We start from the raw sequence: 71,067 nt of genomic DNA on the forward strand, positions 1-71,067 counted from the left end.
AAAACAGCGTCAAAATTCGGCGTCTTCGCGCTGCTTTGGCTTTGACGCTTGAAGTTGGAAAAATCCAACTTCTCTTTCTTGACGCTGGCATCATAGTGATGTCACGTGACGTCGCTCAACGCTGTTTTTCAGCGTCCCATGAATTGGCACCTTTAGCTCTGTTTCGTACAAGCTCGCGCAGGAGCCTAGGCTTGAGATTTAAGGAATATATGACACGACACATACAATTTATTCTTCGAGGGAGAGATCATATATTGTCTATTACAATTGAGTATTCCAATGGTCAAATTCATTTAAGATGCTTGAATTATACATACAACATAAACAGCCAATACAATGAACCTACGTAATAGATGGAAAAGTAATATTCTTTTCATCTTTCCCAGGGTGGGTCTTAATTATTCCACTTGTATATCGCAAGGTATATCGCAAGGTATCTCTGTAAGCAATCACGCGACCATTGCGTCCAAAAATCTTCCAACATTTTTCTAAGTAGCTGCCATCTTGAAAGGTGAGAAACCTTAACTTCTTCCAACGAGGGTTCTGGAATAATGGTCAATGGCTGACCCACTAAGAAATGACCCGGAGTTAAAGCTGAAATGTCGTCAGGATCGTCTGACAGAGGACTAATAGGCCGAGAATTTAAAACAGCTTCTATCTGAGTCAATAATGTATTCATTTCCTCGAACGTGAGCAGTTGGTCACCAACGACTCGTTTAAGATGTGACTTGACCGATTTGACTCCGGCCTCCCATTTACCACCAAAATGAGGAGCAGCCGGAGGATTGAAATTCCATTGTGTTCCATCTTTAGCAAGAAGCTTAGCTAAATCTCCCGATTCTTCTAAACTGGACGAAAAAAGCTTACCAAGTTCCGTATCTGCACCTTTTAAATTTGTGCCACAATCGCTCGAGAGAGTTGAACAAATTCCCCTACGAGATGTGAAACGCTTATATGCAGCTATAAAAGCCTCCGTTGTATAATCTGAGACTAATTCCAAATGTATAGCTGAGGTGGAATAGCAAACGAAGAGAGCTATATATGCCTTATATGTTTTAGCTTTCTTTCCTCTCCAAGTTTTTATAGTGAAAGGACCAGCATAATCTACCCCTGAATGTTTGAAAGCTCGAGACGGTGTTATTCGGGCAGCAGGTAACTGACCCATTATTTGTTTCGCTCTTTCCTTTCGAAATCTAGTACAAACGACACATTTTAGAATGTATGATCGAACTGCAATTCGACCTCCTATTATCCAATAGTAGTTTCTAATAAAGGAAAGTGTATCTTGAACCCCTCCATGAAGAGTACGTGCATGAGCCTCAGCTATAATTAAACGAGTAAGAATGGAATCTTTCGGCAAAATGTATGGGTGTTTGGCAAACTCTGACAATAAAGATAGTTCTAGACGACCTCCTACTCGTAGTAATCCATCAGAATCTAAACGAGGAGTAAGTTTTAAAAGTGCATTTGATCTCGGTAAGTCTCTTTCAGCCGACAAAGTCTTAAGTTCAAAGGTAAAACAAATCTGTTGGACCTTCTTAATCCAAAATAGTTTAGCATCAGTCAATTCAGTCACAGTCAACGGATGATCAAAGGATGATTCAACTTTTCCACGAAATCTTTCTATAACCCTTTTACAAAGAGCAGTTATGCGTAGGAGTTTAGTAAAACTAGAATATTTATCTATCAAATCCCAGAGTTGGGGAGATTTCGATTCAAGCGTAGTAGCTACACGACAAGGTCTCTCCTCTAAGTTATCCCCTAACGAAAGAGAATACGAGTCACTAGGCCATGTTGACGGATTCTGAGAGAGCCAGTATGGTCCGATCCACCACGTTCTTGATTCTAATAATTGTTGAGGAGTTAAACCTCTTGTTGCCAAATCAGCCGGATTTCTTTTCCACGAATAAATTGCCAAACAGCTTGAGGCAGTGTCTTTTGAATAAAATTGACTCTATTTTGAACAAACTCCTTCCATCTGGATGGATGACCAAGAATCCAAGTGAGCGTAATCTCAGAATCCGTTCTTAGAAAAACAGGTATGCTATCAGACCCTATTACCTTGAGTATATGTACAACAAGCCTTACTAGCAGAACAGCTGCTGTTAGTTCCAAACGCGGAATTGTCAGTTTCTTAGAGGTGCAACTTTTGTTTTAGCTGCTATAAAACATGTCGTAACTTTTCCTTCGCTCGAAATTACCCTAGCATAAACGACTGCTGCCATAGCCTGTTGTGAAGCATCACTATAACCATGAATTTCTATTTGGGAAGACGATGTCAAACCTATCCATCTGGGAAATTCAAACCTTGGCATATTTCTCAAACTTTCTACAAACTCGCTCCATTTGTTTGTCAGTGCATCTGACAATGGTTCATCCCAATCTAATTTTACAGACCATAACTCTTGAATTAATATTTTACCGACAATGGTGATAGGCGACAAAAAACCTAAAGGATCAAAAAACTTAGCGATAGTTGACATAATAGTTCGTTTGGTGATCGTTTTCAAAGCAGGGAATTCGATTGTGAACTGAAAATTATCAGACGCAGCATTCCAGGAAAGTCCAAGTACGTGAATAGTATCACCTTCGCTGAACGAAATAGAAGAAGAAGTAATCTTCCTATCTGTGGGAATATGTGCTAGAATGTCCGGGTGATTACTCATCCACTTTTTCAATGTGAATCCGCCCGCCATGCAGAACTGATCCAATTGCGCTACCTTTTTCTGAGCTTCCGTTATCGAGTCAGCTCCTCCGTGAAACTCATCTACATATCTACCCTTCTCAACGATAGGAACAGCCAGTGGAAATCGATGTCCTTCATCCTTTATCAATTGAATGAGAGCTCGCAATGCTAAGAAAGGTGAACAAACCTGACCATATGTGACGGTTGTAAGTACAAAAATGACGACTTGTTGCAAAGAATTGAACCAAAAGACTCTTTGAAAATTCCAATCTGAAGGATCTACTTTTATTTGTCTAAACATCTTCTCAATATCTGCAATAAAGACGTAAAGAAAGCTACGAAACCAAAGAAGTACATCGAATAAGTCAGTTTGCAACTTTGCCCCTGTATGTAATAAATCATTGAGCGACACTCCGGTAGACGTTGGACTTGATCCATTAAAAACAACTCTCAATTTTGTGGATAGACTCTGTTCTCTCAAAACGCCGTGATGCGGAAGATAATATACTAACGAAGGTTCAGCTTGTGACGAAGGAACCCTTTCCATGTGACCTAAACTTTGGTACTCTTGCATAAAGTCTGAGTAAACTTTCCAATAATTTGAATTAGATTTGAATCGTCCAGACAACCTATTTATTAATCGCAAAGCTTTATTCTTAGAATCTCCAAGCTTATCTGGATTTGCTTTAAAAGGCAGCTTAACAATGTATCTACCGAACTCATCTCTTTTATGTGTAGAGAGAAAATAATCCTCGCAATCCTGTTCTTCGTTCGAAAGGATGGAGCTTCCGAAGAAGGGATTTCTTCTACTTCCCAGAATTTATGAACTAAATCATAAAAGTCTTTATTAACCGATACGTGATAGCTATGTCTATTTTTCAGAAGGACTTTCACAATTAGTTGGCCCTGAAATAATCCATCCCAACTTGGTCGATTGAGCAACTGGAGAACCAATAGAACCCTTTATTAACTTATCTTCCAGCAAAGAACCATAAATGTCGGCTCCTAATATTAAATCAATAGAACCGGGTGACAAGAACTTTGGATCTGCTAAACTAATACCTTCCAAATGAGGCCATGAAGTTTCGGTTGCGTCAACAGAAGGAATGGAATTAGTAAGTTTTGGAAGAATGTAAGCCAAAACAGTCAAATCTAGATCAACACCAAAACGCGATCTCAATTTGAACGAAGTAAATCCCTTAGTAGTATTGGCTTTCTGCTCCCCTATTCCTATTAAAGAGAGCGATGATTTGGTACGAGGCAACTTAAGCTGTTGCACAACGCACTCGGATATTAACGAGACTTCTGATCCCTGATCAAGTAGGGCACGAACCTTTCTAACTTCATTTTTCTTGGAAACTATTAAAACTTGAGCGGTAGCCAACAATACACAAGGAGCTTTTAAACCTTTATCAATAGTCGAATGCAACACCTTGGCTTAGTCTTTTTCCGCGTCTACTACATCGGGTTTGGACTCGATTGGAGTTTCTGATTTTAAGTTATTATTATTGGAAGAATTAGCTGTTCTGTGTATAGTTGTATGGTGTTTCTTATTACAGGTACGACAACGCTTCGTGACCTTGCAATTCGCGACTCTATGCTTACCTAGACAATTATAACACAATTTATGTTTGTTTATGAGGGCTAACTTTTGAGCGGTAGTTTCATTTATATATTTAGGACATCTCACGATATAATGTTTCTCTTTACAAATAGGACACGACGTGGTATAGTTTTTCGATTGACCTTGATAATTAGTTTTAGCCGTAGCCTTATACGTAATCTTTATACCTCGAGACTTTTCATATGCTTGAAGCGAGAAAAGACGAGTAACCAAAAATTCTGTAAGCTCTTTCCATGAAGGAGGGATTTTTGATGAACCTATTTTATTCTCCCAAGCCTTCACCGATTCAGAATCTAACTTTAGTACTGTTGAGTAAACGAAAACATCATCCCATGCATCTACGGGTCGTTGCAAAGTTTCTAATGTCCTATGAATTTGAAGAACAGTCGTATACAAACGTTCCAATTCACTTGAGGATTCTTTCGTCATAGGCTTCAGATTATGTAAAGAATACAATGCCGTGTGGACTTGAAGTCGAATATTATCGTAAAAGGATAACAACGATTCCCATGCTTTGTAAAAGTTCTCTGCTGTGAGAGTAGTATTCTGAATTAAATGAGCAGCGGTACCGCTTAAGCTTGTTTTTAAGTATTGTAACTTTTCAACTAACGACAACCTACTACTATTTATAACGAGAGAAGCAAACAAATCTCTAAAGTTAAGCCACTTTGAAGGATCACCATCAAATGATGGAATCTCAATAAGCGGAAGCTTTGAATAATGAGTGTCATGTGACGTAGGAAATTCATACGGTAATGATTGATTCAACGAAGAACTTGCTACAGCAGGTTGCGCTATACTGAGATTAGCACTTGTTTCCACGGTTGGCTCTACACTAAGGCTAGACTTTATCTTTTTTAAAGCTTCTGAATAACATGTTTCTGTATCCAAGTATATTTGTTTCTTAAAGTATGAATGAGTTTTAAGAATCAACGACCTTTCTTCGTTTGGAAGTACGGCTATAGCCATTAGAATGGCGTCGTGATCATTACTAAATTTAGTCCAAAGATCAGTCAAAGAAGACAAATACCTATCCACTCTCTGCTTCGTAACTTCCGAGGACCCTATGGCGATAAAATTATCATAAGCGTTAGCTATGAAATCTCTAGCTTTTAGTTGTTGACCGATACTATGTATTATCGAATCCATTTTACTGATTGTAATTATCTATTAATATCAAACGCGAATTGATTCAGGCGAAATGTTTTTTCACTTAACTCTTTGATTAATTATCGCAAATTATATGTGTCACTTCTCCGTTCCGGTTTTCACAGTTAATAGCAAATTACTTTTAAGCTCACAATAAATCTTTAATTTAATCTTTATATCCGGAATTACAAATCCGGCTCGAAGGACCAATGTTTCGTACAAGCTCGCGCAGGAGCCTAGGCTTGAGATTTAAGGAATATATGACACGACACATACAATTTATTCTTCGAGGGAGAGATCATATATTGTCTATTACAATTGAGTATTCCAATGGTCAAATTCATTTAAGATGCTTGAATTAATACATACAACATAAACAGCAATCATATAAGATATAATACGTCTCAAACGAATGGTCTTGTGTTAGTTTGTTCAATCAAATACTCTTCACAATATTCATATCATATAATAACTTTCGAATGTCGATTTCTTAAAGAAGTAATATTCTTTTTATCTTTCTCAGGACTGGATGTAACTTCACTTAGTATTTGTAAGACTATAATATAGCTTACTTCGTATTATGTTCCTGTAATTAGACCGTTCGTATGAGACAGATAATACACAAAATAAAGTAAATAATCACGCAATTAAAGAAGCATAAATACATAGCAAATAAAGAACATTGAATGGATAGATTGATACGTCGTATTAAATTATGTAAGGTAATTTCAGTCCACCTTTTGTAATATCTTTGGAAGTATTCAACAAATCAGAAGATAGTCGATAATAAGCCATATAATCCTCAGAATATTATACATCACCTTTTATTTATATATATATCTCCTTTTGTATTGAAAGACGTATCAATCTATATTTATTTATCAATAACCGTTTCAGCTTTGCTTTGTTTGTAATAAAGATTGTATAATATACGCGAACATGCGCAAGAATGTAATATTATATAACGCTAAATAATTGTGATAAAATAAGGAATAATATAAGTAAGTAATTCTATACAAAGTTAAAGTATTTCTCAGTCAAAATGACTACAATTTCTCGTGGATTTTAATTAATTATATGTTGATGTAAGAAGATATCATATATGTATCGGTTGCAACCTTAAACTAATCAATCTAATAATTTACTGAGCTCAGATTCGAATAGATTTTATCTTTACATGTGAAGCCAGGTTTGTCGGTAGACAATAGGCATCGTTATTTGAGAACGTTAGTCTCCTTTACTTTTCTCGAAATCTGTAACCAAGATCACTATGAATAGACGGGAATATTAATCCGTCGTAACACTCGAGAATACGAGTGCCTCTCGATAACCGATAAGGATCTATGGTTTTCAGAATTCTAATCGTTACCTTTAGATTGAAGAAATCTCTGTTCGTTGGATAGATTCTTAAACAAAGAATCTATTCTCGTCTTTCTGATAGACCATCATTATCTCAAGTCGTTTAACAGCGGTTGTTCCTTTGTGAGATAAGACGATACGGTAATGGCGGATCGTCCTTCCTTCTTTGCACGCAGTTATAAAGGCGTGGTCTGTCTCTGAGCCGGTAGAATCTCGTAGCGTATACTTCGTACGGTCTGTTTATCGTTGAACAGAACTGCTATCCAGGTAGCCGATATCAGAAATCACGTCGTTTATACGATAATTTGTCTTTGTCAATGCTACGATTCTAGCTTCTCGAATGTTCGAATACCGGTACGTCTCAAGCACGAGCACGTTGTTACATCGACCAACGCCCGGAAACGAATGCTCGACCGTTCGTCGTAGGATCGCACGCTTCGCTTCTAGCGCACGCGCTTTACAATACAATTCAAATTACGATGCGTCCAGCGCCGATCGCGCGGTAACACACAAGACGACGTTCGTATCGCCATCTAACATGTATCGATCTGACTAATTTATTACGAACACTATATCTCTATATGATCTCTCCTCCATTTCTATTTACATTTAAACACAAAAATAAAGGAAAAACGTGTAAGAGAGAAGGTGCGATCGTAAAACGCGAGTTCAAAGAACTCGCTATATACGAAGTAAAGAATGAGTACGTGGACGGAAAAAGACGCGAAACGGAAAACCTCGAAGAAAGTCATAAACTTCGTAATCTGTCGTAAAGTGTATCTTTTCCGGAGACTATCTCGCCAACAGTTTATCCCGTAAAAGAACCGAATTATGAGAAAGGGGAGCAAAACGCGAAACGGCCTAGTTGATTCTCCAACGCAGAGAAATATACAATAATTTTGCAACCCGGAATCTCAGGTGTCTTTTAAGGAAATAATGTGCACAATGCATGATGTGCGTAAAATACACTATAATATAAAAAAATATATGTGTTTATGTAATCCGTATATATATCTCGATAAAAAGAAAGTTTGCACTCGTTGGCATTCGCGCAAAATTATGCTTGCCGTGAGATCGTAAGATTGCGTTATAATTGCGAAACCATCGAGATCACCTTGTCGCAAGGCCGGGATAACGGAAAGCCGCCGAATCGCGACGAGTAAGACGGGCTTAAGGGCCGAAATTGGTTTCATCTACTGTCGCTTAAGGTGGAGCATGAGAGTCTGCTGGGGATCGATGCAGTAATTTCGGGTCGTGGCTTCCTCCGTCTTCTCTCTTGCACCCACTCCCTCCTCTCTCACCCCTCTCTCCTCTGCTCTCCTCCACGTCGTAGTCTCTCGCGAAACCGCCCTCTCGAAGCCCAGGAATCGCCGGGAGAGCGAAGGAGACGGACGAGGGATCGGGAGAGGAGAGGAGAAACCATCAGATAGCTTTGGCCTTAATATCCCTCTCCGAGACCTCGGAGACGAGATCCTGGCACCCCCTTTTCCTTCTCCTCCGTATAGTCCTGTCTGTATATTCGGTCCACCTAACTAACATATACACACGTTCGGACAGTTCGTCTACGTGCGTGTTTACGTAACGTTACTCACGTTATTTACTCACACACATGCGCGCCGTGCTATCGGACTCGATCAGTCCCGCGAAATTCAGGAAGAGAAATTTCAGGAAAATTAACATCGAATTTGGAGAGTGTAGAAACTGGTAGTCGCGCTGTTGACGCTTACGCGCTGCAGTTTACGGCTCGCATATCGTTTTGCTATATCGTTAGACCGATAATTCCGGGCGTCGCGTCGTGAAACAAGCCCGCATGATGAATGAACAGGTATGAAGACATCGGGCGTGATCTCGACCGAAGACTGCTGTCTGAGGAATAGCAAGCTAACAATAAGTATATCGAGTTCCTTTGCATAATTTATTCGAGCTCCTCCCGTTAGACACAACGTCGAAAATAAGGGCTCGGATTATAAGCGGCCGAGATTTATTGCGTCGTCGCGCGAATGTAAAAGAAAGCTCGGGCTGCAAAATATTCGAGAGAGAGAGAGAGAGAGGCGAGCGATCGCGCGTTGTTGCTGCGAGTCCCGCCGATGCATCTCGGCGCACACGGCGCGAGAGCGCATTGTGGTCAAGTCTTATCAGAGTAATATTGTTCACGAGAACTCGCATGCGAGTGCCGGGACCTTAAGATTGCTCCGTTCGGCCGTAACTTTCCCAGATTCTAATCGAGCGCGCGTAATTAGAACGAGAGAGCAATTGTCGGTAATTAATTGGAGGCAAATTAATTAGCTCGATCTGACTACAAGGTGGAAAATCTCAATAACGTTCGTTCGATCGATAATGCGCGATAATGTATTGCTTCGAAAAAACGTTATCCGTCGAATCTATCGATCCATTTAACGAAAAACATTCGAGTCTCTTTTTTCCCAACTTTCTATTAGCAAGTGTCCGCCGCGTTATAAAATTAAAAAAAATAACAAGCTTTAGATTGCAATTTGTAATTTTTAATGTTAACTTTAAATAAAAGTTTGCATCTAAAATGAATCTTGCAAACTACAAATTTATTTCTCCCTCTCCAAATCCTTTATTCAGATATTTGTTCAGGATCCCGTGTTTCTCTTATAAAATATGCGCAAATTGCTGTGATGCGCAAACATGGTTATATGCTACGATTATCTTATTTAAAGTATACTTTTGTCACTCTTACAGTATGATAATCGCATTCTTTTATAAATCTCAATCCGCGCTTCTCTATTTCGTACGCAAAGCATCGATCAAATTAATCCCGCTTACCCTCCGCTCGATACATGCAAAACGATTTGTTTACACACGCGATTTCATCCGCCGTACTTTTGCGATTGATGCATGCTTGACGGTAATCATTATCCACCTCTTTCATTGTGAATATTCAAACAGAGATTATAATAAATTTTACAAACAAATTCGTGACCATCTTCGAAAAAAAAGATGGATCGAACCGAATGGATAAAAGATGGTTCGATGTCTCAGATGCTGTATTATTATATACATAAATGCAAGAAATTTTTTTTGTTATATGTATGCTATTTTTCGCCAATTTTTATACGGCTGATGTAAAATTATGAAATCAATACTCGAGTGAAATATCGTAGGCTAGTCATCTACATCAAGTTGAATTATACAACATTCGACTTGCTCGCAATGCCTGAAATACTGAACTCATTTTCCGCGAGTTTAAGTCCGCAAGGGCCGGGACATCGGGTTATAACGAAAGAACGGGCCGCGTGGGCTGGCAGATGAAGGCAGCTTTGTAGAACGATATCGGTAAGTGGAAATCAGTGGCCGAGTGGCGCCTGTCGACTCGCCGTTGCTCTCTCGCACCCTCCCTCTCTCTCTCTCTCTCTCTCTCTCTCTCTCTCTCTCTGTGAGCGCGCGCGCGCAAGAATCCCACCACCTCCGGAGCGTTTACGCTCCTGGAACCGAGGAGGAGCGAGGGATGCCGTCCGTATACCGGGAACTCGCTAACTTCATTAAAATATTGCCATCAACACGAGGGCCATTGTTTTCGAGCGAGCCTTCCTGCCCCTCCCGCTAACCGGCCGATTAACCACCTCGAGAAACCTACTCCAGGAACAGCCAACTGCATCCTCTTTGTACAAGCCGCGCAAGAAGCGCAATTCCTGCGAACTCGCTTCGCGGCGAGCAGATCGTGCGTCGATAGCCACCTTGAGGAATACGCATCCGCGATCGTGACTTCTGAGAGAAAGAGAGCGTGCGGCTCCGAAAATTATTATTATACTATATTTCACCGAATGCGTATTTTTTTCGAATCATCAATGTCTTTTCTAAGATCTTACGTACGCGTCTTACAATTTCAATAATCACCGTTTATCGTATCTTCGATAATTAAATCGTTCCTCAAGATTCCCTCTTGTTTTCAACGCATCTTGAACAAAATATATTTTCTAAGAGGATCTCTCGCATGACGTTCACGAAGCCGATATAACATATCGCGAGCTCTAATGCTTCCAAAAAAAAATTTCGAAGGCCCCCAAAAACCGAGACTCGTTACTCGAGTCTCGTCGAAGCGTTCTTGTTTGCATTTGCAATACCTAAACCTAAACGTTCGCGATACTCCGATCTCGGCCGACGGTTTTTCGCCGACGCCGAAAGACGATTAATGTTGGGCGGGCATTCCGGCCGCGTCGTCCGGACATCCGCGCGTCGCGATCCGCGCATGCATCGGATGTCGTCGTTAAACGGCATCGCTCGCGTTGCTTGCACGTTGCGGACGACAAAGGGGGGTCTCTCTAATGAGCGCGGTGCCGCGCTCGACTGACGGAGGACACGAGCCGACCCGGGGTTCGTGGTTCGTGCCGCCTGTTCCCCGACGACACGGACCGCAAATCCGCGTCGTTGTCCTCGGCATATAACACATTGCGCATCATCCCGTCTCGTTTTGGCTCGCCTCTCCTCCTCCGCCGAGCGGGCGCGGACCACGCACGTCGTACGAGGAAGCGGCGGCGCGCGGCGGTCGGCCCGCGCGGCTTTTTTGCCACGGGTGTAATTGAGCCTGTCCTCTTGTCTGGGCTACCGTCTAAATGAATTACGGGACGAGAGAGGGAGGATGAAAACGAGGCGGACGCGCTCGCGCTCATCGCGAAGCGGAGCCGCGGGCTGTCCGCTTCGCGAATTCCTTGTCCGGCTCGCCGAGTATACGATCGATCGTCCACGATCGCTTTTTCTCATCCCCGCAGATTAATTTCCGGCGTTCCGGAGGAGAAACAACGAAGACGAAATTGTCGTCGCGAACGAATATGGAGCGCGAACAATTTGAATGTGCAGGTTGCGGTTCTTTTTATAAGTTTGCTCTGTTCTCGTTAGCAGCTTAAATCGTAATTACGTTTGTTCTCGAATTCCGAAGCTCTCGCGCTCCGTACTGGAGTGGACTTCTCGTCTCCATTGCGAAATTGCAACGCGACGACGGCGGACGGCGGACGGCGGACGGTGAGACACGCTACACGTTGGCGTTTGTTAAAAACGCTCGAGTGCGCGTGCTTTTTGCCGACAGGGCGTAATTGCCGCTGTCTCGACCAACATGCAGACAGGCGAGCTGAGTCTAAGTGAATTATGAGGCGCCGCGGCCTCTGAAGAAGATGCAAACCGCCTGGTACGAACTTTTTTTGCAAGTAAGAAGTAACTCAATCCCTCGCAACGCGTGCGGCTAAATTATTCGAGGATTTATTAACAACGCCGGAGCAGAAGAGCTAATTAAACGGGGCCGAGTATCTCGAAAATCGCATTTAATTCGAACAGTTTAATCATATTGATTTAGCGAACGCACAATTTTTAACGATTTCATAAAGTTAATCCGATAATCTGCGCGAAAATACGCCCGTTATATTGATTCAACATGTTACGTCAATGTGCACGCAACAGCTTCCAAAAACGCGCGCAATCGCTGATGCTGTTCGTCGAAAGAAACGGTGTAATATTACATACGGTCGATTCTGTAAGGGTCGCGCGGTAAGCTGGTTGTAATTAACGAGGGAACGAGGAAGTGCGCTAAAGAACGCGCCGAGTTTATGAATCGCACGAACTTTTGCTGCGAGATCAAAGATCGGCCGCCGTTAAACGGTTATTATCGCGGCTTTTGCAAGAGTCTCTTTCTAGAAACATATTTTCTACACAAGTACGATATATAACTTCATACGTAAAATAAGAGAGTTCAAATGAATCAAATACCTATATTTTATACCTAATATATATTGTATAATAAAATACACAATTATAAAGAGAGAGCAAACACAAAATATTTTTTTTATAAAGTATTAACACATTATACGTGTATGATCAAAAATTAAATCACATTAGCTCTGTATAAATAAAATATAGAAATTTATCAGGAATTATTTTGACGCAAGATGCGTTAAAGAAAAGTCATTGTTGAAACTCTAGACACATATTTCATTCGTAAAACCTCCTACGTGAATAAAAGTGTGTGTGATTGATTGGATAGAAAACTAAATACAATTTGTAATGATCTCGAGTTACCGCAAATTCTCCTACGCAAGATGCACTAAAAAAGATTATTATTAAAAATCCTGATATATATTTTTTAAAATATCTACATTGATAAATACGATTGAACTGATAGACAACTTTACAACTAGATATAATTTAATGGATATTAAGTATTTTTCAAGAATTCTTTCCTTTTTTTTAGAAAAAGAATAAACTTTAATTTATAAAGTTTATTTATATCAAACACGTATATGCGTCTATTGTTTCTATTTCTCTTTTTTATATTATTTACTAAATAGGTTGTATCTTGCTTCATATGTTTATTACATTATCGTTAAAACGGTGTGCGTGTGTGTGTGTGTGGGTGTGTGTGTGTGTGTATTCGCGGTGTATTAAGCTCGGCTCCATGGGTTCGTTAAGCCCACATGACTGCAAATTAGTCATCCCTGCGGGAGCTTCTCCAGTTGTTATCAAAAATATTATTTATTATCAAAAATATCATTGACGCGACATCTTCCGCCAATCATACGTAAATCCTACGATACTAGGCCGATAATGCAAACTTCAAGTAATTACGAGTATTATACCGACAAGTAGTTATAGCTGTATCTCATGTGTCGGTATCAGAAAGAAACCTAGTGGTCGTACTCACGTTTCACAATCAGATAGAATCCATCCATCACTGGCGCCTCTGTGCACAAAACGTACGCCTTGAACTATGTAACCACGGATGTTTCCGGCGGGTAACACAGAATGTCCACGTCCACGATTCCTGTTCCATATATGTTGCACGACTGTCTGGTTCTATTCCGTACTACGTCCGTAGAGTAACTGCGTAACAATACATAATAAAAATAATAAGTAAAAATTGGAATAATTTAAGCTAAAGCGTGTTTTTCATTTTAATAATGTTTGTATGCAAAACATACGTCAAAATAAGACCGCAATAGAGAAGGCCAAATATAGTGCCATTACTTAAACATTTATGACAGAAAGACAGTCCTAACTTTTCAAGCTATTCCGTTTTGACCGAATATAATTACCATAGAAACTTTGACTAACAGCTAAGAATTACACGGAAGTGTCCGCGTTCGATTTTAATAAATTTTTAATATGTTGCTTTCTACATGAAAAAAAGGGACATTTATTTTTTTTATACGTGCCCAATCGCATAATTATGCGGTGAAAAATCTTTGATTAAAATCAAATTTTGTCTTTTGGGGCGAATATCTCTGAAACTCTAAAAGATAAAAGATAAAAAGATAAATTTAACTTTAAATTACGTTAAATATTTCATGTTCACTATATATGTGCGCATATCTAGTGAAGCCTATTTTTCGCACGATAACACATGTATTTTGGCCGACTTATAATCTCCTGCTTCTCAAAAACGAAGTTGAGACGCAGTGGTAGTGGCCCATTACTCAGAAGATTGAAAATCCAACGCAAGAACTAATTATGCCCGTTGCACTGAGTGCACAGACACGAGAAATACCTTCTTAATCACCAATTCTCCTACTTTCTACCTAGAATAAAACAGGAGTGCATCTGAGTATTTAAAAAAGAATGAACCAAGTCTATGACAGTTTGATTTACAGAATTACTTAATTTATCGTAGTAATGTAATTTTTTGTATATAACATAAATATTTCCGCATATAAGTTTCCAAGTTTTATTTTCCGTTTGATGGACTACTCGTATTACTGAAATTATCTCTTGATAAAAAGCTTAAATCTTGGATACCTATACGTAAATAAATTCTCGGTGCTACCTTCTTGATTGATCGCGTTTGCACAGCTCGCTTTGTCTATTTAATGAAAAATTATAAAAATAATTATTACCTCATATTCTGAATGTGATATTCATAATGTATATTGCTAATATTAAATATATATGTTTAGTCTCTAATTTGTAATATCAGTAATTGATGCTCAAGGATCAATTTTTATTATCTATATTTATCATTTTCGCGATAGCTATGACGTATCGCTTACGAATTCTAATAATCTTATTAATGATTGTCGTTCAATAGACTGAAATTGCTATAATAAATTGAGAAATTATTCGCATTCCGACGAATTTGTGCACTGGAATTGAATAAATTATGACATGTAATTAGATCCAAAAATAACTTTCTTTACAATTATAAAATTATATTTAATATATTTTACGTAAAAAAAAACATCGAGAGTAATTTATTCGAAATATTGACTTAAAACAATGCTATAAAGTAATATATTCATGTATATAAAAGGAATGTATAGATATTTTTAGAATTTTATATAATGTGTATGTGGAAAGTCATAAGTAAAATTTTGTGCGTATATGAATAGTTTGCAAGTGTCATATTTTTAAGAACACTTCAATCAGATTTGTATTACAAGCGCTCGATTTCGTGCAGATACATGCAGCTAAGATCAAACACTATTCTTTTTAAATAATCATATATCTCATCAAATTACGACAGCAACTAGCTCTTCATTCTCTTCTATCTGTGATAAGTGGATATTCTATCCTACAAAAAAATAACATTAATTATATAAATATATTGCATAATCTCTCAAAAGATGCTACTTTTTAATGCACTCGCTGCTGTGTGTATATCACATTCATTTAATAATTTTGTAAATTTCTTATCTTGGCTTTTCAAGCTAAACAGCTCGAACAACTTTCCTTCCGCTTCCGTTTTTTGTCAATTATACCTTATATTATATAAATTACTCAACAGCATAACTATCTCGCAGTGAAGTTCTTTAATATTCTGTTTCAGCTTAAAGTTTGAAACGCAGAAATAAAAAAAAACGAGAAAGTGTAATTTAAAAAAAAAAGAATTCTATTTAATGTGAGTTTGAATGTCAATCCATGCAATAGTTTATGCGATATTTAGAACTCACAGCTGATTCGTCTATTCGATAATAAACAGACTATGTTGTGAAACATAAGAGAAATGAGGTAGGAGAAGAAAAATAGCGGTACTGTGTTTTCGTGGCCAGTTTAAAAGTGATCGTTAACAGAATTAGTAATCGAAGCCTGCTTGAGAAGATTATTGCAGTATTTTTCAATGGCTTTGTCACCTGGAGATCAGCACTCTTATGCAAGACCAGGTATTTTAATTATTTAACTACAATATAAATGATATTAAACGTTATAAATTAATTGTTAAAGTTTTTACTTGGAGAAAATAGGAAAGTCTTCTTAGTTTATTTGTTATGTCTGAACGACGAAACTGTTGCATGTATTTTCAGATTAATAATTCAAAATGTCAAATCACAATTTTCAAAATTGAGTCATTATTTCATGTCTATTATGAAATTGCAACATTTCGACTTCTTATATTTATATTTAAAAAAAATTTTATATTAAATGTATAAAACATGTTATGTCTTGTCTCGCACTTATGCTTATTACTTATATATTCTTATTTATTATTTAGATATATTTATTTTCTATCTCTTTCTATATCTTTTTAATCATCAGAATTGGCACGTGTAACCCATACTCATTTAGAATTGAATGTGGACTTTGGTCTAAAAGTTCTTGAAGGAAAAGCGATCTTGGACATTGAATGGGAACCTTCAAGTAACGAAATAGTAAGTAGACATTTCCATCTACATTGTGCCAAAGTTTTGATAAATATGTAATATGAAGTAATTAGATTTTAGATAGCTACGGACTTGTCGTATCAAGTGTCACAGATACACTTACTCAAATTAATTTAGAACATCAAGTTGGACATTGTGGCACACTTGGAAGTAAATTTGCTATTCAGTTACTACAAAATGTATACAATTGTAATAACCGGTAAATATAAAAAAAACTGTAAATTAAAAAAAATACATATATTAAAAAATAATATACAGGGTAGCGATCATGTAACTTTTTCCCTAAAGTAAAAACGTGAAAAGTGAAAAGTTTCATGTATAACTATCTCTTTCTATTGGTGTTGAATAGGAAGAAATACATTTTTCACTTTTTACGTTTCCGTCCTAGGGGAAAAGATACATGCTCGATCCCCAAATATTAAAAATTATAGATGCAAGTAATTGATATACACATGATAACATAATGTTTTCAGATGTAGGATTCAAATTAAATATAAAACAAGACCAAGCTCTCCTGCATTATATTGGCTAACACCTGAGCAAACTGCCGATGGCAAATATTCCTTTTTACTGTCTAACAACAAGGTAAATTGGCTGAATAAAGATATTTTTCTATATCAACCTAAATTATATAAAATCTCTGTTTTTTTCAGCTAACATACGCTAGAGCATGGTTTCCATGCCAGGATACACCATCTATCAAAACTACGTACTCTGCTACGGTAAGAGAGAATTTAAACAAAGACTTGTATTTATTTATATACGTAAAGAAACACAACACGTCCTCCTAATTTCTGATTGAATATTATTCATATTATTGATACGAGTAGATGTAATAAAAAATTAGTGGATAATATATAGCATGTTTATAAAGACAACGTAATTGTATATTTACAAAAATATGTATAAATTTTCTTATATGTTGCCGTAATTAAATTGAAACAAAATTTCTCTATTTAGTTTTTGTCGATATAAATTTTATATTTATTAGATTGTAGCACCAATGAGTTACACAGTTTTAATGTCTGCGTCTTCAGTAACTAAAATTCCGACTTCCTACAAAAGGATGATATACAAATTTTCTCAAAAGATACCAATACCGTCTTATGCGGTGGTTATTGCTGTGGGTGTTTTAGAGCACGATACACTTTCGTACACATCAAAGATCGGTGTGTGGGCCGAAAGAAAGTTTCTTTCTTCAAGTAAGCAGACATTTCTAATATTAGAAACTGAAAATATGCTGCAGATTGCCGAAAGTTTGTGTGGATCTTATCCCTGGGGTAAAATATCAACCAAGTTATTTGTTTTTTATATATGGAATGTGTATTATTTTATATTTGTAGATTACCAATTTTATCCTCTTTTATTATTATTTTACAAGATTAAAATAATATTTGTAGATTCACTTAATATATGCGTGCTCCCACCAAGTGTCTCACATTTCGAAATAGAATGTCCGTGCTTAATATTCGTGTCGGCTACTTTACTTGGCGGAGATATTTCTTTGGTTTGTTCAATCGCCCGGAACATTTCTCAGAATTGGACAGGAATTTTAGTTACGTGTGCAAATTATAAGCATTTGTGGCTGAATAAATCTTTTAGTATGTTTATTTATAGAGAAATTCTACGCGTTTTATTTGGTGCTAGTCAGATGACGGAATTTCTTTTCAACAGAGATTTGGACGATTTAAGAGCTATGGTAAATTATTAATTAATTGATTTGATAAAGATACAGAAATAAATAATGTTAAACATATTGCTATTATACATGATAATGTTTAACATAATCTATAACACACACACACGCACGCACGCACTCACACCTGTATTCTACTGCATAATTTTCTAAACCTGTATTATTTATACAGGTTAAAATTTTTGGCAATTTTGGTCTGCTGGAACGCTTATTACCAACCAATTTGATCGGTTTGTCGCCCGATGAGGGCACTAGATTTGTACCTTATGAAAAAGGATATATGTTCCTGATTGAACTACAAAATATCTTGGATAAACAATTTTATGGAGATTTTAGAGCATTTTTAAAATTTTATTTGACTAAATTCTCGCAAAAAAGTATAAATACTAATGACTGGAAGTCATATTTGTATAGCTATTTTCCTAACAGATTACTTGTAAGTAACGTATATTTTATGAGAACAAACTGAGTTTCTTCAATATTGTTATTTTTAGTATCATAAATAATATAAATTTTATGTTTTTCAGGAGTTAAACTCTATTGACTGGAACTTTTGGTTCGATGATCCAAACAATTACCCGCCAAGATTGTTTGATACAGCAAACACCAAACTGGAGACAGAGTGTATCTCCTTAGCGAAACGATGGATCAATTGGGATGATGCTGCTGATTTGCAATCAACGTTTGGCAACATTGATATAAAATATTTCTGTCATCGTCAGAAAGTATATTTTTTATACTACCTACATGCATCGCATACGATTTTGTCGGTAAAGAAGATAGAGTCTATGGCACAATTGTATCAATTCAATTTTCAGAATGATGAAATACGGTAAATACGCGTATGTAAATTCAAAATGATTTATTTTTGCTTAAAGTGACACGCACGTATCTCGTAGATTTATTTGGCTGCGCTTGTGCATCAAAAGTCGATGGAGAATGATGGTTCTAGCCGCTTTAAATTTTGCTATTAAATTTTGTTCGCCAAAGTTTACTTATCCTATATTTCAAGATTTATACAAATGGTCGGATGTACGTGAAACAGTGATCAGGGAATATTTTTCCAAGGGTTGGAAAATGTTGGACGAAATCAAGGAAAAAGTTGCACTCATTATTCGTGTAAATGAAAATGTTCATGAGATGGTTGATCGAAACATAGATATCGAAACGTACGCGTTGACTTTCATACAAGGTTGAGTCACTATTAACTGCTTAAAAATAGTTGGACTGCTCGAAAAGTAAATGTGACGGAAAAAATTTTAAGTTTAATTTTAAATTTTGCTTTAAGTTTAATTTTAATATACCCAAGTAAAAAAAAACTTTTTTAGGTAAGACAAGAATTTTCTATATAATTCGATTCCTCAGTTACTACAAAGTGTAGAAAATTGTAATAATTGGTAAATATAACTTTTATAACGTGATTTAAATTTTACGATATCTATCAAGTTATAACTTTCCTATCAATTTCCTATCAATTTCCTATCAATTTATCTTGCGAAGCCCGGTGCTTATTTTTTGGAGCACCATGATATCACATGACTCTTCGCCAACGATAACCCCTTCCTTCCCTAATACAACCTCGAACGAAGTGGTAATTGTCTATTTCATTGATTTGTTCACTTTCACGATTTAAACACGATTTTTTCACACACAAATTGGTGGCTGAAATATAGAGACCCAGTACCTTAAGAATTATTCGAGACGTTATATTTTTCAACATCACTAATAAAAATAAATAAATCGTAACAATTCGTCACGCTGCATTACGTTCGGTAGAGCCGTTCAAGTAATCAGACTTTTTTAGACTTTTTTAAAATGTAAAGAATAATCTTTACATGTAATTAAAATAAATGAGTCTCTCACAACAGTAGACAACAGTTTGATTTGCTTAATTTATTTAACTCGGATATGTTTACGCGCGAGGAAACACAGTCACTTTGACCACACGACATTATAATAAACAGAATATGTTGCCAAACAAATAAAGGAAACCGGGTAGAAGTTAAAAGTAATACTGTGCCTTTGTGAGATCAGTTTAGACGCGATAAAGATTTATTATCGCGAGTCATTTCTCTCTCTCTCCGCAGACTATAACGTAACTCTTTTAAAATGGATATTCCAATGCTTACTAAAGATACAAATACTTCTGCGAAACCAGGTATTTCATTTATTTAATTAGCTGCATAAACATAATTTAAAATTTTCTAATTTATTTGCTTATTTCTTCTTTAAAGAAAATTGAATAAGGCATGTTTGCGGAATTTATTAAGACGTTTGAAAGACGAAATTGCTGCACATATCCTTAGCTCTTTAGTAATTTATAATTCTGAAGATTAGATTCTTCTTTCACACAATTTTAATTAACTGACAACATTCTACGCATCTTTTTAAATGCATAAAATATATTGTACTTAGCATAAAAGTCTGAAAATTGTTTGCATGTTACAAGTAATATCACACACACATCTACCATAATAATTTTCATTACAATACCTATTTTTTGTCATAAATTTACTCATTACATGTATATATATCATTATTCATTACTTATGTTTTTTTTATTTCTGTATCTTTTTAATTATAAGAATTAGTACGTGTAAAACATACCTATTTAGAATTGATTGTGGATTTTAAACAAAAGATTCTCAAAGGAAAAGCGATTTTGACGATAGAAAAGACACCTTCAACTCGTATAATAGTGAGTATAGGAAAGATCGGGGCACCATGAGCCACAAAAATTCAAACACCAAAAAGTACTTTTAAATATAAAATTTGTTGTCTCATTTTTTAAAATAATTAAAGCACTATGTATATTTCAAAATGTATTTAGCGTATTTGGCAAATATTGATTAATTTTTGAAAAAAAAAATTAAAACATTTTTTTAGAAATGACCCCAGGTGTTCTATACCCGGGGTACCATGGGTCTATCACTGGAACACTATGTGAGTCACGCACAAAAACTAGATTTATTTATTCCAAAAAATAACGAAAAATTAAAAGTTGAAAAAAAAATTCATTATACGTTTTCTTCCAACACTGTTCAGGATTGGGCAGGACAAACACAGATATCAAAACCCACTACTAAATTTTTTTTTGTTTTAGAAAAACTAACTTCTGACATGTTTTCTTCAATCAAAAATAACATATCATCAACCTATCATTAACCTATCTATCTATCATCAACCTTAGTGGCGTGTGTGACCCATATGGTGCTTCGAATGCACTTATGCTAAGACTCCATAGACGCGGAAACGCCGTGCGGTAGAGTGCGTTGACCAATCAGAAGGCTGCCGCAAATCGCCTGCAGCAAAATCAAAATTTGTGATTGGTCAACGCACTCTGCCGCACGGCGTTTCCGCGTCTATAGAGTCTTAGCATTAAGGTAGTTTTCTTGTCCTTATACTAGAGAAAATCGATTTTCTATATTCACAGTTTCAATAAAATCTATAGAAAATCGATTTTCTCTAGTATAAGGACAAAAGAACTACCTTAATATAGAAAACGGTGAAACGTAATAAAAAAGTAAATGATACACATGATTATCTGTAGTGTAGTAAAATGACAAAAGATGCTAGAGAGTTACACTTAATTTTTAGTACGTGTATATTTTACTACAAAAATAATATTAAAACATTTCTAAATGGTTAAAAAGTTATTTACGTATCACGAAAACCATTTATATCACGTGCGTCTCGAGACTACGGACTTTGATGAGTCCCACCTAGATACGAAGTATAAGCAACGAAATAACTGTCACATGATACTAGTTGAATCAACCTAAACATTCTGTATTACCCTAAACAGTCAATGACCCATGGTACCCCGTGGCTCATGGCGCCCCTAAACGTATTCCTTTGTATCAAACAATAATTTTGTCTGGTATTAATATGTAATATCGAATTATTAGATTTTAGATACCATTGAACTTGCTATATCACGTGTCACAAACATTGATGGAACACCTTTACCTCATTACGTTGAATTTTATCATACGCAAAAAAGTCCACTTTACATAATGTTACCAGAAACTGTTGTAACCACTTGTAACTCTATGTGAGTATAAGGATATTCTTAGAAAAATACACTTACTAAAACTATTAATGTAAGAATTGAATATACAATACGATATTTTCAGATGTTGCATTCAAATTGAATATCAAACAAATCCAAACTCTCTTGCATTGTATTGGCTAACACCTAAACAAACTGCCAATGGCAAACATCACTTTTTACTGTCTAACAACAAGGTAAACTGGCTACACAAAGACATTTTTCTACATTAACATAGATTAATTTCTACATTAATTCTACATTAACATTAACATAGATTATGTAAAAGTTTCAATTTTTTTCAGCTAATACATGCTAGAACATGGTTTCCCTGCCAGGATACTCCGTCTGTCAAATTTACATACAGTGCTAAGGTATAAGAATTTAAACACAAGTAATATTTATATTCTTTCAGCATTTATTCATTTACCTAACAAAAATGACGTACGACTGATTTATTATTGATATCATTGATATTATTGATAAAAATAATAAAAATTTGCGAAGAGATGGAATGCATTATAATTAGTGAAAAAAATCAAATTTTTTGAAACTTAAATGTCTATAGTTTTCTCTCTCTCTCTCTCTCTCTCTCTCTCTCTCTCTCTAAGCTCCTTTATTTAAAATAAAATAAACTCAAATATCTATTAAAATTTTTATATACTTATATTTCATATTTTAGATTTCGGTACCAAAAAATTTTACTGTTCTAATGTCCGCACATTTAGAAAATGAGCCCAAAGAAAACCCCGAGGATTCAACACTAAACGTATATAAATTCCGTCAAATGCATCCGGTACCATCGTACGCGGTGGTTATTGCTGTGGGCTCACTAAAGAAAAGAACAATTTTTAAAAAATCAAATATATTCGCCGAGAGCAAATTTATCAACAAAAGTTTTGACGAAAATACGAAATTTCGTGTAATGAATATGATTAACAAAATGATGGCGGATGCCATAAATATGTGTGGAACTTATACTTGGGGTAAAATATCTCACTATAAAATATCTCACTTTGTTGATATTAATTTACTTAAATTTATTCATAGAATAAATTTTACTTTTGAGCATTATCAATCCTCTCTTCTTATTTATTGTTGTTATTTTTGTTATGACATATAAAATGATATTTCTAGATAGGTACGATATATGCGTGCTACCACCAAGCATCGCCCATTTTGAAATAGAATGTCCATGCGTGCAATTTATTTCGCCGACCCTATTTCACGGAGATTTATCTTGTATCAGTTTCTTCGCTCGCACCATCTCACAGAGCTGGGCAGGAAATTTAGTTACATGTTCCAGTTATGAGCATTTGTGGTTGAACAAGAGTTTCAGTATTTTTATTTCTAGAAGAATTTTAGGCAAGTTGTTGATTCATGAAGACGTGGAGTCTTTTCTTCGAAGGAAAGGATTAATTGAGCTGAATAATCTGGTAAAGTATCAAATTTCATTAGATAAAAATGAAGTAATAAAAAATATTACCAAATAACAATATTATGCATTGTATACACAACAAATACACACACACACACACACACATTCTTGCATTCTTACTGCGTTGTTTTCTGTCTGAAATTGTATTATAGGTCGAAAAATCCACAAATACATGGTGGCCAAAATGCTTATTACCTAATTTGTCGGGTTTGTTGCCTCATAAAGTTAGTAAATATGTGCCGTACGAAAGAGGATGTATGCTTTTGTATGATTTAGAGAATATGTTAGGAGGATCCTCGGTATTCGAACCGTTTCTTCAATCTTATTTTAAAGAATTTGCATTTAAAAGTATAAATACTAAAGATTGGATAAACTACTTATATCAATATTTTCCTGACCAAAAGGAGGTAACATCTCTTTTATACATACGCATAAACTGCAGTTTCTCTAGTATTCATATGATTAGTATTTAAATATAACGATTTCAATGTTGTTTTCAGATAAAGAATATTACATGGAACGCGTGGTTCTATGATGAAGTTCCTCCACCTGTCGTGCCAGGAATAACTGCATGGGAAACAAAGTGTTTCAAGTTAGCGGAAGAATGGGCCAATTGGGATCAAACCCAACTTTCTATCTTAATAGACGCAGAGCAGATTTGTGATGCTCAGAAAATAACATTCTTAATATACCTACATTCTTTTTATACGAGTTTGACCACGAAAAAATTGAAATTAATTTTACAACGTTACGCTTTTGAAGTCAATAATAGTGAAATACGGTAAATATATATGCATATTTTCATTCAGATTGATTCACATTTGCTTAACATAACGCACATATTTCGCAGATTTCTTTGGCTGCGATTGTGCATTAAAGTTCGATGGGATGAGAAAGTTGAAGAAGCTTTGAAATTTGCTATTGAATATTGTTCGCCAACTATTGCATGTCCTATATTTCAACATTTGTACGAATGGGAAGAAAAGCGTGAAAAAGCGATCAAAACGTACAATAAAAATAAACAAAAGATGTTGCAGGAAACCAGGGAAGAACTAGACATAATTCTACATCAAAATTCGTAATTAACAATTAACTTAATTTTCTCTTTTACAAGGTAAGTTATTAGTAACTGTAATATAAAATAATTTATTTACTATAAAAAAAACTCCAAAAACATTTTAAACTGTTTATGAAATAAATATGGTATAGACAATTAAAGTACCCCGCACAGTTTTTATAGAAATTGGATTTCGATGAAATTGGCTGAAACTTTGAAAATAGATAGTTTATGTGATGCTGATCGAAAATCACAATGGGCAAGATTCACAATAATCGATCGTTCATGCAGGTGCTATTAGCGTTCAAAAGTCAAAATAAGGTATTATTTCAGTACTATTGTGGATTGTGGACAGTGGATTACAATGTATTATTTTCAAAATCACAAAAAAATGTATTCTTCTTCTTATTAATACAAAAATATGTATTTATATGAAAAAAATATGTACATGTATGTATATGTATACACACATATATATGAATTATAACTGTGAAACTAATAACCACAAGCTCAGTTACGCACACATGTATATGTGTATTTTGACTTTCGCCTAAATTGATAGCGCCTAAACGGATGATTATTGTGATTCTTGCCTGTTGTGAATTTTGATCAGCATCACATAAACTATCTATTTCCCCAGTTTTAGCCAATTTCACCGAATTTCGATAAGAACTGTGCAAGGTCCTTTATATAGAATGCGCATTTTACATAAAATAATTGCGTTGAAATTTAACAAGTTGTTTATTTTGTTTGTAGAACCAACGATTAAAGATAGCTCGGTTCGCTGTGATGCATGTTCACTATGACGACAATTCCCGTTGGATTGTTAAAAAACGTTTTTAAATTTATGAAAATAAGAAATATATCTTTTATATACAAATTACCATGTAATTAATCGTAGCAATGTTATTTGTATAATACGCAACATAAATACATACATCTGCATAAGTTTCCAAATTTTATTTTCCTCACGATAGACTACGCGTATTACTGAAATCAACTCTCGACAAAAAGATTAAATCTTGGATATAAATAAATTCTCGATGCTACTTCCTTGTCCATTTATTTGTGAGAAAAGTTAATATTAGACCACTAACTAAAGTTCCGCGTGATTATCATCACATTAATTTATATACAGAAAATGTGTAAATACGTTTGAAAAAACATGAAAGAAAAAGAAGGCATCAAACATAAATTGTTTTCTTTATGTATAAATATAAATATCTAGAAAAAAATATTTTATAGGACGTTAAATATTTTGAGAAATGTAACGTAAAATGTGTTTCATAACATATATTGTTCTTTAATTTTTTATTTTTCATAGGAAATTATTTCGGAACAGAACCGAAGATGGATATAGCGTGTTACCCATTGAAGGTATTCGTGGATATAGCTACGTAGTTCAGTGTCCACATTTTATGCACACAGAGGCGTTAGTGGGACGCTAATTACATATATATATATATATATATATATATATATATATATATACATATGACACAAGTATTATACCGACAAGTAGTCACCGAGTCAAGTACTTGTGAGTATCAAGAAAATCGTGACATCTGCTGTGAGTCGATGAAAACTTATTGTAAACTTATTGTTTTGAACTGAAAAAAAGAAGCGATATCGGCAAGAAAGATAAAAGTCTCGTAGGTATTTTCAACGTTTTTTGTATTTTCTGTATTAATAATGTATAATTATCTTATAACGTCTGAATATTTTCTCAATTAAGATGTGTGACGATAGCCGTGTCAATAGATTTATTCGTAATAATCTTTCCAGGGGGACATAACCTCGAAGATATGTAAACATTGAAAAAGTTGTCGAAACAGAGAGAAAGTATAGTTAATTAAAAAATAATCAAGAAGAATTAAATAAGAGAAGGAACAATTGGAGGCTTCTTAAGGAAGTCGAGACAGGCGAATATAATACGAGGCGATGCAGCAAATGATGCAGCAGGAAAACGTAAAGGTGCCGAGTGCACCAGTTGTTCCTATTATACTGGATGAGGCGATCGCTATAAGAATAGTTATGGGCGCAAAACTGCCTCACGAGAGAGGACTGATGTATCGCTCGGATCTATGGCACAAAATCAAAGTCAATAACGGCGGTCGATTCAACAAGGATACAGTCTTGAAAGCTATTTTGAGAGCGATCGAGCCGGCCGATTTGATACCGGTGAAGTATCAGGTTTGTGGAGAAGACGCCTATTTTGTAGCGAGAAATTGCGGCCCCGCGCTGGAAATGCTGTGCAAGCTGAATATGATCGTCAGAAATGATAAGGGCGACGGTCTCGTTCTCGTGGTAACCTTAGGATTCTCTTCGATCCACGAACTGCAGGTTCATATACAACCACTCCTGTTGACTGCGCTAACCAAGAGATACGATCCGAACGAGAAGACATTAAACCTGGAGAGTTTCCACACAGATCCGGATATAGATAAGAACGTCTATTGCCGGCTGTCACAGCTCAGAACTTCCAATCACGTTTTAAAGCTGGCCAAAACCGCGATAGCCACCTTCGAGCGTCTGAATTTGCAGCATAATGAATTGTTCAACATATCGGCGATAGAGAATTCGGGTTTAAAATCCATCAAGTACCTGGACCTGAGGCACAACAATCTGTTAAACATGAGCGCGTTAGCCCCCCTAAAAAATCTGGAGATCGTCAGACTTTGGCTCGACGATAATCCTCTTTGCGAAAATTATTCGACTGCGAAGCAATACGTAGAGTCTGCAAAGAAATATTGCCCGTACCTGCAAGAGTTAGACGGCGTGTACATTGCGGAAAACATGCCGATGATATACAGGGACTATTTTCCGGACGACAAGACTCAGGATTTCGCACATAAATTTATTTCTCACTTCTTTTCTTTGTACGATCAGCTCGACCGAACGGGTCTACGAGGGCTCTATCACAAGGACGCGTTTTATTCCATGAGCTTCGCCATACCCCATAACATCGCGCAAGTGACTGGCCTCAACCAATACACGTTAAATAGAAATCTAAAGAGGAAAGTCAAAAAAGATAAGAAAAATGCGAGCCTCTACTACGGCCAAGAGGACATTCTGGCAGCTTTCGGCAAATTGCCCCGGTCCTACCACGACAATAGTTCCTTCACGTACGACATCATGTACGACAACGACAAATGCATCGTGTTCAGTGTCAGTGGATTGTTCAAGAAACTAAGTTCCGGCACGAACGTACTATCGTTCTCCAGAACATTCGTCTTGGTGGCCTCCCTCGACAACGAATATCACATTTTAAACGATCAGTATCACATATTCGCAGCACCTGAAAAAATAACACCCGATAAAATAGTAGTTAAATATGCTTTACACGAAATCGAGCCGGTTTGCTTCAGTCAGAGTGAGAGATCGGTGTTGATTACCAGAATGCGGCAGATCACCACGATGAATAAGGAGTGGTCCAAGACTTATCTGACGTTAGCTCAATGGGATATGCGAAAAGCGATATCTACCTTCATGAAGGATTTCAAAAGTTCGTCGATACCGGAAATTGCGTTTGTTTCATAGGGCTCGCAACAATATATTGCTTTTACTGACGGAACGTATTCTAAACACTATGTAAATAATAGAAATAGCAGTAATGTAAAAATACAGGTCCATGTATCTCAAAAGTTTTCGTTACTTAATTCGTTAATTTTTATTTACCCTTTCTACGTTTACGATTTTTCTCGCAAAATACGATTTTTTTTTTTTATAACAAAAATCGTCATGTTAATTGCGCGTTTAATTGCACGTCTTCTAATAATGTGTAGAATGTCGATGTTGGCTTCGCGCGAGATGGTAGTATCGTATATCAATGAATATATCACGAAGCGATGCGATTACTCGCATGGCATTTAAATGGTCTGCAGGATGGGGAACGAGATGCTTAGTGACTTCATCCAAAGGTTATGCACTCAAGGACCACGGCGTTCATCCGGACGATGTGAATGAAACAAAATCGCGAAGGTAGGTGAGTTTTTTTTACCCTTTCTAATCGGTTTACGACGCAGTACGCGAGCGCTGTTGAGGATCATCGAGACTTTATTTATGCTCGATTAAAGTAAATCACTGTGTTTGAATGCGGATCTGTAAATGGCTTATTAATAATTTAATCTCGAGAGCGTAATACTACGAAGTATTATGGTCATTGTCGCTACTAAAATAGATAGTGAAGCCGAGAATAAAATTGTCATCTGTTAATAGAACTAATATTTATAATAGATTTTATACGCGCGTTGTCCGCTCGTAATTATATGTTTCTATTACACAGGCTCGATAACGGTGCATAATTTATCGCTAACACCGTACGAGAATAATAATTATGGAAGTAATTCATAGCCCGTGCGATTGTGGGAGAATTAAAATTTTTATTATGCGCGCGAAGTGAACTTTACGCTGTACATGCAAATTTTCGCCGAGAAAATGATACGACGAATGAGTTAATAGGTCGCAAATAAAGACGTGACTTGAGTTGTAATCGTGACGTTTGGCGTACGACGAGTAATTTTATTCCAATAAGAAAATGATAGATTTCTTCTATAATATAAGCTCTTTTTATCGCACAAATTCAGACAATGTAGTGTCATTAATTAAATAGAATGGCATAACACGGAAGATTACGTGTTATCGAATGCCATAAATATACAATTACGGCATTAAAAAGAACAACTTCGAAGGACAACGTAAGATGAATGCACGCAGCTTGAGTGCAACGGTACAAGTGTTTGCATTACATCACCGTTGCAAGGAAAAATGCAGTAATGCCATGGTAGCCAAATAAACAATCATAACATAACACGTTTACGGTAGTCCGATCGTATCTTCGCCGGCTCTTGTTTTTGCGCAATCTTTGTCACTTCCGGATCGTCAGGGCTCAGGTAGATTCTTTCGCGTGTGAATAAAAAGAAGAAAATACCTTGTACAATGACACAGTTATGCCAGTACATTAGACTATAATAATAATAATTTTCAACGTAGATAATCACGGCACTTTTTATAGAGGATAAAAATGGAACGTTTTATAAATGCATAAATTTTTGAACGAGCCTTATTCACACGCCTTTCTTTCAACCAGTGATTATAATGCGAGGCACGGAAATGATACCAAAGAAAAAAAAAGATCGAGAAATGTTGAACTAAACTAACTGAGTTGAGTTGCTAACAATTAGCCGGGAGTCGAGAGAGGGTACGTATAGATAACGACATAATAAAATGATTGTTCCCTACTGTGAGACTCAGTACAGCCTCCCACGAGAAGCGCCTTTGAGAAGTTTGCCTTCTAAAAATAGGCAACCGTATGCTTCTTCCAGTACCAATTAACCCTTGTATTAATTAAAACTTTCTTCCCAATAGTTCGATGCTTCCTGCATCGGCACCTTGGAAATCGAAAGTATCGACACCCGAAGCGCAATCTCGAGCACAGAAAAATAAGAATAATAAAATAAATTGGATTTTAATAAGAAACTTTAGACTTCATGTAATAAAAGACGAATTTATATATATTTTATTTATGAAAATCGCGAAAGCCAGCTTCGAATGTAAATGTGTCAAGTTGTGGGTCAGGGTACTACAGTGAGAGAGGGACGGAATATGATTAAAAAGATGGCCCATTGAAACATGTTTATGCCAAGACGCACATAAGAGGCGTACGCACGATGTAACGCACCTGAAGATGTTTCTTACAGATAACCCGCAGGAGAAAGTCCTATCATGCAGATTCTATGTAAATTTTTCGTGTCGTCGCACCTCCGAAAGGCGCCGGCAAAAATGAAAAGACACTACACGCTTGTGATATTCTCTCCTGCGATTAGAGATGGCTTTCATCGAGTGGTAACAGGGATAGGTCCAGAAGAGAAAATTAATAGTCAAACTTTTGAAATGTAACCCAAACGCGTTATACAGATATTCATTATGTAAAGCGAGGAATGCGAAAAGTTAAGTAACAAGATATCTGATGCCATTCGCTATTCCGTTATCGATGCTAATAAGCGAGGATCGAGGAAAACGTGCGTGTAAACGCCTACAATGTGTCACGTACAATAGAAATTTAGCAGGAAAGATTTAATGCTTAACGGTAATTTCTAATCGTATATGAAGCGAAAATGTGTGAGAGAAGCGAAGTTATTTATCCCTGAGAGTTATGAAATTTCAGATTAGTTATGATAAAAAAATAATTTAATCAATTAATTGCTGCACAGCGATTGCTGCAGTTACTATAAATCTTTTGCGAAAATTCATATTAGCTATTAAATACACAATGTATGTCATTCCGAAATCCTCATATCAAACGAGACAAAATATATATGTTTATTATTATGATGAAATTACATTTGTCGCAAATATGTAATAAAAATACAGAATAAAAATGCGTAATAAGAATAATACGATTCCTTAAAAATAAGACCACAGGATTCATTTCACTGGGCAAGATATCCTTGTACTAGATTCAAAGATAGTAACGACACATTCGTAACATGAGTCTAGCGATTACGAAATTACTGAAAGAAGCCTTTATGCACATCATTGTCCCATTATGGTGGCTACTAAAACTACTAAAAGTATAAAATCAAAGGACGTTGTGTGTGTTTAACATCTATCTGCTTCGTCGATTTTTCAACGATTATATTCAATATTGCTTCGCGCGATACATGGTACTTCTATATATTTTACGATTTTCGAACTGAACAAACTTTGAGACGAGCCGAACGCGCTGTGAAAATCTTTAAAGAGATAATTTTTCTCTGCAAACAAAATGTTGCAATGTTACAGTAGGGAAATCGGTTTCGTATCAAATAATGGAACGAGCTAAGTCACCTTCTCCTAGTCTAAGCGAACGAAATTATCGCGAAGTGAAGAAATCGACCGTAGGGTTTAGTAACGTTCACAGACTGGACTGATTCCCACGAATGACGTTATAATGGCTTTTACGAAAGCGGAAAAATTCGTTCTTTTGCGCGGCTTTCGGGGATAGACGTTTTGTTCAGCTTACGGAAATAAAAATGCTATATTATTACATATATATATCTTAAATCTAAAAAATTATTCTCCGATTATTTAGAAAATATATTTAATATACTTTAAGATCGAGGTGACTTTTAGCAAACTCGAGAAATCCCCTTTCGATTTATGTTACAAGATCATAGTAATAAGCGCTATACGATTTAATGATATCCGCGTGATTATTGTGGTCTTTAAGCTTAATCGATTAGAGGCGAATAGAGTCGATCTTCATGGCTGAGCGGAACGACCGCGACGCTGCGTCTGCCTCCGCGAAGGGAAATCGAAGACGAGCGATTCTCTTAAACAGATGAAACAGTCCGATCGGGAGCAATTGTGCAAGACGGATTTTCGCAAGACCCGTTCGCATTCATGCGAACGTACGTGCCGGAGGAGAAGCGATACGATTTACCCGGGATGCATCGCGCGCGTGCATCTGTGTAGGTATGTGCGCAAATGCGCGCATGGGATTTTACGTGAGACGTGAATAATTAAAAAGGGCACGCTTACGCCATTTTCCCGTTAATGAGTACGCGCGCAGCTGCATTTCCTTGCAATTACGCTACAAGAGAATCTTTCTCCTTCCTCTTTCCTTCCTCGACTTACCTAATTAAACTTGCAACTACAAAAACAAGTACGAAAAAAATTATATTTATTGCGAACGGTGAGCTCCCCCTCCAAATTTTTAATCCTTTCACGTTCTTACATATTTTATGTTATCATGTTTTTTTCTCATATATTAATTCCTCTCCCTCGTCTCCTTTTCTGTTTTCCTTTCCTTTTTTTTTCGATTAAATTTTCCAAAAGTCAACGAGAAGGATCACTTCGATCTCGTTTGACTTGAACTTTTCGGAGAGATAGCTCGCATATGTGGGAATCGCTTGTATAATCGGTCGGCACTTCCACGTTTCACGAGCGCGGGCTCGCGTATCACGCACGTAAGAACCGCGGCTTCACGCGCGTGCGTTTATGCAACATTCCGGCGCAAATGTGTGTGCGCGCCCGCGCCTGTAAGGATGAGGATCGTCGTGTCGATGTGCTCGTATCCAATGTGCCCGGGGCATGAGGCCCGCGACACTGTCGTGAGTGAAAGTTATGCCGTCTTCTCTAGGGTTCATGTGTAGCATCGGCATGACCTACGATTATAAATCGTCTTCGATTTACAGTAGCTTCGGGGAATAAAAATTATTTGTTTCCTGTGCTAAAAAAGGAAATACCGAATTTTGCTGATTAAACCAAATGCAAGCTAATGATAATTTAATTACTTCGATTGCAAACAGATTGAAAGAAATTTCGCAACTCGAGAAAAAAGAAAGATTTATATTGGAGATGAATCATATTGCATTACGACATATATCTGACGATCTCGTCGATTTTCATTTTACAGGCTCTTTTTATTCGAGATCTTTTACTTTCGATTTTCCTTTTTATTCCTATATATTTTATTACCTTCGATTTTATAAGAAGAGTTTCAGAGAAGTTAGCCTAAATCTACGTTGAGTGAGCAGATTATGTGAAAGATGAATGCCCGCGTTTCCACACGAGAGAGTTAATTTTATCGTAGAGAGGCGCATTGACAAAGGAAAAGTGATGATTCACGGTATGATGTTCGAATAGAATTTCCTTTCCGGATGCATCATATTGCGCGTTACGTATGCAAAATTAATGCGTATTCTCTGTAACGCGAAGAGCAAACTATTCCGCTGTGCATCCTCTTCCAAGACTTAAATTGTGCAGATGGCCTTTCCAACGGATTAATATGAAATATTTATTATTGGTATGATTATTAATGGTTGTTAATGACAAAACGCTCAGCCGCAAAAATCAACCGTATGAAAAATATGCATGCAGGAATTTATATAGACGTTGGAAAGGAGCGCGAGTAGGAAACGAGGTATATGGTCGTCACTTCAGAACTATCAAACGGGGGATTCTACGTTATATAAGTGAGAGGCGCGTATCGCAGTGATGAGTGGATAATTTTCTTTTTCGCACGGAGTTGCGCCGGAGTATGCACAGTATGTCACAATAACCGCGGGCAGCCCCTTCGCCGTACGTGTACGTGTAATTAAGATCTCGAGTGCCTGCTTAATTCGCCACAAATACGTTAATTACGCCCACGGGAACAACTGGTGCACTATGCTCTCGGAGAGAGATAGATTATTTAAATTAATTAGCAGCAATACGAAAATCACCATTTCTCGATCGCAACGGAGAAATACAAAATAATTCGCGATCGAGATCGCAAATCTTTTAATTTTGCGCGCGTAATGTCATCTATCTATAAATTATATCTATTATTTAAAAAACTTAGATTAAGAAAGATGTCATCTCATGTAAAATATATGTCATTATCTCCCGTATCATAATGACATATCCACCGTTTTAACGACGTTTGCGCAAAATCTTGAACATGCCTGACATATATATTGTAATGTGCAGTCCCTTAAGCAATGCGTTGTGAGTGTGTGTTTAATTTGAGTCTACAATGTATATTTAATGTCTACAATGTACATCTAAGAATTTAAGACTGAAATTGAGGCCATGATTTAACAATAAGACTGAGAAAGTAATTGTAACCGATTCAACTATCAATCGCTGACTAATCGCTTTAATTGCTGCCTCTTTCCGGTTCACTTGTCGAGCGACGTTCTTGCGCACAATTATAAACGAGAAACGGGACACCATCCTACTTTTGCAGCAACATATGGAACCAATATAAATAAGTATTAATAATACCTTATCTTGCGATCTATTAATTAATATTTAATCACATAAACATGAAAAGTAGGATAAACATTATATAATGTTCGATGATAATATGGACATTATTTGTCAATCGCCGTTAATGCAGTAACAATGTACAAATTTTGAATGATTTTTATTGATAATATTGTCAGATATGTCTTTGCTAATAAAGAGAGAGAGAGTTGTAATAGGGGATTGTCATGTCATCGTGATGACAATCACATTAATGAGCGAGAAGAGTGTCTAATGAATTTTCGAGATATCCTATATGGTCTGCTGTCATCAGAAGGAAGATTATCTGTATATGTATGCTATGTATGCATTCAAACCAATAGAATATATTATTTTAATAATTTTTGCCAAATTCAGTAAAATCTCTTTTTGCGATATAGAAGAAATACATAGAATTTTTAATTTTATTATGAAATTGAATTTTTAGATTCTATTGTAAGACTGAAATACATGAACAAAGTAAAATTTGGATTCGACGGAAGATGCACGTGCACCGGTTAGTGTATTGAGAAGAAGCGATCAGTGTGAGAAGGCCGTCGAAGAGAATCGCTGTGAAGGAGAGTGATTTTCAGGACGATCGAATACCGGGACGATCGGGTCTCGGTGCCTCATCTCGTCTTCAGAGGCATACGGCCTTTGCTTTCACTTTCTCACGTGGTAGAGGATGAGCAGACACCCTCTCTCTCTTCGTACCGTCGCCGCGAGGCTAAATTACTTGCTAGCCGGCTAATCCGGTGGTCATTGTGCGCTAAAGGCGTCAAAAACAAATGCTGAAGAATGGCATTTGGAAAATTCGTATTTATTAATCTCGCACGTCTTGTGCAGAACGAGAAAATGATGCCATGCATGAAAGCGTGCAGAGATATCGCGAAAACAAAGTTACGCAATAGGTCACGATAAATTAGAACAAGCTAGAGTTGGACGATTTCGAAGGAAACCTTGCCAAAAAAGATCAAAATAAAGTGGAAAAAATTAATTTAGTTCTTAATGTATAATATACATACGCAATGGATATTTTTAATATTACGTAATTATAATATTAACATCAATTATTAAATTAAAATCCATTCACTTTCTCTCGGATCAAGATGCTGCATACACAAACATGTATTACGTAACAGGTGTCACAGGTCGAGATGGATCGTAAAGGATCGATTTGTTCGACTGTAGCTTCGCACACCGTTATCACGGTATGCCACATGTAGTAATTTATTTTATGTATTTATTATTAGAAATTCCACTCTTTCAATATTTCGTAAGCCCTTTCGAAAAAAAATGGCATTTGAAACATAGAATATAGAAGGATAGTTATCCGTTTGCTAATGCTCTATCCCCATCCTAATTTATATCTGAATATAATAATTATTGTCATTATTGAAAAGCAAATTTGGACATTCATATTGCGTAATTAATTTTAATTTTATTTAAAAGTTAATCTAACAATCGCTTTTCGTTCGAATCTTCTATACTCGATCAATCTCGTTGTTACACTTTTCCGTTCTTCTCTCGTCAAACGCGCAAATCATTCTCCGTCTGAAGGTGTGTAAACTTCACGGGGGATATCCTCGGCAAATGCGTTCGTGGAACGCACGTGTATTATAATGCAGAGGTGGAGGACGTTCCTGACAAAAATCTCGACACTTTCACTATCTGGAATCGAAGTGCGTGACAGGGGGGAAGGGAGGGGGACGGCCAACAGTTTGGAAAAACGGGGAACTTGGTTCGTTATTGGCCGTATCTCAAGGCTAACCCGCGCGGAAGATGCGCACCGGATCGCATGCACGGACGTGTGCGCCTGACGGAAGTCAGATGTACCCGCATACGCTTAGCACCTTTTTTGCATCCGCTTAAGAAACCTTGCGGCGCGGATACCTTGTTCGGAGAGTCGGTCGACAATCTTGAAACGCGAGAGTTATAGAGTCGAGCCGCGAACGGAAACGCGTGTCTGTTTGCGCAACGTATGTATTTTTAGAGGAGAAAGGTATCGAGAATCGCAACAATCGTGTCTGAAAAATGCCTGTGTTGAGTAGAATTTTTCGACGGCACAAGCCGTCGCAGACTAATGGACCAGCAGTTGTTTAAAGAGATAACGTTTCCTCGGGAAGAAGATTATTTTGATTGGGTAAAAGCAATGTTATTCGAAATGTACATGAGCGCGCATTACGCTTAGAACAATTCTACAACTTTAAAACGAACGGATATAATATACAATAAAATAAAATAATTGACTTTCTAAGGATATCGATTATAATCAAGGATGCTGCGCATCCGTACTTCGCGAAAGTACCAGGCCAATGATGGCACTACGAGAAAAATGGTTCACTGAAACCTTTGACCTTCCGCGCTTTCTCCGTGAGCATGCCGGCGGTCTGCCGCAGGATTTGTCATGCTCTTTGAAATTCACCAATGATTCAATATCGGCAAGTTTGGCCTTTAAATGGTAGTTAAAAGTTAGGAAAGAGAGAGAGAGAGAGAGAGAGAGAGAATGAGAGACGCGAAGTTTTTAATAATTACCAACGGAAACTCGCGAGAAGATCGCGCAAGTGAGGACGATAAGGGTGCGTCCATTCAGTTCGTTTTCCTAATTGCCACGGACTCGGGGAATTATTCTACATGTATTTAATGAGGGACAATTTATGTTCCTTAGTGGCGAGACTAATGACTCCTACGTGTAAGATTACTTGGGGAAGCAAATATCACGGTATAGCGCAGCTTCTTGCGGGTTACTATACTTGCCGGGAGAACGAAGCGTCCCGGAGATTCCGCATATGCTCGGGTAAATTAATGTAAAATTTCGAGTTGGAAATTTAATAATTAAATCTCACAAAACTTTAGACTAATGTCCAATACGTGCGCGATTATTTCTAGAATAAACGGCAAAACTTTTGAAACGGATTTCTCTCAAACCGAAATGTGTGTTTACGATAAAACGAGGAATTAGTGAGTGCATCTCATTATGCAAAGATTCAATAAATGTTAAAGAGGACTCGATAAATTATAATAATTTATTCAAAAACTTTTTTTCATAAATGATATATAACAAGACTATCTCGATGAGATATTAAGATTTACATTTTCTCAAGGCAAATTTCAATTCCGGTATTTTAAATGTGAAATTTTTTAATATCTCGCTCATCGCGATCAACTTTCTCGATTTTCGGAACTCCGCCAGTTTTTGAAAGTCCGCTTTAATTAAGTTCTCATAAGTTGCTTCTTAATGCGACGTATAATGTGAAATGAAGTAAGAAATGATTCACGAGATGATAAACCGTAATTGAAGACGTTCAGACGTTACCGTTATTATCGTCACCTGTGATTCCAAAGAATCCTTCCCTATCATTTGTTTTTATCGAACGCGAAATCTGTCGCTCACGATCGCTCGCACAGCAAGCAAGCGGCTAGAATCACCGAATAAGAGTTCTTATACGCCCACTATCGTACGACGACGAGAATCGCCTTTGTAGGTGCAAATATCGTTCCATCTACGAACGAACCGAAGACAACTTTCGCCCTCCAAGGCTGAGAAGATTCCTCGCGGCGTAGAGTCTCATCGTGGCGCGCGTAATAGAAACGGACGAACGGACGGTCATTGAAAAATATAATACTCGATTCGTTAATTACCTCATCGTTACGAGGCACGTGTATGTACGTCGGTGTCGAAACGAGCCTCTGATGGCTAACAGATATCGCGTAAGTCGACGAGATACCAGAATTAAACGCGTTTGATCTGTGATAAAAATTCTATAGGATACATTCACAAAACATTCCAATAAACTTGCTCGTCACGCGTATTTTAGCGTTTTCGAGGAACGTTAATGACGAAAGACGTAAATTTAAAGTCAGTTTATCCATACTGCTGAAAATAATTAAACCACTGTTTCGTATAAGTATATAAATCAAGATAAATATCAGCGATTAGAAAGATTGAAATATTATGTTTACGCCGAAGTTTACGCAAATTTGTTTATTAAAACGCCTTGATATTGGATATATTGAAATAAAGGTTCGAAAAATAGACATCTTTCGCGAGATGCAAAAAGACGTTAATTTCATGGGTCACAAGTCCAGCGAGAACAAGGACGATTGTGCGCAATATTCTTTAGATTTAAATTCTAAAGCTATCGTAGATTTTTTTTGCTTCTCTCTCTCTCTCTCTCTCTCTCTCTCTCTCTCACTCTCAACGCATTGCACTTGCGCGACGGCGCGCTGCAGGATGCAAGACAGGCTAAATTGCGAAATTTCAATTGTCGAGGTACGACCTCGATCTTCGTGCGACGGCGGCAAGTGAATCGGGCCACGTGATTCTTTTTGCTCGTAGACAAGTCCTTTGCACGTTCTGCGCCGCGCGTAATCTACCTTAGCTTCAAACTGCGGAAGTGACCCTATCGCATCGAAGGATCGACTGCTACAATTTCCACCTGCAACGAAACCTCTTCTTTGAACGCAAAACGATTTCTACTCGCGCGCGAGACCGTCCGTTTTAATTAGTTGCTAACCGCCCGGGATTATGTACCTAATATCAGAGAAACCTGTGAGAAAGTTTAACTTTGAAGTTCCGAGATACGCGGATCCCGAGTTTCGACAAAGGTATCTAAATGCCGGTGAAGAATTCTCTTAGTACGTGCAATTTTCGTGCAATTATCCGGCAAATTTCGCTCAGCTATTTCAAGTATCTAGCATCCTTAGAATGCAGTCCCGAATAACAGAACGGCCATCTCGAGGCCGCTCGTGGACGCCGCGCGGCGATTCGAGCGTTCTAACGACAAGGTGCTCGCTGTTCCGTCCGCCGTAATTCCTCGGATTACTGCTGGAATGCAACCGAGCACTCCTTCGATGCACCCTCCAACGAGTGCAATGAGTCGCGATCTCGCGCTGGCAAAGGCCACCAAACGACCGGTCACGCCGAACTTACGCTAACAGACGGAGACGTTCGAGAAACGTCCTATCGACGATTTAAAAGCGTGAAAAGAAAAAAACGGAAGATATGCAGAGGCAAAATATCCATGTTCGTCATTTTACGAGACTTGTAAGAACATAAAAACAAGAAGAAGCAAGAGGAAAGATCTTCTATTAATAAAATAAAATTAACCATTTAGTTTTATTGAATATTTGTGCTTGGAAATGATGCATTGTAAAATAAGATTAATTCTCACACACAGATCAATATTGAAAAGATTAAAAGACGTAAATTAATAACCATTTAATTTGTTCTTCTAAAAAAACATATCTATGAAAAAAAGTATCAACTTTAAGATTTATTTCTTGAAAGCCCTTTTTACAGATGATCTTTAATTCAGAATCGAATTATAATTATAATTTTATGCTGTATAATGCAAAAAACATTTAAAAATCAGAATATAACATATATAAAATATATATTGAAATATATAGCTTTTGTCTAAAGTGGGTTTAAGTTCTAACAACAAATAACCGCGTGAATAAAAGTGTGTCGTAGATAGAGAGAGAGAAACTATGTATCCATAGTGGCGCAATGCGAATATCCTTTCACACAAAATATATCTACTTTGAAGATCCATTAGAATAATTGTCGCTGACGGGCACATCGGCTTCTTTCTTTTATCTCTGTTGAAGGCGCACGCGATGATGTTGTCTATCGCCACACCCTCCACACACGATTCAATGCGATGTAAAACTTTCTTCTATCTATAGTGCGATACAAGACTCATCATCTACGAAAGCGATTAAACGCGAGGGAAAAAAATCGATGTCGTTAAAACGGTGTCACGAACGATTATCTCTATATATGCTACCCCGTGTATCTCTTCTAACGATATTTCCAAGTAGTCATAAATAAGAATCGACGTTGAATTTAATGATTGCCGCGCAACGCTTGCCGGCGATCCGCCTTCTATGCCTATCCTTGACGATCTTCCGAAGGGAAGCAGAATCTCGAGCTACAGAACTGCAGTTTTTTCGCTGGGCAAGTTCTTCCGCGCGTGAACAGGCGACACAATGAGCGGGCACCTACGCGTTATTATGCATCTCGCGCGCGCGCGCGGGAGAGGTCTCTTCGGGAGATGATAATGTCTCCCTCGCTTTCCCGCGCCGCGGTTTCTCCGGCACCTGAGCCGCCTACCTGCGTGGTAGTAAAACGTGTAAGTTACACGGGAGTCCGCGCGCGGTATGTGCATTATACCCACGTATAATACGTGCCATCGTCGCCGCCGTTGGCTGCTCGGCGAACGAGCCCGGTTGCCGTAAGTGACGTAACGAGAGAGACGTTACGTCCCGCATCGGACCCCGGCGCGCACCGTTCTCTTCTCCGTTAACGCGATGGGGCCCCGGATCCCTACCCCCGTCGTCCCATAGCTCAACCCGGCGAAGCCCCATCCTCCCAGAAGGCATCTTCTCCGCGCGCGCCCGCCGTCGGGCCTCTTCTCTTCTCGGGCGCGAACGTTCTCCACGCTGCTGCAGTCGCGTCCGCGAGTCTGATCGCGCAGGTAACGCGTAGGAGTGCGAATCAAGTCCGAGAAGCCGAGTGAATCCGGAGAGAAGAAACATCCAGGGAGCCCGAAGAAAAAATAAATATGGAGTCGACGAGACGGTATCTCGTCCTAATCTCGGGTACGTGCAATTAATACAGAGTGGAGTTCAACCGTCGAAGTGGAATATGGAAATCGTCACGGAATTAAAAGCTTTTAATAAAGCTTGCGATTTATCGTATCGTCAAATATTTAAAAAAGTTGATTTCAAAGAATTTTATTCAATATGATAACTTAAGTGATTTCTGATTCAAAACTGCGTTCGTAGAAATCAGTCATACTTTCGATCGAAGCAATCTCCGTGCATGCGGTTACGGTTATATATATCTTCTATTATAGACGCTGATATCCCCAAATAGAAAGGTGTATCGATATCCATTGAAACTATCGCTATTTATCTTCGTAATTCGCGCGAAAAGACGCGCTCGCTGTTTGAACGTTTAAGCTGTCGTGCGTTTGCAATACGAATATCAACGATGAGATCGAGAATTTGGAAAATTGTATAATAGCGAAGAATTTTTTTATGGCAGATTTTATGAGCATGTAACATTTAAAATAAAATGAAAAAATCGCGGATCGCATATTGATACGAGAATGTATCTTGTTAATGTATTCGGTTGTTCTAAATTTATAATATGCATTCGATTATATTAAGAAATATTTGGAAATATAAATAATAAAATATTAATAAATGTAAATAGATATTCGTAATAAATTATTATCGTTTCTGTTGTTTTTCTAGTTTTCTCGATTTTTTTTTAATAAATTATAATTTTCCGCCATCATTTTTTACTTGATAAATTTTTTACATAATATATTTCGATATCGATTATACATGAGAGTATCGCAGAATATCGTAAAACTCGGGATTTTGCCGTGTATTTCAGTGGGAATATTATGGAGTTGCGTATTAGGTCTGCAACGACCACCACCGAGGTATTCTCAGCAATACATGCCGGAAACCTCGTTCTCCTGTCGCAACAAGATTGTCGGCAGCTATTACGCGGACCCTGAGACCGACTGCCAAGTCTTCCATGTCTGTGTCTCTGTGGCTGGCACTATTCAGGATTATAAGTGAGTGCTCTACATTACGATCTTGATAAGTGAGGATAAATTCTTGTCGGTCTTTTATCACCAACAGTAAGCAGGCATTCGTGTATCGCGCATTAAAGAATGTCAAATAATATATGGCATTTCAAATAAATATATAGCTGGAATTTCAAATTAAATGTTAAAGGTTACGATATTTAGAGCCAATCACTGAGTTCGCAGAATCAATTAATTATCTTTTACTTAGGTTCCTCTGTCCCAACGACACCGCTTTCGATCAAGAGAGTCAAACCTGCGCGGACTGGTACGATGTAGATTGCGAGGCCGCGACTCTCTATTACGCCAGCGATAACTTCGATTTATACAGAATCGGTTCCGGTCTGGAGTCCGTGAGCTACGACAACTTGCGTAGCTCCGACGCCGAGCCCCAGGATCATCTTCAGCGCAGCGAGACCAGCGACGCGGTACGATCCTCCGCGAACACGGTGAATCGAGTATCCTCGTCCAACTACAACAATCGCGAGGTACTGCGAAGTAGCAGTAGCGGCAATTTCTACAACAGAAACAACAAGGAAGACGAATACGAGAACGAGAAATCGTATAAGGAGGATCAAGAGGCCGCCAAGAAGAAGGTCAGCGGCGTCAGAAAGGTCAGCAGGAAGCAACAGTACACCGGTAACGGTAGCAACAACTATTCGCCAACGACCACCACGTCGGCGCCAGTCGTATCCAATCATCAGAACACCTACAACGGCAATTATTACAACAATTACAATCAACGATCCACGACATACGTTTCGTCAACGACCGCCCGACCTCAAGAGAACTACAACAGCAGGAATCAGAATACGCAAAGATACAGCGTACCGTCGTCCACGTATCGACCTACCACGACGTACCAGGATACGTACAGTAACCACCAGTCACCCAGCACGACTGCCAGAACAACTCCGAACAGCGTCTACAACACGAACCTCTACAACGTCTATAACTCAAATAACTACAATCAACAGAACACTGGCAGTTCCGTTCAAGCCACGACGCTGAAACCGACCTACAGTCCAAAGATTTATCAATACGCGCAATCCACCACCGTTCAGCCGAGTACTAATTACCAGACCAGCGATTACACCAATCACCAACAGAGGAACTACAACAACATCCAACGAGGAAGCAGCGCGGCAGTTGCATATCAGTCCACCACGCCCGCGCCTACCGTTTATAACAATAATTACAACAACAATAACAACAACAACAACAACAATGGCCAGTACAGACCAGCTACGTCCACCAGTCAGGACATTCCCCAGACCACCGCCAAATATTACGCCAACAATTTCGCGAGCAATAGCTACGCGCCCACCACTTACAGCCCGGCAACGAAGAAATATGTGAACGTGGACAACACTGTCGCGCAGACCGCCTTGAGGAACAACGACAACGGCCAATATTACGACAAAACGAGCCAAGCGGTCAAGCCCTCCACTCAGTACTACGATAGCACGAAAACGCCCAAGAAAGCGACTCAATATAACAATTACGACAACGCGAGCAGCGGCAAGTCGTATTACATCGAAACAAGCACGGGCAGCTACAACCTCGCGAGATCTTCCGCAGGGATCGGTTTCAGTCCCGCGAGTATCAACCATCTCGCCGAGTCGCCGAGGACCACGCCAGTACCAAGGTAAACTTCCGACTTCCTTTTGTGATAGCCAACAAATTTAAATCTGTCCAAAAAAATTGTAACGTCGCTCAAATTCACGTTCAACCCTAAATCGCGCCAACGACGTTTATAAATACCAAAATATTACTAATTTAAAATGAAAAGTATTATCTAGAAAAGAAGATAATTTTATCGATGCACAAGGGAGGGGGATTTTTTGTAACTCTCGATCGAATTTTATCTTCGTAAGATAATTTTATAGATCGCCCTTGATATTGGGAGATCAATCGCAATGTTCTTTCTCTTGTTGCAGACGACCTTCTATCGCTACCACCTATAACCCGAATAGCTTTAGTCCCAACGCTCAGAGGGCCGTTCAACCGACGACGACGCCGCGTGGGGTTACCTACGTCAGCGGATCCGCGAGGCCGTTCTCGTCGACGACTAGATTACCCAGCAGCAGTAGCAGCAGCAGCGGCGGCGGCGGCAGCAGCACGACAGCGCGACCGAAATCGGGCAAGAAGAACGATTACGATTACGCGTACTACGATAACACGGGTGGCCTGGAGTACGACGGGGTCGACCTCGAGCACGTCACCAGCAACAAAGAATCCACGAAAATCGCGAGGAATTAAAAACAGTCTCGCCTCGTTATCGCGTCGAATCCCTTGAGTCTCGTCGATACCAGTGATGTAAAATATTGAGGAGCAAGTATCTCCTTGTAGTTTCAAGTATAGGTATTTTTTTTTAATACCTATATGGTTATACCTAGATATATATATATATATTTTGCAACGAAACTGTATTCGTAGACAGATTTATTATTTTCGAATATTTATTCTCGAGGTACATCTTTTAAAGAAACACTTGATCACATTTCAAATCAGCTTATATAATCAAACATAATAAAATTATAAAGATGAAGCTTTTAATTAGCTGAAATTAGGTGTACTTTTAAAGTATCTATACCTAGATACTAAAAGTAAAAGTACTTTTTACATCACTGATCGATAGGAGGAATTAATCCTTGTGAATTATTGTTTATTAGTGGCCAGTCATCGTCAAAATCGGTCTTCGATTAAGATTACTCGCGCAAAGAGACGCGAGAGAGAAAGCATATAAATATTGAATACCGATTTTGACAGAAAAAAAAAAGAATCATCGATCGATATTGATCCACTTAAATGCGTATATGTTCAATCGAGATTTGACGGCCCGTCCGCCGTTATTAACAATATAATTTCGTAGTTCAGTATTCTAGGCTAATTGTTTATATATATCTACGATGCTTAATCCGCGCAGTATTAAGCATCGATGTATTGATATTACAAACGTTAAGAAATTCTGAACAATGTTAGCGCAAAAGATTGTTTCGCCGACATTAATCTTTCCCCTTTTACCTCGCCGCGTAAAAGAAAGTATCGAGATAACCGATTATTAATAATGCTCATTATCTTTACTATTGGTACAGTAGTGCGAAGTTTGATTGTCGAATCGTTAAATTTCTCACATATTTTGTGCATGCGTATCGACAAAAGCCTGCACGAAACGTGTTCAGATTTAAGATTGTTCAATTACCTGCGTCCCCGCCCCTGGAAGTATACGTACTGAGTGTATATACACTATAATTATTTTAATTAAGAAAAGCATTAAAAGCCTGGTTTATTATTTCATCCTTTCTTAACAATAGTCTAGCGTTTTTTTTCCTCCTATCATATTCATAAAAAATTGAATTTCAACCTACGCACACGAACATAATTCGTTTATCAAATATAAAGTATTATTTTCTTTAAATTATCTATTAGTATAGTTTTTAGCAATATCGTGCGTAGCGTTTTCGGATAGATCTCGATATTTCGCGTCTATCCCATGTAAATATACGTGTGAATACAAAAAAGCATATGTACAAAACGTCGTAGCGCCAAAATGTGTGCCATAGACATAATATCTACGGACTTTTTAGCACTTCGAGGTTTTGTACATATGCTTTTTTGTATTCATACGTATATTTATTTACGCGCGGGGGACTCCATCTACGCCGAGCAATCGCTACAAAACATCACGACTTTTCTCGGCACTTTTTTTATTTCCTACTACAAGCCTATTTTATTACTGCATACATAGTACCAAGATCGTAATTTTGACTTTGATTAGACAAGTGATTTTTATAATCACTATACATAGTATTAGTCCAACCAATCATAGTGATTTCTTCTGCTTGAATCAACAAGCAACAATCGCAGTTACAACAGAAAATAATCGCAATTACTATATTGCAATGCTAAAATTTATTATATCGCACATTTCAATTAATTCATTCGCCCAATCAGTTTGCGAGTATACTACGGTCGCACGAAGTTCACTTGACAAAACTGTCGCCCTAACTGCGGCTTAATATATCTGCGCACAGGTCGCGCGCGCGATCTTACGATCTCACGGAGTTCACCTGACAAAACTGTCGCTCGTTTGCACTACCAACGACAATATACGATTAGTATCTAAGCATAATAATATATCAATGGTGCAATTATTTTTCTCGTGCCAAAATCCGCCATCGATATTCTTCACGTGGAGAGCGAGCATAATTCCATCAATTCCATCAATTCCATCAATGTTATAATATTTAACACCTTACCTTGTACACGACGAACTACCGTCCCTAGCAAATCATCAGTTATCATCGTCGGTCGACAGGCTCGTCGTCGGCGTCGATCCATCCGTAGATCCGCGTCGGTCCGTCTGCAAATTCGACACTTTTAGATAGCATAACACATTTTTAGGCAAAAAATAACAAACGGATAGGAAATCTGATAGCCCTAGACAGACTCACTTATTTTTCTCATACGTGAATGACTCACTGGGGTAATACGTTACCCCTAACTTGTACCGCGTGTATAATATTTCCAGAATGTTCTTAGAAAACTTTATAATAGATAATTTTGTTTGTTGTTTAATAGGGAAGACGATAGTAGTCATCAATTGGCGGTAGTAAAAAAAAAACAGTAAAAAAATTTCGAAAAACAAAACAAAGAACCAAAAATTTGGCTGAAATGATGCAAATTTGAATTTCGCGTGGGGTAACGTATTACCCCAGTGAGTCTGTCTAGGGATAAATTTCCCCTCAAAGTGATATTAATATGCAATTAGAAAGTCGGGGAGAAAACAAGAAAAGATGAAAGTATAAAAAGTTCAATTATAAAAAACGAACCTGCTACCTTCTCCAGTAACGTCCCGGTAGGCGAAGCGTCCACAAAAAAATGACCGGTTTCGCTTCGCACCCGAATATCGCGAAGAGCGCAGTCGATAGAGCTTTTGCAGAACGACGATCGAGGTATACATATACGTACGTGATAACGATTGCACGCTCATCGCTTGATGAGTAAAGTAAATCGAGGCACGCGAGTGTGACGCGAGAATGAGAAATGCCGATCTCGGCTTTGAGCGAACGGCAGCGGGCCGCCGAAACTCGAAATTAATCAACCACTCGCGACGTCGACGAACCGAGAGTCTATACTGCTCTTCCGTAGCTAACGCTAGATATTTAACCCGCTACGACGAACGTCGGACGTCCTAGGAGACAGCCGACGGTGAATCTTTCGCGCGCGAGCTCCACTTTGGGATGTAATCGCGAAAGATCCGCGGAACAACGCGAATTGCGCGTCGCGCGACGCGGCTCCGACTCCGACACTCCGGCCGCAATGATGCCCGCAATTCCGAATCTGGTTGCGATTCTCGAAGTCTCGGGGTTGGTCGCGATTCTCGAGGTATCGAAAGCGTGTGACGTCACGACGAGTCACCTGCTGACCGTGAAGCTGGCCATGGTCTACTATTCTCATATACGGCGTCAATTAAGCGTGCTTCAGGTCGTTCGTTCGTTCGTCTTAGGTGGGGCAGCTCGAGAAATTCAGGTATTTCTTTAATTTGTACTTCTCGCGCGAAATTTCTTATTTTACTTCTATCACGAATTACATAATCGCGTCACAGCGTGGGTGTGAAATGGAGAAGGGAGTCGAAACGTTGGGAGCTGTGTTCGCGACGTAACAAGTAAGATCCGAAAGAGGGAAAGATCACTGAAAACTTTTACTAATTCCGACAGAAATCGCGAAGAATATACCGTCACACTTCGTAGATATATTCTTTTTACGAACACCTCGACGTTCCGTTTGATATCGGGGAATTTAAGCCGTTGCATAATCCTCGTCGGTTTTGAGGTTATTTCACAGAAACTTGAATGTTTTCGTCTTGAACTATTTATTTCCTGTGTCGTTAGTCACTATGTCGCACTTTATGACTGTCCTTTTCTCTACACTTTTACGAAGATTTTTATATATATCTCTCTTCTTTTTTTGTTGTTAGAAAATCAGACATGGGCAATGCTCTTACCGCAGCATCGGTATCGGCTGCTGACGTGATAGCACCGTTGTCTCAACAAATCACCAAGCCAGAATCTCACAGGACGAAGGAGAAACAGACTCAACCGCCGCCGGAATGTCCCATGCACAAGTCGGGTCAATTTAACACTATAAATTATGCCAGCGAGTGTCCGATGGACAAAATGGACGCGAGTGAAATAAATCCATTGAATATGGTACGTATAATGGAAGATTTCTTTTATCGGTCAATGAATACTTGTTTAATCATACAGCATTAATCTCCTTTGTGGATACCATTATAGATGCCACCGGGAAATCAGCAACCTGCTCCAGACCAACCGTTTCCTTTGCCGACCGACAGACAGGTTTCGTCGATACCTAAAGCAACCGGGCACGAGGGAGAATTTTGGGTGTATCCCTCCCAACAAATGTTCTGGAATGCTATGCTGAGGAAGGGATGGCGATGGAAAAACGAAGATATCTGCCAGAAAGATATGGACGATATAATAAAAATTCACAACGCCAATAACGAACAGGCGTGGCAAGAGGTTCTCAAATGGGAGGCCCTTCACGCGCGAGAGTGCGGCAGTCCCAAGCTGCGCAGCTTCGGTGGAAAAGCGTCCAAATACTCTCCACGTGCGCGTATTCGCTATTGGTTAGGGTACGTTGCTTTATTGTAATCTCAATTCTATAAATTTTGAGCTACACAGTCGCTACACAGTCTTTACAGTGCTGTACAAAATATATTATACTTACAGATATGAACTGCCATTCGACCGACACGATTGGATCATAGATCGCTGTGGTAAAGACGTAAGATATATTATTGATTACTATGACGGTGGGAAAGTCAACGAGAAGTACACATTCGCGTTACTCGATGTGAGACCTGCGATGGATTCGTGGGAGAATATCTGGGATCGGATGAAAGTGACATGGTGGCGTTGGAGATACCAATCCAACGACGAACCAGTGTCTGCCATAGTGCATTAGTTTGGGAATTAATGCCAATGTAAAATGTGCTAGCCCGAAAAACTTTTATTGAATTGATAATTAATGCCTTAATGGTCACGCAACATAACGCTTATTGTGTGGTGAGAAAAATCGCGTTACACATATAACTTATCTGTACATAATTTACATCCATAAGTATCATAAATACAAGTTCATGATATTTAGTTTAAAGAATATCAAATATTAAAGCGGATTAAAAAGTATTCGTACATAATAATAAATTTTATATATACATATATATTTTACAAATATGTATATACGTGTGTACACATACCTTTTTCGCCCATTACGCAAAAATCTATTAAAATTAATCTGCAGTGTTAAACAATCACTGAAAATTTCATAAAACTAGAAAAAGAATTTAATTGCGAATTCGTTCTAAATCATAGAATTGTACTTGAATCGTGTATTGTACATTTGATCCATATAAAACATTTTTAAATACTTAATTTTGTGATTGTGAGTTACTTTGTTAATATTGTAACATTTAGGAACTTACTGCCAATATTAACATCGAATATTCTCTATTTAAGCCTTAACGTTAAGTATCCAAAGATTAGATAAAAGAATTATACTGTATATACATGTAAATTATGATGTTAATTCTTCATGAGTGCATATTTCTAATTTCATATTAATGACTATATTATTTATTAAAATTTAATAATTACTGCCTTTTCCCTTATCATATAAAGCGAGAAAAATATAAGAATTGCACTTATGAATGGACTTCAAACTATTTCATTGAAAAAAAATGTTGCAATAAATCAATCAGAAAATATTAGACAATTCATATCTTCGTTGCACAAATTATTTAATTACACATTTTAAATTAGGAGATAAATAATTTGAAAATACAATTTATAATTAATATTTGATATTATTAACAATTATATACTGTACATTATTTTATTGTCAATATATATGGCTCCATTTATTTTTCACAACTTTTATTTTTATAATTTTTATAATCATCACCAGAATATTTAACTTTGTATATCTTATAGACTAAAGTTTACATAATTTCGTCAATGGATTGAGGACTACTCAAGTATCGAATATTAATTATACCGCAAAAGTTCAGGTTCAGGTATCGTTGAAGCTAATCACAAGCAATTACAAACAAGGTTGTTTTATATTTTTAGAATAAAAATATAAATTTTAAATATGCAAGAATAATATGTGATACTCTTCTAATAAAACATAAATAGCTTAAATCGTTCGTTTCGAAAAACGAGTTTCATACGCAAAACTTTTTAAAATTATAATCATATTTCATCTATAAGTTCCTTAACTATTTACACAGTCATACAAACATTATACCTAATACCCAAATATTATAAACGATATCCCTTAAATATAATTTAGAATGTATGATATACATCAGACAATACTGACCCAAAAAATCATACTTCATTTTCTGAATAAGAACATATATAACATTAATTGTTGATTGATTATTAAAAATCTGTTTTTACAAATTTTTCGTTTATACATATAAATTATAGGTAGTTATTGAGATATTATATTCTTTATCGACAATTATAAATTAATTGACGAACATTAATCTTTCCTAGTAAAATATCCAAACTGTTAAAAAGAAAAATATGTTTTATATTTTATATACTTATATAAATTTATAATCAATCATATCTAAACCAAATTGTTACCGTTATTTTTCCGCAGTTATGTATATGCATATTTTAGCACTGATATATGCATGATAATTGACCTTACAATAATCTATAATTTTTAGAAGCTATGACATGATGTTACATAATCCAGACATTTTTATCATAACAATTTTTAATATTAAATATAATTATAATACTATAACTGACGAAACGTTCGATTCTCATTGTTCATTCATTGTTTTTAATATTAAAAAAAATGGCAGCTGCTGTAAAATGTTTACCAACATTCGCAATTTTGGTAACATTTACTTTCTTGAACACTGTATTGATCTTATTATTTAATACTTATTTAGAATTGTTCAATGTAACGTCTAATATATTACACTAAATTTCATTGTTTAAAGGTCGGTTATTTCAACCTGTTGGTAAGCTAACTAATAGTTAAATCATATGTCCATCTTTGTCTAATGTAAAGGATAAACAAAGTTGGAACAACCGACCCTTAATAGAACTTTAACTAAATTCTGATGATTGGATAAATAAAACATGTATAAAACGTGTTGGCACATTAAATAATTTGCTGAAAAATTAATTATAACAATGAACAACAAACATTATCGTCATGTTTCTTTCATTTTTTTATCTTATTAATATTTATTATTATTGTTACTTATTAATATTTTATTAATAAGTAACAATAATAAAATGTAATAGAAGCAGAAATAGTAAAATATTCGGTTTAGAACATAAAATATCAAGTAACAGAGGGTACCTAAACATCAAATATCATTGGACCACATGATATGTACAGCACGTCTCGCTTCTACCTGGATGGGTTTCTACCTCCTCTATACTAATAAATGAAAACATTGATTCATTGGAGAGAAGCATTAATCAATGCAAGGAAAACAACTGAGACATAACTGATAGTAATTAAATTGTGAAGGCATATTTTATATACATGTATAAAATATGCCTTCCATATATATTGTATATTTTATATATATACTTATATATACTTATATTTCTCTAAAAATTATAGAGAAATAAGTTCGTTATTTGTCACACTTACACATGTGTCACATAATTATACTTGATTATAATGATTTAAATCTATGATGTTTTCTTTGATTCTTATGATATCAACTTTTGATACACATAGTTTAATTTTGCTTTATAGTTTTTTTTTTGCTTACAGAAGATCAATTCATATTAAATCCTTTGATATTAATTTTGAATCTGTAGCCTTTAATCTTTTTTTTATTATAATATTTTGCACAAGAATATATGTAAGCTGTTAAATCTGATTATGTGGTAAATAACGATAACAATTGTTAGAACCACAAAGACAAGGAGTATCACTGAGACAATGGACGGAATTAACCATCGCACCACCAGCGTAGTCAAAAGTCACTTCCTCTACATTCTCTATATCTCTAGATGCAAACAGGCATAATCGAGGTACGATTCCCTCCACCCTGACCGGGACAAGAATAGAGTTCGGGTCACAGCTATGATTGGCATAGCGTCCAATATTACCAAAATATTTCGGATCTATACAAGTTACAGTAACACGATCGTCAGCGTGTTCCGATACTACAAGAACGTAATTCATCGTGTTACGCTCCTTATTAATTTCAATTCTACGTCGTGCTTCCTGCAGTCCTATCACTTCACCAGCGTATTCGCAAATAAATTGACCCTTCTTTATTAATTTATTCGTGAAAAGACCGAGACCTTTGTTGGCGACTTCTCTGATAAGTAAACAATTTAACGGCCCATTTTGAACTAATCTATTTCCACAATTTGGCCCACACTTGCAACGAGCATGGCATTCAAATACCGGACCGGTTAATTTCTCATGTACGATTCGGTCGTTAGAATAATTAGCCGAACCGCGTGTACACGAACAATTGTAGCATTCAGTCACACACAAACAACCCACCACGTATTCCGCTTCAAAGTCTGCTACATCTATCCCAGGTCCTGGTATATTATTTACTACATACATAACATCCGCTACGGTATGTTCGTACTCATCGGCAGAAGCATTCGCTTCCATGGTTACTATAATTATGTATCAATAAAAACACTCAAAAAAGTCTTCATCCAAAAGACTCTTTGAGACGAAGGGCAGCATGAGATAAAGGGGGAAAAAAATTGTTTAATAATTAAGAAAGGGATTTTTCTTAAATGAATAAAGTAACCTTATCGTGCGGCACCAACCTGTAGAAGCCCCTGAACCGATGACTTAAGAGACTGGAACGTGATAACAGTGGGTACAACTTTGTAGCCTATGTAAATTATAGCACCAAGTATAGATGCCTTAATGGACAATTTTATAATTTTACCCGACAACGATGGCGGTGGTACTCTGTAAAAGATTTAATAGTAAATTGACATGTAACGGATACATTGATCTGAGTTCCTAAACTTTATGTTTAACCAAACCGCTTATAAATCGTATAAATAAATAAATAAAAAAAATATATATATATACAAAATATAACTATGCAGCTTTCATTTTAGAAATATTTTATATGTGTTGCAACTACGTTATGCAACATTTTTCATAATTACCTCATAATGGGTGGTATATCGGAAGGCTTGACTTTACCCCAATTTTCGACAATGCCAGGTATGTGCCCTAAACCGACAACTCCTACGACGCGCGCTGGTTCGAAAGTATGATTAGAAGTACGATGAGGTAGACAGGCCAACTGCAGGGAATTCGTCAAGTAAATATCTCTCTCCTTCACAAATACTTCTCCCACCACCGGAAATTCCTCCTTCAGTTGGGCGATTATTTCATCCAGCATCGATCGTTGTTTACAGAGTTCGACGTCTTCTTGGGTAATGGGGTCTTTCATTGCTATCAGATGCCACCCTAATTTTATAGTCTGCCACCAGGATAACGATCGTATTGCACGTTGCATCGTTATGTTAATTGGTCGATCAGCCAGATGAATGATACAATTTGGCACTTTTTTTGCCTAAATTACACAATAATGAATTAATTACAGTACACAGATAAGGCTGTTTCTAATATTATTGCATACTGACCTCCTTAAATGCCGTCCGGAATTCCCCACCGGGTGGCATACGAAGCTGTTTGGCGACATGAGCTGCCATTCTTAGCAATAAAATGTGTATTAAACCATCATACAATCCTTCCTTCCGAATGGTCTGCATCATGGCTTCTGTAAATAGATTAAGTAGTAGTGCAATGTGTCAACACAGTAGCTGAAGAGTTATACAAATGCAGGAAATACAGGAACTCACGGTAATCGATGTTTTTAGCGTAACCAAGCATAACGTCCTCGTCGATCTGCAATATGCCAACTCTGGCTTTGCACAGCTCAACCACAACTATATGAGGCTGCACAGCCTGTATCATCTTTAATAAAGAAGAAAAAAGTGTTATTTTCAAAATACCGTTATATGTACATTAAATTTTTACAATAAATTTGCACTTGAAATTAAAAATTAAGATTTTATTTCAACATGACAAAAATATGTATATATTATAATTACTTTTGACACGTCATTTTGACTTTCAACACTAAAATGTGCCGTTCCTACTAGGTACAATTTTCCTCCGTCTGGTGTTGTCAACAATGTCACAGTATCCGGTAAATTTTTATCAATAGTAGGATCATATTCCCTTATTTTCGGTAGCTCGCTTGCTGCGTCACTGACGTTACATTCCTCATTCTGAACATCGGAATCTACATTAGACCCAATATTTTCTGTATTATAAGTACATACATGGTCAATAACACCTAAATAGTGGGTTAGGTTAACCAAAAAATAAAAAAAATAAAGAAACACCAATAGTACCTCGAGACCTTAAAACTTTCTTTTTACTTCTATATTGTTTCTGTATTACTGGCATTTTTTAAAGCACTCTACTCTGAGACAATACCTTACGATATAATAGCAGCAATGGCTGATTTCATTATTAGATTAAAAAGACTTTGTACGAGTGTGAAACCTTACAACATTAAACCTGTTCGTTTTAGCTGAACTTCTTGCACAGTTCATCTTTTTTTCCTTTTCTCTTCAACGTGAAAAGAAAAAGGAAAGATGGACCATGGCTTATTAGCTACTTCAAAGTGTTGCTCACAACTATAGACACTTGTCCAGTTGATTTCCAACAGCCAGAGATGCTAATATACCAAAAGTACCTACAGAAATCTTAGTTTATTTCGCATATGTTTATGGTAAATATTCAAGGTATATATAACACAACAATTACCTTCATCAATAACAATCAGTTCGCTGTCAGAGGATTCGATGTTGCTCATCTTACCATCATCGTCGCTACTGTTCCCTGAGTTCGTCGGTGACGACGTAGATGAAGACTGTGTCACTGATTGAGAATCCGATTGTGCTTTATCGCGCTCAGATTCTATATCATTCACTTTTTTCATAATGTGTTCAGACACTCCACAGACAGTAACTCTCTTACTGCGCCCAGACTCTTTGTCCATATTTTGCTCAGACGGTTTGACAACTATTCCTTTCACATTGCGCCCAGTCTCTTTAGCAATCATTTCTTTAATTCCTTGTATGAGCGACTCATTCGATGTACTGTGATCACCCCTTTCGTCAATCGAGTACTTGTCATAGTGCTTGTCTCCTATGGGCGATAAGAGATCGTTCTCCCGTTGATCGCCATCGACATGATCAACCTTACTAGGTACGGATGCCATTTCTTTTCCTGAAAAATTCATATAACTCTATGGTGCATTCGTCTTAACAAAAAAAATAATACTTCTAAAATATCTGTCATGACTGTATACTAATATTAGACCAAACTTTTGCAAGCAAATAAGTTATAAAGGGTAAGCTAACAATTTAACGTTGCATATTTCAGGTGTTCCTGAAACAAAGGACATTCCGAGTTGTCTTAAAAACCAAATTCTATTATCGTTATGCATCTTTTTAGGCAACAGATGTGAGCTGTTGCATGCTTTTAACCTCGTGGAGAATTGACACGTTTACAAAAATAGATTCTCACGTCGCTACAACAGATAAATGTATAATTTATCTTTAATTAGGTCAGCCGTCATCATTTACCTTGTGCGAAACTTACGCGGCGAACGGAAAGTCGAAGAAAAATATAACGTATGGAGAAATTGAGCATCGAGACAAATGTCAAATGCAGTCAAATGAATCGAATGGATCCATCCAGTATAGGGTATTTAGGGTAAGGGCCCAGACACACACTTTTTCGTAACAGTAACAGTAAAGTTTGACCAATCGCGTTGCTTGAATCGGAAACGTACGGCCGTACGTTCCCGAATCGAGCAACGCGATTGGTCGAAACTTTACTGTTACTGTTACGAAAAAGTGTGTGTCCGGGGCTTAATTCAGTAGCGGCAGTAGCGCCACAATGGCCGCGTTCAGCAGACACAACTGTTGAGTTCGTCTTACCAACACTCTACGTTGATTGATTGGTTCTAAAAGTAAGAGCCAATCACGTTCGACTGCTACTGAGCGGTTTGGTCTGCTGAACGCGCCCAATGCAACAGTCATGCTAGGTCTACGGCTACGGTCAACGTGACGCTACAAATGCTTCGAAGCATTCCTCTTCTCTTTTCTTTCAATGAAGAAAAAAAGAGAAGAAGAACGCTCCAAAGCATTTGTAGCGTCACGTTGACCGTAGCTTACAATGCGAGTCGTAAAATCGTGAATCGCAAGAATTGACCAATCACAGTGGATTGTTCTCCTCAAATTCGATTGTGATTGGTCAATTCTTGCGACTCACGACTTTGCGACTCGCATTGTAGACCCCGCATAACAGTAAGGTTTCGACCAATCGCGTTGCTCGATTCGGCCGTCTGTAACCGTAGAATAAGTAAGAATCGCCCAAACTGAAAAAATGTTATTGTCATATCTATTTGTATGGAGTCTATATAACTGTGTAATTATAGTTGAGGCGCTATTTCACTATCAACTAATAGTTGACAAATATTGTCACATAATAAACGTCACAGATGGTCACAGATTTTGTTACTCGGATAATGTGACCGAGTAACAAAATCTGTGACGTTTATTATATCCAGACCACTGTTATCTACACTGAGAGAAAATGAAATAGTTGTGGCTTCTCTCTGACGAAAGTATCTTTCTTATGAAGAGAAGATACACTTGGATACACTTCTTCATCAATTTTCCTGTCTGTAGAACGAGAACTTGTATGTTCAGCATGTTTATATTATAAATGTATTATAATAATTATATATTATAATAAATGTAACATGAAAATTGATGAAGAAGTGTATATCTTCTCTTCGTAAGAAAGATACTTTCGTCAACGGTCAAATCACGCCAAACCTACAAGTTCTCGTCCGATCACTTAAGTCAAGCGACGTTGAGCGCGGTTAGTACTTAAATGGGTGACCGTTTGGGAACACCGCGTACTGTTGGCATTTTTTTTTTAATTATTAGTTCTTTTATGTGGTCTTAAAATTTGCTTATTTTATATCGTTATAATTTTTAAATTTTACATGTAATTGATTTTCTAACTTTATAAATAAGTATAGTTATTTAGTAATTGGCTAAATGTGACTTAAATTATACTAAAATACAGACGTTTGTTTAAATTTCAAAACACTAAATACACGTAAAAAACCAATAGAATACACACACACATACTATTGCTTCATATGTGTTTTGTATTCTGTAATATTTATTTGTATATAATTTATTAATTCGTAGTTCCATCAAGACCGCTGGGGTAAAACTTGGTCACCTCACATGAAACGAATAAATCCGTAAGACTTTCCATCTTATTGTTAGACGTGGCTTTGCGAGATATCGGGAAACCCGAACAGAGCTAGTTTTTTCATTGAGATCGGTGCAGCGTACGTATTACGATTAAGACAAAGTACGACATTGTTATTATCGTACCTACATCAACACCGTCGTCTTCCATTGTATAATCCTAAAAAAAACAAATGTCTTCCAATTTTAAGGAGATGACTGTATATTAATTATATCTTAAGTGGCAATTAAACCTTACTTAACTTAATCTGTAATGGTTCTACGTCGCTATTTTTAACTCAAATTCTCAAGTAGCAAAAATAATTTTAGGAATATTTAATAGAATTATCTTTAAGTTAATTATATAGTATCTTTTCTTTTTCTAGAACCAACGCAAAGTTAAATTTAAATTTAAAAAAAAAAATATATAGAATTTGAAGAAATGTATATATATGTGTATATATATATATATATATATATATATATATATATATATATATATCACTGGGATATTTTATAATATATATATCAATTAGAAAAATTCTCAGAGTGCTTAAATATTACCCAATCAAGTATTAAATGCCCAAGTATTTAAGTGTAAAAGTACTTTTAATACGTATTAGCGCGAAAACTATAGATTTAGTTTTGTACTCAACACGCACAATGCCAAACTATTATTGTGTCTAGTGTACATAATAATAGTTAGAGAACGTATTTCATTTATGTCATTGTTATTCCATACAGCTATTTAAAAAAAATAAAATTGTGCATAATCAAAGTTATATTAATTTAATATTTCGGTGCTATATAGTCTCTTACATGTCGAGATCTTTTGCGCAATTTCTTTTGTCAATTTGTAACGTTCCACATTCCATTTATTTCTTCCCCGGTATTAATAATGTGTTAAGGGCCGGTCTATAATGGGTGTTGTAAGTCGTAAGGCCCGGTCTACAATGGATGTCGGAAGTCGGAGTCGTAAGAAATTGACCAATCACAATCTATTATTTTCCTTGCGGTCGAAGAATAATGAATTGTGATTGGTCAATTTCTTACGACTCCGACTTTCGACATCCATTGTAGACCGGGCCTAAGTCGTAAGAATTGGCCAATCACAGTTCATTATTCTTCGACCGCAAGGAGAATAATGGACTGTGATTGGTCAATTCTTACAACTCACGACTTTTACAACACTCATTGTAGACCGGCCCTAATACAAAAAGCGATAAAGTTCTTATCACACTTTTCATTTATTTTTTTCGTTTTCCTTCGCCTTTCTTTAAAATATAAATGTGTGCTAGGCTTGCTTCATTCTTAATAATGTAAAAAAGAATATGCTCTAAAAAACCGTACTCATGAACTAGAAGCGTATTAAGAAATATGTATACACAAACTCTACATTATCTGCTGAATAAGTTCTATTAATCATGAATTCCGACATATCTATAGCAGAGAGAAGGATGAAAGTAAAGACCCTCAAACGCTGATGGTGTGCACCCAAATGAAGTTTTCGAACGCAGCCCATGATGTAAAAAGATCCCTTTTTTTTTATATCACATGTAGAGTTCCTGTAAGTAGAATTGTGCCAATACTGTAGCTTTTAGCGTTTTCGATTTGCGACTCAAACCGACTCGGGTCGCATCATGTATACAGGACTCTAGCATCATTGACGTGGAATACATACATATCTATGTATGTATTCCACGTCCATTGATGCGACCCGAGTCGGGTCGAGTAGTAAATCGAAAACGCCATTTGTCTCACTCCCACTAAAGAACCGGAAGCGCTGATCGGGAAATGACTGAGCCAATCAGCGAAAAGAACACCATTGGTCGCGTTCAGCAGACCAAGCCGCTCAGTAGCACTCGAACGTGATTGGCTCTTACTTTTAGAACCAACCAATCAACGCAGAGTGTTGATAAGACGAACTCAACAGTTGTGTCTACTGAACACGGCCAATGCTACAGCATTGATAGATGGCTTCCAATAGGTTGAAAATGTATTGCCTGTGTTATTCCCTGTTCCTACTGTTGCCTGTACCTTTTTGGATTGCCCATCTAGCTTTACTCAGCTTTACTGGTCCATGGTTATGTAGTCAAAAAATTCAAAAAGGGCAGTCCCAGTCCATGGTTATACAGTCAAGGGAGCACACCAACAACTGCATGTTCCAACATCTCTTCTCTTTCATGATTTTTTTATATTATACGGAAAAAAATCAAACCTGTTTTGCTGATAAACAGTAAGTAGTATAAAAATCGATAGAAAACAGTTTAGTTGATTAATTTTTTGTTTCCAAGTTCAATTTCCGGTGCAATTTAAATTTTGCAATTTCTTTTTCTTTGATGCTCGTGCACGTGTGCTCTCTGCATGTGTTCTTTGATAAAGGAACATTGCGAACACACGTGCTCGCGATCGAAGGTTTGCGAAGAAACATTTCTCTATTAAAAAAAAAAAAAGTGAAGAATTGTTTTTTCTTTAAAATATTTAATTATATAATAATGATATACATATTAATAATTATATACTGTTAAAATTAAATTTTTATTTAAAAAAAGCACACGAAGCATGTGCTTGCGATATTTCATATTTATAAATAACTATATTTCAGTATTTTAAAAAAATTTAAGAAACTATTTTTTAATTTTAATTATTTTAATAATAATATATAATAATGCCGCGAGACGAGACGAGACGAGACGAGATTTAGACTAAACGAGACTTTGTCAAACTTTTCGAGACGGAACAAGAATCTCGTCTCGAAAAGAGATTCTCGTCTCGTCTCGAAATTTCTCGTATCGGCGGCATCACTAAATGTTTAAGGGTCGACAGGAGTGACGGCCGAACTCCGGTGCACCAAACTCCGCCGCGCCGCGCGCCGGTCGATAAGTGACTCCACACTCCAACTCTCGCTATCAAATAATAATTACCAAATGATATTTACCATTGCTAAGATATTTAACAAATAAGCCATTTTACGCCTGCAAAGACCGATCTACCACTTTTTATAAGCTCATTTGCTTTCAATTAATATAAAACTCAATCAGTCAAAATAAACCCAGTCAATACACTATACCATACCATATATTTATACTATACCATGTATTTATAATAAATAAATAAATACATATATCTATTTCATAAAAAAGAATATGTTAAATAGTACAATTTGTTAATAGAAAAGTAAAGAAATTATAGTTTCAGTGAAAATTAATGATTTTAAAAATAGATACTATTGATATACACTATATTCTCTGTAGACCAAGATTTGCAATGTATTGTTAATTAAAATCTTTTTCTACAAGGGCTGCAATATATTCACAGTCAGTATACTAAAAATCTATAGTTTACATTACGTAATACACGTGCAGACAATAGTGTCAGTATTAGCAATGTGAATGGAAGATGAATTTAGATTATATAATCTTTATGCTATAATTACAAATATATGATATTATAATGTATTTTAGCATATGCTACAAAAGCAAGGATTATAATTCTCCATATTTTTGGTCTTTTTTCAGAGAGAAAATATGGCATCTAATTACCAATTTTTATATCATGAGAATTGTGGTCGATATCCTTATATCGGCAGAAAATCCGTAGGAAAAGAGGATATTCGAGTTGACTTCATCTATCAATTTGTAAAGAAAAGATACGTTAAGATCCACTCTAATCTCAGTGTATTTCATACTGCCCCTGACATAATTGGACCACCCAAATTTTCAAACTATGAAGAACCATTTCAGGTAAGTATTTAGAATATTTAAATAGATAAATTTCCCTCCGTGACTTTAACTTTGACATATGTAGCCAATATCACTTTTCTGAGTAACATTCCAAAGATTTAGCCGTCGTTATTGATTAAAAAGTTATTAACAAAAGATATAAATAGAATAATAGATTTCTTTAACACCGTATAGATATAGTATAATAACGAGGTGTATATATATATATATATATATATATATATACCTAGTGCTAATTAATTAGGGAAAGTCAATAGAATAGAAAGTCAAGGAAATATATAAAATTATACATAAAGGAAGAGGCTGATCCCTCTTCCGCCCACATGTATACTGTCTATAAACACATATCGGCAAATTGACTTTCCTTAATTAGCACTATTATATTTCTCAAACTTTTTTATTAATAACGTTTTAATAAATAACGAACGACGACTAACCTTTGGAAGGTTACTCAGGAGAGTGCTCCCTAAAATTGTTATATAGAGAACGATCGAGAGAGACGGCCTCCCCCCATTCTCATACTTTTCATTTGGATGTTATAGCATTGTCTCACTCGCACTAACTTCTTCCTTATTAATGGCGAACCAATCAGGAGTTATCACGCGGTGTCGTAACTCTTATATAATTACTAAAGAAACTCTAGTCAATTCCTGCTAAAGGGAGAGGCTGAATTCCTCTTCCGCCCACATGTATACTGTCTATAAACACATATCAGCAAATTGATTTTATATTTCTCAAACTTTTTTATTAATAACGTTTTAATAAATAACGAATGACGGCTAAAACCTTTGGAAGATTACTCAGGAGAGTGCTCCTTATGATATACATATATGTCAAGGTCAAGGTCATAGAAGGTTGCTCCTCTAAACTAAATAATTATCCTATTTTATTCTTCGTGTTTCAATGGAGAAACATATTTCATAGTATGTGTTATCCGTTATATTGTCCTGTACAAAGTAATCGGAATCTAAATTTATATGCTACAAGATTTTTTCTACATTTGATACATTTTGACTTTTCAAAACAGAAATTGAATCGATGGAATAATGATATCGACATTTCAATAACTCCGTGGCAATACGAAGAATCCATGACAACTTATCATAGTATACTATGGCCGCCATGGCATCAACTTAGAAGACCGATCGGAAATAATTTTATTGGTATGTGATACCTGAATTCACAAGTAAGATATTGTTAAAGAAAATACGCTTTTGTTGAGAAGAGAGTATAATTATAATTTCTTTTTTGAAGATATCGAGTTTCATGAAGCTGTATATCCAATCAGAGTTTCTATATACGAAATGTCACGAAACAATCCTGGAGACGTAATTCAAATTTCGGCTCAAGATGATTCTAATAATGAGTGGGTTAAATTGTGGGGAACTGATTATAAGTCTGAGATTGATTCTTATAATGAGTGGTTTAAATCGGGAAGAACTGATTTATATACCAGACAAGATTATTATCTTCAATTGACAACTGGAACTGATAATAAGTCTGAGATTGTACCCCCGACAGCAAGATTATTTTCTCCACCCTTATCACACCCGCGTGACTTTAAAACGAAAATGCTAAGACTATTTTTTAAAGACAATGGTACAGATTTCTGTAAAATACCTCTTTACACAAAGCTAGATGCTGTGATGCTTATCGGTACATCAGAGTTGGTTCGTCCTAGAAATTATGAGAAGAGTTTAACTAATCTGTTAAAGGAAATTAACTGCATGTACTTTCCACACCATGAAGATATTCATAATTTAACAGCAGATTTCAAAAATGCACACTTGGATATAAATTATCTGCAACGACATTTTTCTGAATATTGCATTATAATGGAATACTGTAGGGATGGAAGGTATTATTATCAACATTAAGTAATATATTAAAATTTCTTTATTCTGTTAATAATAAAAATAAATTTGTTCCGATGTTATTTGCAGCTACATACGAAGGGTTTCTAAGGAGAGTATTTTGAGAAAGAATTTGATGCACAAAAATGTATCTATGGAGGTAATTCGTCATTCGAATTATGCAAACTGTATAAAACTTTCTTCGGATGAATCTAAGGAGCTATCACGTCTCAATATATCTGAGCTTCCTGTAAAGTATTCTAAGAAGCCTATTTTTCATAATATTTATTGCAATATCATCTCGTGTATTAAAGTTTTATATTTTATCTTTGCAGGATGAAATACTACTAATAATATTAAAAAACTTGGATCTGATGACGTTATGCCGCTTGAATTGTGTAAATAGACGCTTCCAGAATTTGACACAAGACCCTCATCTCTATAAACGTTTGAATATACACTGTCCACTTTCCGCAAAAGTATTCTTATACTTTACAAAATAACAATATAAAGTATTTTGATATGGCAAGACGCGATATGAGCAATATATTTTGTTACTTTACATCTAGATGTAAATATTTGCAGCAGTTAGATCTTACAAAAAGTACGTTTGATGCTGAGGGTTTTAAAAACTTTCTTGATAATTGTGGCAGGCGTTTGACGCACTTAAGATTAGGAAGATGCCGTTCTATCAATAATCTTGCCCTACTTAAAATTTCAGAGATATGTGTAAATTTGAAAGGTATGTATATACATATAAAGTACATGAAACATGTGATTGTCGGGATTATTGTATATGCTTAACACATATCTCTTTTTAGAATTGAATCTAAATTATTGTAAATATGGCATAGACGACGAAGGATTTTCGTATCTTGAGAAATTAAATGGTTTGAAACATTTAAATCTTCGTAATACATGTATAAAACCTGAATGTCTTTACAAAATACTGCAAAAAAATCAACGGATGCGTGAGTTCAATTTTGAACCCGGAATCTATATAAGAAATACAGCTGCAATACAGTTTATAAATTTGTGTCCTAACTTGGAAGTAATACGTTTAGAGGACTGTATTAATCTTACATCGCAGGATATTGACGTTCTCGCTGACTGTAAGAATTTACGAAAAGTGTACCTTCCCCAGTAAGTGTGAGCTTTTTAATTTTTTTTTCTTAATACATTACTATATTTGTGTTTGCTTCTCTTGCATTTCGAGGATCTTGAAAAAGTTACATTAATTTTCTTTGTGCTTCCTCATAGAAAAAGCTTCGTTTCTTGTAAAAAAAATTTTTCAGTTTTCTTTGCTAATGTGTTCTAAATATTCTAAAACGTTAAAATATCACATTTTTACAAAATGTCCGTACGTGCGCGCGCGTGTGTGTATGTATGTGTGTGTGATATCGGGCTATATTTTTTTTAATCAATAGAATTTTATTAAGGGAAGGTTGGTATTGAATTTGGCGATGATCGGTAAAGGAGTTCTTTAACTTTATAAAAATTTTGAATGTTTTGAGAAATGTCCGTGGTAGCTCTAACTTCCGCAAATTTTGAGATATTAGGCTATTTATAATTCCATTATATTCTTTAGTTTTTTCTACCCCTATTTCATAAGATTTGATTGATTATACCTAGCTTTATATACACGCGATCAAAGGTCCATATGCGGAGTCCATATATAAACCGTACAGCCTGAACTTCCAAAGTCAACTTCGATTTGACATTGCGTCGATTGTAAAACCCCACTTGTGCTACTAACAATAAGCTGATCTATCAATTCATAAAAAGGTTAAACTTAAAATTTAAAAAAAGTGTGCAAATTAGGAACTTGCTTCCTCATTATTACACATCGATCGCTACCATTGCTCCTATTTTATTTGGTTCATAAAGCTTTCTCTATGAGGAAGCCATACTAATAAATACTAATAATTATGCATCAAGCAAAATACAAGCTTTTTCATAAGAGGAAGCTTTATGAGCAAAATAAAATGTTAAATTGTTCTGAATAGGAGCAGTTGTAGCAATCTGTAATGATGAGGAAACAATATGCAAATTTCTAATTTGCACACTTTTTGGAATACTATAATAATTATATAATTTTTGTTACAGTTTCCATCACTCAAACGCTGATGATTGCTTGCACAGATTACTTTCTTCCTGGCCACGTCTGGAATTAGTTGCTTTACAGTGTATTGTCCTTACTGATCACAATTTGAAATTATTAACGCAGTGCAAAAACTTAAAACAGTTACAACTTTATTGGGCGAAACTTGTTACACCTGATAAGTGTTCCATTATTTTAGAACAATGTCCAAAACTGCAAGAGTTTCATCTCTTATCCTGTAACATTGACGACTGTTTGGTTAACGAATGGAAGGAAAGATATCCGCATGTGTCCATCTATACACTTGAATGATAATTTGAATAGTTTTGTTAACCCTTTTGGGATATTACATATGCAATATGTGCATATATATAAATCAATTTACTTTTTAAAAATTATCTAGCGAACTAGATTGTAAAAGAAGTTAATGCCTAATAAAAACGAAATATTCACATTTATTTATAATTTATTTTCGAACAGTTTTATCTTCTTTTTTCTTTTTTGTAATTTGACTCTTTTGGCAGATGGTCATTTTTTTGCTTAAAATAGTTGTTTAGCGAAATATTAAGGCAAATTATATTAAGGCTCTTGGGCTCTTTCCGCTATCACGTAAGATTAATTGTGACGTCAGAACCGAGAAATGACACGCTGAGAATTCTAGCGTGCCACTTCCAAATAAAAAGATCTTTGCATAAAATAAGCACTTCATATCACTTCAGCACCCTTCAAAAATACTCCGAGGTGCTCATGATCTTTACGTCTGTTATATTACTACTAATATTACCAATTGATAATATTTTAGATTATATGCATAATAATCGTGCACACATTCCTGCATTTTTACTGCATAATTTTCTGAAATTGTATTACAGATCCTGGAAACATCGGAAACATTGATAAGACCCTTAGTACCCACAATTTGGGTATAAAGATGGGTAATAAGCAATCTATCAAGTCGATATTTGCGGGATTTTTGATCTATAATACAATTTCAGAAAATAATGCAATAAAAATGCAGAAATGTGTGTACGATTACTATGCATATAATCTAAAATATTCAATATGGTTTCTATCGTGGCAAAACGAAACGTATTCATATACATATCAATAAATTTGCTTTCAGCAATACCCCACAGTGCCAGCTAAGGGTTAAATATATATTTTATTTTAGTTTAACTGAAGTAATTTCTAAGTATCACTTTATGTGCAAAAATATTTAATTTCTCTTTCGTTAACGTTCTATTTCTTTGCAAATTTGTATTAGTTTTATCACTAATATCAATAATAATCAATCGATTAGTGTTTTGGACTCGTTCTGTTTATAACGTAATTGTAGACGGACTAATTGTATATTTATAATTAATAATGGCCTAGTTTACACCACTCTCTTGATACGCGTATCAAATAGTATATTTGAGCTGATCAACCAATAATCAAACTAATTTACTAGTTATTTACTATTTAATACGCGTATTAAGTGATCGGTGTAAACTAGGCCAATGTAATATACAGTGCCTTGCATTAATATTCGGACATTATAACACTTCAAAAAAAATTAATCCGTATATTTATTTAAGAAATTTTTTGTTCTTTTAAAAATGAGTTGAAGCACAAAAAGATACTCTACAAAATAACCAACCAATCAGAAGTAGGAACAATATAGAAGTCTATGATTCCCACTTTGCTGCCGCCGCCATCTTATGATTGTACGCCCTGCTGTCTGTTGGTCTATAACCGACCAATCAGAAGAAAAAACAAGTTTGCGTTTCTCTACTAATATAGGACTAGTGTATGGTTATGTAGTCAAAAAATTCAAAAAAAAGCAGTCCTAGTTCATGGTTATACAGTTAAGGGAGCCCACCAACAGCTGGATGTTCCAACATCTCTTCTCTTTCAGTATTTTTTTATATTATACGGAAAAAAATCAAACCTGTTTTGCTGATAAACAGTAAGTAGTATAAAAATGGATAGAAATTAGTGTAGTTGAATAATTTTTTGTTTCCAAGTTCAATTTCCGGAGCAATTTAAATTTTGCAATAATAATAATAAGAGAATAACACAGTTAAATTTTGCAATTTCTTTTTCTTTGATGCTCGTGCACGTGTGCTCTGCATGTCTTCTATTACGTGGTGGTGGAGGAACATTGAATACACGTGCTCGCGATCGCAGGTTTGCAAAGAAACATTTCTTTATTTAAAAAAATGTGAAAAACTGTTTTTTCTTTAAAATATTCAATTAGATAATAATGATATGCTGTTAAAATTAAATTTTTATTTTAAAAAAGCACACAAAGCATGTGCTTGCGATATTTCATATTTCCAAAGAACTATTTTATTATTTTAAAAAATTTTGAGAAACTATTTTTTTATTTTAATTACTTTAATAATAATATATAATAATGCCGCGAAACGAGACGAGACGAGACGAGATGAAATTTAGACGAAACAAGACTATGTCAGCCGTCAGGGTGCAAACCCATGCAGCGGAACATTAAGTAGGGTAGACCGGGGACAAAAGTAACAGGGTACAGTTGTAACATCGTGAATATTTCTTAAATTATAAAAGGTACGTGTGTATGACCGCGAGGCGAGATCCGCTAGATAGAGCGGCATTTGTTCCTTAGTTTATTGCCGCCCCTCGCGGAACGTGCACGTGTGCAGGAGAAGAAGTTACTTTTTTCTTTCCTGAAGTAAGTTTTCTTACGTGCATAAAATCTGAAATATTTTTCTTTCTTTATGCCGAAGGTATAAGGTTTTATTTTTATATGTTTTAGTGATTATTTATGTTGATGATTTGCATAATACGATTGACTTTCATCCAGATATTTATGTAAAAAATTTACTTCAAATCATAAAATATCATTAGGGGACAATTGTAACATCAATGCCTGGGGACAGTTGTAGCGTTACAATTGTCCCCGTTGCTCGGGGATAACTTCAACTTAACCTAACCCTTTAAATATATATGATTATAAATAATCTTTCAGTTGAGAAAACAGTAATATTTGTTTTTGTTTGCTATAATGTAAAAATACTGATATTGTCATGTAACAAATTATTTTATCATTAAAGTTACATTTTTTATAGAAAATTCGTAAGATTGATTACATAAACCTACTAAATAACCATTATTTTGTTTATAGATGATGTGGTACAATCGTTCCCCTCTGCTGTTACAATTGTCCCGGGGGTTGGGACGGTTGTAACAGTATTCCTCATATTCTTTAAACAATAATAACTTTTTTTCTAGTTACATTACTGAATTCAGCACAAGAAAATTTTGTAGTCAAATAAATTCTACATCTAAAGCCGGCTACACACGTTCCGGTAGAACTGTCAGGTATGCCTGTGCAGGCATGCCTGTGCAGGTCTACCGGATGCCCGTAGTGCACCCATTATCATCTATACACGTTCCGGTAGACCTGCACAGGCGTGCCTGCGCAGGCATACCTGAAAGTTCTACCGGAACGTGTGTAGCCGGCTTAAAGGTACAGGTCTTTTTTACGTAGATATTATATTTTAACTGTTATAAAATCTTAAACTCAAAATGTTACTTTTGTCCCCGGTCTACCCTAGTATAAAAATCGATAGAAATTAGTTTAGTTGATTGCATTGTATTGTATGTAGTTTATTTGTGTCCCCTCAAGGTTTACAAAGGCGTGTTTCACGGGGGACGTTCCCAAAAACCCCTTACAATATTATACCTCATCCTCATACCTGAATCTCTTTCTTCTCTCTTTCCCTCTGCCTCCACTAACCCCCGTACATGTGCGTGCGTGTGTGTGACTCAACTCGACTTTGATCAAAACATGCTAACAGGAAAATTCCTGAATTCGAATAAAATATTATGAAAACTATTGTAGCTAATATGTAAAATATTTAATTAAGTCGAGAATTGCAACTACATGATCTTTCTTCAGTCGTTTATGCATAAGGCATAATTATCAAATAAAATATTAAACGAATATTATTTCTGTGACGCATGATCCATTTCTTCTCTCTAAATCAATTACGTACCCTTATTACGCTTCTTTCTAATTATTTCAATGATGCAAATGCCAATACGTTATTCTATTAAAATTCATAAATCACAATAATTTCATTTAATTCCCTACTCATTACATTGTTTATAACGTACATTATTATTACGTTTATTACGTACATTACGTTCACGTAATCGTACTTTTCGTTTAACTTTTTTGTTTGGAGTCTCAGCCTAATTCTACAAACGGTATGATATTCCTTATTGATGTCTACTGAATGGACCTGCACCCTCATTTTGTAACATCAAGTTGTAGAAGTTTTATACGAAGCAAATAATGTTAAAAACGAGTGTAGGTATTACAGACAGCTTTAGGATCACCTTAAGGACGTTCTCCGGTCCTTATACTAGAGAAAATCGATTTTTTAAGGATTTTCTTGAAACTGTGAATATACGTTAATTTAGGTGTGTTTTATGCGTGGTATAAATTTCAGTATCTCTTCCGGGAAAAAAATAAAAATACTGAGCCTCAAAGTTTCAACTTTTACTAATGAAAAGGTTTTCCAGGCCAAACGGTAAAAGATACAAGGTTGGCCAAGAGGACCAAAGTTGCTCCTCTCGTCGAATTCTATAAGGAAAAAATGCCAAAACTAAAAAAATTAAATTTTAAATTTTTTTTTGAAACTTTGAGGCTCAGTATCTTTATTTTTTATCCCGGAAGAGGTACTGAAATTTATACCACGCATAAAGCACACCTAAATTAACGTATATTCACAGTTTCAAAAAAAATCGATTTTCTCTAGTATAAAAACCGGAGAACGTCCACGTAAAAAGAAAGAAAATGGCAGATGTGCGTGGCGTGACCCACGTGGCCGCCTAGGCGCTCGCTGCGGATGCTGGAAGGAGAGATCGGGAATGTCGGGATAGATCGAGGATAGTCGAGGTCTTTTCTCGCCTACCTGTTGAAGAGTGCGGACGTATGGTCGAGTGCGGTCTTAGAGTATTCTAGATAACGTAAGTGTAGCGAACTTAAGCAATTTAAATTTTGCAATTTTTTTTCTTTGGTGCATGTGAACGTGTGTATGCCGTATGTTCTTCTACCGTGTGAAACACAGTACCAGGTAGTAGAACATGTTATAACGGCCGCGTTCGCTTTGGACGCTTTCGTGCTGAAAGCATCACTCCATCTTTTTTCAACATGTAATATTACTCGAGTAATAGAGACAAACTGACGCTTTCAGCACGAAAGCGCCCAAAGCGAACGCAGCCAACGTGTATCGGAAAATGAGATAAAAGGTACATTGAGTAAGATAAAAAATACATTTCGGAAAATCTTAAACCCATATCCTGCCTCTCTTCTCCTTCTCCCTTACTTCCTGTGTGTAAGATCGTGTCTTCACCTATTCCTTCTCTACCTCTCTTCCAATCTTTTCCTTGCCCTCCCGATGCCTCCCTTCAACTTTTCCACGTCCCGTCTCTCAAGTTCGCTCCTCGCCTTACTTTCCGCCACGTGGGTTTGCCATGCGCTCACCTCGCTCAATCGACCCGGGAAGTTAGACTACGGGAGTTCGGGTGACGACCAAGACTTCTTGGACGAGGCACAGATTACTGGACCCCGTTTTGCGTGTCGCCCTAGGAGGTTCTGGTTAGATTTCTTCTCTTCGGGAATAGCAAATCGGTTGCTGGTCTCGAGTCGAAGTGTCTTCTTTCGCCGCGGCGCCGATTTTTACAAAGGGGGCGATAGATTCGGTGAAAAGGCCGATCCTCGTGCGAGCCGCGCAGCGGTCGGAGCAGTGCAAAATTACGCGCGCTCGCACTCGGCGGAGATCGGCTCCCGTCGGCGTTCGTCGGGGCTCCGAGGGGGTATCGCCGGTATCGGTGCCGCGAGCCGCAAACGCTCGCGCACACGATAATTTTGAGCGAAAAGGTGGGCGCACCGCGTCCTATC

The 71,067-nt window shown here is 36.6% G+C and overlaps 8 protein-coding genes, 3 long non-coding RNA genes and 1 pseudogene across 16 annotated transcripts; 8 read left to right on the forward strand and 4 right to left on the reverse strand.

Annotated features, from left to right (window-relative positions):
• Positions 1–427: 427 nt before the first annotated feature.
• LOC139816152 (uncharacterized) lies at positions 428–7,426 on the reverse strand. 2 transcript variants are annotated; one of them, XR_011732951.1, is made up of 3 exons: positions 6,829–7,426; positions 3,749–6,712; positions 428–3,628 (listed from the first exon to the last, which is right to left on the reverse strand). XR_011732951.1 is itself a non-coding variant. In XM_071783523.1 (2 exons), the coding sequence occupies exon 2, from the start codon at positions 5,457–5,459 to the stop codon at positions 4,125–4,127; it is 1,335 nt and encodes a 444-aa protein (XP_071639624.1). In that variant the 5' UTR covers positions 5,460–6,712; positions 6,829–7,426; the 3' UTR covers positions 428–4,124. The 2 variants fall into 2 exon arrangements, 1 of the variants encoding a protein (XP_071639624.1); XM_071783523.1 differs by having other exon boundaries at positions 428–6,712.
• An 8,162-nt stretch (positions 7,427–15,588) lies between these two features.
• LOC139816312 (leukotriene A-4 hydrolase-like) lies at positions 15,589–17,806 on the forward strand. Its single transcript, XM_071783725.1, has 7 exons — positions 15,589–15,922; positions 16,296–16,408; positions 16,474–16,619; positions 16,894–17,005; positions 17,074–17,142; positions 17,412–17,700; positions 17,802–17,806. The coding sequence occupies exons 1-7, from the start codon at positions 15,880–15,882 to the stop codon at positions 17,804–17,806; spliced, it is 777 nt and encodes a 258-aa protein (XP_071639826.1). The 5' UTR covers positions 15,589–15,879.
• A 24-nt stretch (positions 17,807–17,830) lies between these two features.
• On the forward strand, positions 17,831–19,471 carry LOC139816483 (uncharacterized). The gene is made up of 3 exons (XR_011733025.1): positions 17,831–18,119; positions 18,289–18,552; positions 18,644–19,471. It is a non-coding gene; the product is annotated as an uncharacterized lncRNA (long non-coding RNA).
• A 2,111-nt stretch (positions 19,472–21,582) lies between these two features.
• LOC139816155 (leukotriene A-4 hydrolase-like) lies at positions 21,583–25,787 on the forward strand. Its single transcript, XM_071783525.1, has 9 exons — positions 21,583–22,170; positions 22,253–22,364; positions 22,473–22,541; positions 22,850–23,153; positions 23,305–23,603; positions 23,758–24,012; positions 24,106–24,386; positions 24,456–24,719; positions 25,419–25,787. The coding sequence occupies exons 1-8, from the start codon at positions 22,133–22,135 to the stop codon at positions 24,685–24,687; spliced, it is 1,590 nt and encodes a 529-aa protein (XP_071639626.1). The 5' UTR covers positions 21,583–22,132; the 3' UTR covers positions 24,688–24,719; positions 25,419–25,787.
• Positions 25,788–26,163: 376 nt separating this feature from the next.
• Positions 26,164–28,315, forward strand: LOC139816034 (nuclear RNA export factor 1). Of its 2 annotated transcripts, none has more exons than XM_071783324.1 (2): positions 26,164–26,314; positions 26,448–28,315. In XM_071783324.1, exon 2 carries the CDS (start codon positions 26,604–26,606, stop codon positions 28,200–28,202), a length of 1,599 nt encoding a protein of 532 aa, XP_071639425.1. In that variant the 5' UTR covers positions 26,164–26,314; positions 26,448–26,603; the 3' UTR covers positions 28,203–28,315. The 2 variants fall into 2 exon arrangements, with proteins under 2 accessions (XP_071639425.1, XP_071639426.1); XM_071783325.1 differs by having other exon boundaries at positions 26,173–26,318.
• Positions 27,532–28,665, reverse strand: LOC139816035 (uncharacterized). The gene is made up of 4 exons (XR_011732902.1): positions 28,341–28,665; positions 28,058–28,249; positions 27,768–27,960; positions 27,532–27,671 (listed from the first exon to the last, which is right to left on the reverse strand). It is a non-coding gene; the product is annotated as an uncharacterized lncRNA (long non-coding RNA).
• An 11,822-nt stretch (positions 28,666–40,487) lies between these two features.
• LOC139816439 (uncharacterized) lies at positions 40,488–45,338 on the forward strand. The gene is made up of 4 exons (XM_071783931.1): positions 40,488–41,018; positions 41,824–42,010; positions 42,234–43,670; positions 43,963–45,338. Exons 1-4 carry the CDS (start codon positions 40,982–40,984, stop codon positions 44,282–44,284), a joined length of 1,983 nt encoding a protein of 660 aa, XP_071640032.1. The 5' UTR covers positions 40,488–40,981; the 3' UTR covers positions 44,285–45,338.
• Positions 45,339–47,399: 2,061 nt separating this feature from the next.
• Cchl (Cytochrome c heme lyase) lies at positions 47,400–49,485 on the forward strand. Its single transcript, XM_071782998.1, has 4 exons — positions 47,400–47,557; positions 48,006–48,237; positions 48,325–48,683; positions 48,781–49,485. The coding sequence occupies exons 2-4, from the start codon at positions 48,016–48,018 to the stop codon at positions 49,013–49,015; spliced, it is 816 nt and encodes a 271-aa protein (XP_071639099.1). The 5' UTR covers positions 47,400–47,557; positions 48,006–48,015; the 3' UTR covers positions 49,016–49,485.
• Positions 49,486–49,896: 411 nt separating this feature from the next.
• Positions 49,897–52,732, reverse strand: LOC139815821 (histone-lysine N-methyltransferase SETMAR). The gene has a single exon (XM_071782999.1). It carries the CDS (start codon positions 52,730–52,732, stop codon positions 51,968–51,970), a length of 765 nt encoding a protein of 254 aa, XP_071639100.1. The 3' UTR covers positions 49,897–51,967.
• On the reverse strand, positions 52,598–55,924 carry LOC139815819 (traB domain-containing protein). Of its 4 annotated transcripts, XM_071782996.1 has the most exons (9): positions 55,769–55,924; positions 55,604–55,697; positions 54,929–55,393; positions 54,205–54,398; positions 53,953–54,067; positions 53,734–53,870; positions 53,251–53,663; positions 52,897–53,044; positions 52,650–52,789 (listed from the first exon to the last, which is right to left on the reverse strand). In XM_071782996.1, the coding sequence occupies exons 2-9, from the start codon at positions 55,611–55,613 to the stop codon at positions 52,751–52,753; spliced, it is 1,521 nt and encodes a 506-aa protein (XP_071639097.1). In that variant the 5' UTR covers positions 55,614–55,697; positions 55,769–55,924; the 3' UTR covers positions 52,650–52,750. The 4 variants fall into 4 exon arrangements, with proteins under 4 accessions (XP_071639095.1, XP_071639097.1, XP_071639094.1 ...); XM_071782994.1 differs by lacking the exon at positions 55,604–55,697 and having other exon boundaries at positions 52,598–52,737; positions 55,753–55,905; XM_071782993.1 differs by lacking the exon at positions 55,604–55,697 and having other exon boundaries at positions 55,753–55,905.
• A 1,064-nt stretch (positions 55,925–56,988) lies between these two features.
• LOC139817057 (5S ribosomal RNA) lies at positions 56,989–57,107 on the forward strand (annotated as a pseudogene).
• Positions 57,108–61,035: 3,928 nt separating this feature from the next.
• Positions 61,036–63,036, forward strand: LOC139816836 (uncharacterized). The gene is made up of 3 exons (XR_011733093.1): positions 61,036–61,184; positions 62,212–62,347; positions 62,439–63,036. It is a non-coding gene; the product is annotated as an uncharacterized lncRNA (long non-coding RNA).
• The last annotated feature ends 8,031 nt before the right edge of the window (positions 63,037–71,067 follow it).

The sequence above is a fragment of the Temnothorax longispinosus genome, chromosome 7 (assembly GCF_030848805.1).
Source record: "Temnothorax longispinosus isolate EJ_2023e chromosome 7, Tlon_JGU_v1, whole genome shotgun sequence".
In the NCBI taxonomy this organism is placed as follows: Eukaryota; Metazoa; Arthropoda; class Insecta; order Hymenoptera; family Formicidae; genus Temnothorax; species Temnothorax longispinosus.

Coding starts and splice junctions, on each gene's coding strand:
- LOC139816152 (XM_071783523.1), bottom strand. CDS start 5,459: ATGGATTCGATAATACATAGTATCGGTCAACAACTAAAAGCTAGAGAT.
- LOC139816312 (XM_071783725.1), top strand. CDS start 15,880: ATGGCTTTGTCACCTGGAGATCAGCACTCTTATGCAAGACCAG. Junction 17,006..17,073: donor TTTTACTGTCTAACAACAAG/GTAAATTGGCTG, acceptor TGTTTTTTTCAG/CTAACATACGCTAGAGCATG. Junction 17,143..17,411: donor AAACTACGTACTCTGCTACG/GTAAGAGAGAAT, acceptor TATATTTATTAG/ATTGTAGCACCAATGAGTTA.
- LOC139816155 (XM_071783525.1), top strand. CDS start 22,133: ATGTTACCAGAAACTGTTGTAACCACTTGTAACTCTAT. Junction 22,365..22,472: donor TTTTACTGTCTAACAACAAG/GTAAACTGGCTA, acceptor AATTTTTTTCAG/CTAATACATGCTAGAACATG. Junction 23,154..23,304: donor GTGTGGAACTTATACTTGGG/GTAAAATATCTC, acceptor TGATATTTCTAG/ATAGGTACGATATATGCGTG.
- LOC139816034 (XM_071783324.1), top strand. CDS start 26,604: ATGCAGCAAATGATGCAGCAGGAAAACGTAAAGGTGCCGAGTGCACCA.
- LOC139816439 (XM_071783931.1), top strand. CDS start 40,982: ATGGAGTCGACGAGACGGTATCTCGTCCTAATCTCGG. Junction 41,019..41,823: donor GTATCTCGTCCTAATCTCGG/GTACGTGCAATT, acceptor CGTGTATTTCAG/TGGGAATATTATGGAGTTGC. Junction 43,671..43,962: donor AGGACCACGCCAGTACCAAG/GTAAACTTCCGA, acceptor CTCTTGTTGCAG/ACGACCTTCTATCGCTACCA.
- Cchl (XM_071782998.1), top strand. CDS start 48,016: ATGGGCAATGCTCTTACCGCAGCATCGGTATCGGCTGCTGACGTGATA. Junction 48,238..48,324: donor AAATAAATCCATTGAATATG/GTACGTATAATG, acceptor ATACCATTATAG/ATGCCACCGGGAAATCAGCA. Junction 48,684..48,780: donor CGTATTCGCTATTGGTTAGG/GTACGTTGCTTT, acceptor TTATACTTACAG/ATATGAACTGCCATTCGACC.
- LOC139815821 (XM_071782999.1), bottom strand. CDS start 52,732: ATGGAAGCGAATGCTTCTGCCGATGAGTACGAACATACCGTAGCGGAT.
- LOC139815819 (XM_071782993.1), bottom strand. CDS start 55,819: ATGCTCAATTTCTCCATACGTTATATTTTTCTTCGACTTTCCGTTCGC. Junction 55,394..55,752: donor CCGCGTAAGTTTCGCACAAG/GTAAATGATGAC, acceptor TGAATTTTTCAG/GAAAAGAAATGGCATCCGTA. Junction 53,045..53,250: donor GATATACCACCCATTATGAG/GTAATTATGAAA, acceptor AATCTTTTACAG/AGTACCACCGCCATCGTTGT.